Source organism: Rhamphochromis longiceps, linkage group LG16 (assembly GCF_057381845.1).
Source record: "Rhamphochromis longiceps isolate RC_006_pf linkage group LG16, R_longiceps_female_GT1.1, whole genome shotgun sequence".
Lineage (NCBI taxonomy): Eukaryota > Metazoa > Chordata > Actinopteri > Cichliformes > Cichlidae > Rhamphochromis > Rhamphochromis longiceps.
The window spans coordinates 18940070-19011419 of record NC_140572.1 but is presented as its reverse complement, the minus strand read 5'-3'; the positions used below and the strand labels follow the sequence as shown (position 1 = coordinate 19011419).

Sequence of the window (71350 nt, the reverse complement as noted above, 5' to 3'; positions counted from 1 at the left end):
TTTAGCTTTGACCACATTATTGGCTCGGCACAGGCAACAGTTTTATGTTAACGCTGTTCACAGTTCCCTTTCTTTTTGTGCTGTTCTGAGTGCGTTGCGAGATATAACGTCATGTCTGTCAAATATATGTACATATATATATTTTCTGTGATCTGCTTTTGCTGCCAATTAAAATCCTTTTACCATTGTTACAAAGCAATGTTGATTGTGCATTGTGTCAGATGCATGTAAATAAAACTAATAATAAAACAGTCCTTCTTTATAATAAAAGAAAAATGGGAGAAAAAAGGAAAGAATTTTAATTTGCAAAAACAATCAGTTTATTTCACGTGCATGAGGCGGCAGAAATTGTAAAAATGTGTAAAATAGGACCGATGTAGCGCAACTTACAGATTTGTGACACCAGTGGCATGAATAAGCTAGGGAACTAACAACAATAATCAAACAGGATTCACTGATTCTTTAAGCATCTCTTAAGCACTGCACTAAAACCATAAATATATGTATATATATATATAAACTAAATGACCACAAGATGGCACTGCTGCCTCACTTGAATCACACACCAACCGCCACCTTGAGAGACAGAAATCCCATTTTGCTTATCTTGACTCTATGTGGAGTGTATGTCGCGTTATGCATTTAATCACAACTTCAGAGGCAGAATCTGTAGATGAAAGAATTCACACCTTGGCTGACAGACGGATGGTAATTTCACTCATGAATGGAGCATTTGATCAGGATCTGAATGGACTCCTGTGTTGATTCTCGTGTGTCTGCATCAACTCTGCGCCTTTCGAGACTCATAATGTACTTATCATACATAGGGAAATGCATCTGCGCTTTGCCTCAGAATGCAGGAGAGAGTGACACAATGTAAGGCATTGATTATTTGCGAGACTGACTTGGGCTTCACAGAAGGCTCTAATGATGGAGTTTCACACTTCCAAATTCCTGAAATTTCAAATGACTATCCCCACACAGAGTCCATCAAATTTGGCTCAGATTTATGAGAAGCCGCACTGAGGGAAAGCCCCCCTGCAGGTCATGAAAGGAGGCCCAGCATTGGTGGGCAAATGCTAATAAATTATGAGATAAGATCACAGGATTTGTCCTGTTTGAGGTTGCAGCAGTCTTTTCAGCCAAGTCTCCCCTAAGAAAGACATTTCTTATCTGGTGGACTTCCTGGTTTAAATGAAATCCTAATAAGATTAAAAAAAAAAAGAAACTTTAATCATTTCTCTATCCATATCCAGGAGAGAGTGTGTGACGAAGAGAGAGAGAGGGAGGTGTAATGCAGGTGTGGAGCAGGCTACCTCCAGCAGTAGCAGGGCCTTGCAGTCAGTAATGTCATCAGAGTGGGAGTCCCAGCTGAATTCAGCGCTGTTCTGCATGATTGCCCATGATAATTGTGTGTTGATAGGGAGCGCCGGAGATGGAGTATAATTTCCACCGAGAGATTCCTAAACAAATACCTGTGCTCAGCAGAGGGATGGAGTGCAGCAGGAGGTGAGGAGGAGAATAGTGGATGAGGGGAGATAGAGGATGAGAGGGTAACACTTTCAGAGAAGGGGGAGGAAGAGGAGGAGGAAGCAGTCACGCTGGAAAGGGTGGACAAAGTCCCTGGTTTTAAGCCAGGGCCAGAGAATACGCTTTAAACTTAAAAAAAGAATTAGACCCAAATCTGTGAATTCCTGACAGAACAGAACAGAAAAGCACAAAGAAAACATACAAACCTCTTTCAGACAGGCTTTAAAACATATAAACACTTTTTTTCTACTTTAAATATTAATCCGTGTGATAGTTTTTCCACCTCGTTAAAAATTTGTAAAATTGTATTACATCAACGCCGTATATAGTTTAACCCCTATGTCCTGACTATTATCAGCAAAATGTGAGTATAACTCGGTATAATTTACTTTCTCAGTGTACTCTGTGCACTGTAGGCAAGCTGCATATGGACGCAACTTTGATTGTATACTGGTTGAGTTTTTACACTCTTTCTAATGATCAGATACTATTTGTATGCATATACGTATGGGCAAATGTCTCAAAACTTTCAACACAATAACCCTGAAACTGTAAAACAAACCCACAAAAACATTACACACTTCTTACAAAGCGGTTTTTACAGAGTCTTGTAAAATATAGTTTTTGATTTATCATGTTATCTCATGAGACCTTTAATTTCTCCTAGATGCCTGGTATTAGTTGGACCTAATAGCTAAAACTGAAACTAAACATGATCTTTGAGTAATTTCTGCTTTAAAATGTGCCTTATATGGGGACGAGGATAAAAGAATACATATACCCGTTAAGAAATAAGGTCACTCTCAGGTGACGGTTTCCTCGTGGCTGCATGCAGCGGGGCTAGGGGAGGGTCTGTGCTGACGGACGTGGGTTACTGACCTGGTAGCCTGGCTGCCCCTGGGTGGGTCTGGGATGGGCGTGAGGTTCTGGGGGTGCTCTGTCTCTGGGCTGGGGCCCTGGCCGGGCCTCGGGGGCTTGGGTCCTGGTTGGTGTGTTGCCGGGGTTGTGGGCGGGTGGGTGCATGGGGGCCCAGCCCTGGCGCAGGGTGCCGCCGGTGCGTCGAGCCACCTGGGGGGGCTCTTCAACTGGTGAGGGAGGTTGTCACATCTTGCAGGAGCTTTCCTCTCTTCAGGAACTCTCTCTGCAGGAGGGGGAGATACAGGAGAGGTGGAGGAAGATCTCAGCCTGGGCGTCTATTGTCTTATGTAGTCTGGAAGATGAGTGGATGGTGGGGTAGGTGCAGTTTTCTCTGTGGTGGGGTTGGGTGGACTGTCCCGGGCTCTGTGGGGCCGGGCGGCCTGGCGGGTCGCGGAGTATGGGGGTGCCTACTGGGGTCAGCGGGGGAGCTGGCCCCAGGGAGGGGTCACTTGCCCCTCCCTTCCTTCCCTCCCCATCTCCAGCTGCCTCCCTCTTCCCGCTCCACCACAACCACCCACACATGCAGGGCCTTGGAGTAGGGGTATGTCACCAGGGTGCAGAGGAGGCTACCCCCCCCGTCCCCCCCGTCCCCTTATGGCTGCCTCCGCCTCAATTTTATCCCACAACTTAGACATTCACATTACCGGTACTCACACTCTCATTACACATACATATAGGATCTTGGGGGTGGGCACGCTACACGGATTCCAAAAGACCATCAGGGTGTACACCTCACCCCTGGCGTCGTTGTCCACCTCTCAATTTTAAATACACGTAGACATTGAGGGCTAGCAGGAGGGACTATGCGCTTACCTGCTGCTCTCTGGCAGGTAGCTCCAAGCCCTCCTGGGTTTTAAATGCACCTTAGAACACACATGCATCAACACTACAGTGAGCGGGTGGAGGGAGGTTTGGAGTCTTCTCTCACCCCCGTTCTCTGCGGCCTGCTGGAGCAGGGGGGCTAGGAGGAGGAGTTGGCCGTCCGACTGCGGTCTGGAGTGTGGGGCCTCCCTGCTGCTGCGGAGTCGGGGCGGTCTGCCTCTCCGCATCGCAGGGAAAAGGGAAACACCACCTGGGTCTGGGTGCAGTTCCCCCCTCCAGGGGCAAGGGTACCTAGACCCGGTTCGTAGAGTACGCTTGGGGAGTGTGATCGTGTGTACAGCGTCTCTTTATGTTTGTCTCCACGTTGGTTGAATGTGGAGTAAGTGCATATGAGAGCATGAGGGTGGGAATGGATGTTTGTGTCTGTGTGTGCCTGTATGTCTGTGTCTATATGTCAGGTTGGGTATCAGACGCCACCTCTCTGGGGACATCTCAGGCCCTCCAAGGTTTGGAGGCCTATCTCCCCCTACCACCACTTCCCCTGCCTGGGGCTCGCTCGGGCCACTTCGGAGGTGGGGTGCCCCCAGCCTCTCGGCCTGGGGCTCGGTCACTCAAAATCAAATCAAAATCAAATCACTTTTATTGTCACATCACATGTGCAGATACGTTGGTACAGTACATGTGAGTGAAATTCTTGTGTGCGAGCTTCACAAGCAACAGAGTTGTGCAAAATACAATAACATAAACAGGCAAAATATACGAATGGCTAAATCTGAAACTAATAAATATATGTACAATATATCAGAATCAGAATCAGAATCAGAAAGGGGTTTATTGCCAAATGTTGAGCAGGTTTACAACATTAGGAAATTGCTGCGGTATATAATAGTATATGCAAAAAAAATAAGAATTTCTTTTGGATGTGTATACTAAATGTTTTTCTATGTGTGTGTGTGTGTGTGTGTGTGTACACATATTTTACAAATTAAATAGAGTCAACAATAAATAAAATATATAAAAATATACAGAGTTGAATATGTGCAAAACAGTGGCATTACTGTACAGTATGGAGTGCATAATGTTGAAGTTCCAGTAGTGAAGCTGAGGTGTCTATGACGTGTTCAGCAGTCTGATGGCCTGGTGGAAGAAGCTGTCTCTCAGTCTGCTGGTACGGGACCGGATGCTGCAGAACCTCCTTCCTGATGGAAGCAGTCTGAACAGTTTATGGCTGGGGTGACTGGAGTCCTTGATGATCCTCCCCGCTTTCCTCAGGCAGCGCTTCCTGTAGATGTCTTGGAGGGAGGGAAGCTCACCTCCAATTATCCGTTCAGAGCACCGCACTACTCGCTGGAGAGCTTTGCGGTTGTAGGCGGTGCTGTTGCCATACCAGGTGGTGATGCATCCAGTGAGGATGCTCTCAATGGCACAGTGATAGAAGGTCCTGAGGATGCGGGGGCTCATGCCAAATCTTTTCAGTCTCCTGAGAAAGAAGAGGCGCTGCTGCGCCTTCTTCACTGTTTTGTTCATGTGTACTGACCACGTAAGATCCTCAGCCAGATGTACACCAAGGAACTGGAAGCTGCTCACTCTCTCCACAGCAGCGCCGTTGATGGTGATGGGGGCGTGTACTTCTCTGCACCTCCGGAAGTCCACTATCAACTCCTTTGTCTTTGCGACGTTGAGGGTGAGATGGTTGTCTTGACACCAGTGGGTCAGGGCGCTGACCTCCTCCCTGTAGGCTGTCTCATCACCGTTGGTGATAAGACCCACCACTGTAGTGTCGTCCGCAAACTTCACAATGATGTTGGAGTTGTTAGTGGCTGTGCAGTCGTAGGTGTAGAGTGAGTACAGGAGAGGGCTCAGTACACACCCCTGTGGAGCAGTCAAGTCTGTCCCATATTCAGCAAGTGAAAATAAAATAAACAATAAAAGGTGAATCAAATGGACCATTACGGCAAGGCTGGGATGGTCAATTTGGTAAAGTAAATCCGTTGGGCATCTTTCTTTGCCTTTAGACAACAATTCTGATGGCAAAAGAGCCAGACGGGACAGGTGCAAAAAAAAAAAAGAAAAAAAAGAAATAAGGTCACTTTCATTAAGCAGAATGAAGTATAAGGTGAAGAAAAACGAAAATATAATGTTCCTCTATGAGGATGCAGGGTCTGCAATGATTACTTTAATTACAATACTTGTGTAAATAGCATATAATACTACTATTATAAACGTTTAGTACTTTATGAAATGAAAAACACTGCTTAACTCTTTCCCCCATTAAGACTTGGTGGCCTCCCCTGAACCCTTCATAACGAGATTTGACATCTCAGTTTATATGAATAAAAATGTGTTTTGGCGACCATTAAAACAGGTTCCAGGTTGTTGCAAGAGTAGACATAGTAACCACTGAGTTCAGAAGAGAGAAACAAGGGTTACGCCTAGTTGTTGGAATAGCTGTTAAGCTTGGTCATACATGTAATAAATATTCAAATTTGCAATGTGTTATATATAAAATATAAGATACTATCAATACAAATAAGTGGAGAAAATATATATTTTTATTGTATTTCTAAATCCAACACCCTAAACACCCCTCGCACAAAGCACAGTACAGACAGAGGTCTCGCCTTCTTTCATGAGATGATGTTTTGGAACATTTCCAGCATGGATGTTAATTCCTGGACCGTCTTACACGAGTCTAAGTAGTTGCTAAGTATAACAATTTTTATTTAAAGTTTTGCTTTAAAATTAGTGTAAAGCAGAGAAGGTGCATTCACTGTAATGTCAATCCTCAGCGCAGCGGAGGAAAGCTGTATCCACAGGATTTTGGAAACATGTAATTAGTATGTACTGATTTAGGGTGAGAGCACAGACAAATTTCCATGCCTGCGTGTTCTACACAGCAAAGCTCCAATATCACAGGGAACAGTAAGGAACACACTGGTGAGACGAGGAGGACTTTAAGAGAAGAGAAAGGGTAATAATTGTAAAAATCAAAAAAAGAAAAAACCAATGGTTATGAATAAAAAACTTGTTCAACATTTTCAGGGTCCTGGAGTCTACTCTGATAGTAATTTTTGTTGGGTTTGTGTTTCATTGGTGCAGATTTTCCAGCAAATTCTGGATCCGATGGCCTCTGTGTTAGATTGTTATACATTTGCGTTTGCACTGGGATCTGAAAAGAAAATCTGCAGAGAGACATTACGAGACAGGTCCTCTTCTCGTCTGGTCAAGAAAAGAAGATGAGTTCGACTCTGAGTCAACACTTGTATATTTAACCTTGAGGGAGGTTTAAGTTAATTGGAAAACACTCTTTGCCTGAGTGCTCTCACCTAACGGCGCGTAAGTAGAGTTATCATAGCTTATCTTCCAAATGTATCATAATCCCACATGACATGCAAGTCAGATTTCATTTAAATCTGATTACTTTCAACTCTCAGAAAAAGCAAAGTATTTGAATTGCATGAACAATATGGCAAGTCATATTACACGCTGCTTTCCTCTTTAGAGATAGTTTTACATAATTTCCCATTCGTTTTGAAATAATGAATAGACAATGGGCTGTATAATTGTGAGAATTTACAATTCAGAGGACTACGTCGCATAATCACCATGCATAATTCAGTGGGCTGAGCGCATAGGTCACCGGTGGCGGTGGCGCAAAAAGTAACTCGGGTCGTCAAACAAACAGTTGGAAATCTACACATTTATCCGTGTGCGACTTGAAACGTTGAGCAGAAATCTCTGTGATGAGGCAACATATACCTTAAAGATCACACAGCAGATACAAGAAAGCGCACGCACAGCATCCAATTATCTACACACCTCTGATGTGACTTTATTCAGCGGTGAGATTGTTTCAATAGAGACTGTAACTTCAGAGGAACTCGGCGATGTGTAAAGAGGCCCTGGCAGTATAAAAACGGTTATTACATTGTTGGCCAGTGAAAGCTACACCTGTATTGAGTGGATCCCTTCTGCCCCTCCAACGTCCTCTGGCCTCACACCTCAGTTTGTGCATATAAATTACATTCCAAAGTGTGTATGGATAGCCCTTGTTCATACCCAAGGTCTCTTGTTTCAAAGGCATGCTAATGTCTTTCACAGTGAAACTCCTCTCAGCGGCTCTCTTCTAACTGCCAGAGCAACTGTGTAGGAGATGATTGGATGATCTTTAGTCATCTTTGCACATGAATATTCAGACATTTTTAATGGCACATATGTAACCACACATCCTAAACAAAGAAGGATTCGGTTCACAGTGTTCCCTTTTTTTCCTCCTTTTACTTCCTTTTACTTAAAACATTGTATGCTTGTGTTAATTGCTAAATGAATCTTTCAGTACACTCCTGCGCTATTTGAAAGATTCACAATGTGTTAGCGCTCGCTAGTTACGCACTTATCGCTTTCTTGTTCTTTGGGCGTCCTGTGTTTCAGCATCGAGGAGTTCAGCTCTGTATTTGGGTTTAGCGTCCCCTCAAGCAATTAATTAATGCTACAGTGGAAACAGCCGATGGATTTGGTCATGAATATTCAATTCTACTTCTTGCATATCATTTCTCATGCAGCGTTGTAACACTGCACTTTGGTGAGGCAGCCATCAGGGCTTCAAAGTCAGTGGAGACAGGGAGTTTGTATGGTTCATATCTGCCCCTGTGTGAACAGTATAGCTGTTTCCTGCTGTGCACGACAAACCCAGAGTTAACACGATGTCAGTGTGAAATATTATTGCGTTCTAATGTGACTAATTTTATACTTTATTAGTGAAGCTAGTTTTTCCTTTGTTATTAAATGCACCTTCCTTTGCTTTATACTTAACATCACATAATTATTTAAATTATATATTTACTTTCCTTAAGAAAAGATCAACTGAGACAAGCTTCATTCCACTTTAAAATGTATTCTTAACATTTAAGTTATTTTTTTCTTAAATTGCTTCTACAACAGCAAATAAATAAAGTATTTGTTTAAAGTTTAAGATCTGTTTTTTTTTTTTTGACTCAGTATTGCTCTACACATTCTCGCTACTATGGACTGTGGAGCATAATGTGAAATGCATTAAGAACTGAAAAAAGAAAATACAGAAATTGAGACATAGAGAGAAACTAATAGAAAACAGGAAAAAGAGTTTGGAAAATTAAAGGTAAAGTGAACACATTTTGGAATTATTGCAACAACTGAAAACAGCTTCATCATTTTATGAATAGTTACATAAAATAACATAAAAGTCTATACATTTTATGATTTTGGGTATTTATTTATTCCAAACATTTATATATTTCCTACTTTTAATTTTTGTCAGTTTTAACCCTCCATACACACTCGGCTTTAAAATGTTTTGAACTATAATCCCAGAGACTGTTTTAATGTTACACATGTTTATTAATGGCATGTTTCGAGAGGGGGTGCTGTCATATCTGTTAGGCTTACGCATGTCACAATGTGGTTAAATACATTCAGGAAATAGCAGGCACAAGCACTGTTTACCATATCTAATAGAAAATAAATATACAATTATAATGTAACTATTCAAATGACTTCTACCTTCTTTGTTCCCCTCTTCATGTGCATTCATGTGTGTTGCATTGGTAGGCAACCTCATTTCATTAGTGTAGCATTTATGAAAATGATATAATGAAATCACTGAAATGCCAACACGGGCCTGTTAATAACGCTTGAACTGCATCTGTACAGACATTCGAGTCACGTCGCGAATGAAGTTACAGCAGATCGACTTGACGAACTGACAAAAGCAGGAAATCCTTCTATTGCTGGAGGTGTGTATGGCTTTGATTAGGAAAAGAAATGGTTTTTAAAAAGTCTGAAACCTGTGAATGTGGCTTTTTAAACTCTGTAAAGAGGTAAGTTTAAGCAGCATTACTGAAAATATTGTTGTAGTTTAACAGCAGTAGAGTAGACAGTGAATGAATCAAAAAGGCATACAGAGCACACCACAGTAAAGGAAACAAATGAAAAGTAAACAAACCTGACAAGCCAGTAAGAAATACTGAGTTTGGATTGAAGCTGATTAACTTACCTGCAGATTTGCTATTTTGTAGCCACCTAGTTTGACTCGCCTGAAACACAATCCTTTCTCGGCTGACGTTTCAAATCCTTGTAAGCGAGAGTAAGAGTTACAGTCCTCTTACTTTACCGCTGCAACCAACAGGCTTCACGTGTTGTCGTCATCCCGCGGCTGCTGCTGTGCTTTTATACCGGTTTCAACTTGCAAAATTATACCTTTGACCTCAAGTAAGCCTGACATTCCTTGAAAGTAAAATCTTGTATGTGGAGAGCAGTGCTTTGATTTTGCAATGGTAAAAGAAGACTTTGTATTAATAAAAGTTTAATGGAATCCCTAGCATGGATGTTGAGGGAGGGGAAGAAGAAAGCAGTGAATAATGTATCTCCATGCAGAAGATTAATGAATATGTTCATATATTCATTTATTAATTTATACACGTGATTTACAATTTAACTTGCCCTTATACTTGCCATTACTTAAAGCATATCTTTTTTAGCCCGTCATTAAATCTGTAACATTAAATCTCTGCACAACTTTCTCAGCTGTAGGATTGTGATTGTTTAAGCTTTTGCAGCATAATAAGTAGTTTACGTTATTTCTGTCATAGTGAAACCTTTAAAAGTAGATCTTTATAGTCTAGTTTTTTAACAGTTTGAATCACCTTATGTAGCCTCCTTCCTTTATCTCCACCTCTGTATTCCTATGTCTCATTCACATCTGAAGATGAACCAGGGGGAAGCCGGATAAACAGAGCAAAAAAGTTCTGCAAAGTTTCGCAAAACAAAGGAGAAAAAAAGAAATGCCAGTTGAGGAGCTACTGCTCGTGCTTCAGGCAGTTGGGGTCACATGCCAGAGGGACTAAACGTGGGCTGAAAAATGTTACCGGTGATAAATAAACATTATTTAAAAGATCTGTCAGCTCCTGTTAGAACGTAGCCGTGGTTCATTTGTTTCGCTGCTCTGAGGGTATAAGGAATATTTAATCACTCTTCTGAATGACATGAATAATCACAGATACCGTTCTCTGGGAGCCACGCACACACACGGTGATGACTCGTGCACTGGTGTTTAAAATTTGCATGCTAACTATTTAAATTTGTGTGCATTTGAAAAACAATGTGAAGTTTAAATGTTACATACTCTTACTTGAGAATAATTGCACATAGCACAACAGTTATATTTTAATAATAATGACCAAGTGAAAGGACATTTGCAGAATCCTCAGTGGCCTATTAATCTACGTAGATAGTTGTGGTATCAATATTGTTTTTCTGTCACATATAAATAATACTTCTACAAACAACTTTATACTCCATGAGTCTAAATGTTAAGACTCGGCATGCTAATTTGTTGCGATAAAAGCACTGAAAGCAGGACTATAACTAACAAAACAGGAAATAAAAGCATGCAGCCACTCCACTCCATATTGATTTGGATGCGCATCGTAAACAAATCTCTAACAATAACAGCAAAGTGAAGCTAATGAGCTGAAATATCATAAGGATTAATATAATTCACATATGTTCCAAACCATAATATCTGGAAATCTCTAATAACTTTAAAGACACTTATGATACTAGTTGTCGACACTTCTTCTTACTGTCACCGGTGATCTGACAAATCTCGGATTTCCTTTTGCTGCCAGTCTGTTCAAGTTTTGGTGGAAATGTTAGTACTCCCAGCGAGTGAAGAAGGTGTTCAGGCAACAAAGACTAAAGTGAACATACTGTACCTTAGGCTGATTACACCAGTGCATGTTTGCGCTGCAGCTGCAGTAGGTTAAAGTAAGGACTGCTAGTGACAGCGATCCTGTGGCAGGAAAAGGAGCCATGTTGTAATGTGAACCCCCTAAGATTCGACTTAGACTTAAGCACATGATTCTGGAGAGCAGGTAAAAGTTCTCGAGTCTTTACTTGAAAAAAGAAAGGTTCAGTACACTGACTCTAAATTGAACAGGTCAAACAAAACCACAGGGAGCAGGCGGAGGCAAAGACCAGGAGAACAGTTAGAGCGAGTGAGAATCGGAGACTAAAACGAGAGAAGAAATGCTGGAATGCTTGACATGTGGGAAGAAGACGGTGTGGCGACTGGAAAATTGGAAGGAGAACTAAATTAAGGTGCAGCACAGCAATCACAAAAGTAGGAAATACAAGAACAGGAAGTGAAGGACCTGAAATAAGAAAGTAGTACTGCCTTCAGCCCAAATACAATGTAGCAAAGCTTTTTAAAGCAGAAAAGATGGTGAATCAGAGACTTTGTTATGACACCGATGTGCATCATACAGCTCATTTACTGCATGCACTGCCTTTTTAATAAAGCCGTGTTTATATATACGCCAGTGTTGATGGGTTAATGGGCTGGCATTACATAGTGCTTTTCTACTCTTAGTGACGCTTTAATCTAAAAGATTTATTCAATTGCACATTCATTCAGTGCTTCAGAGAGTTTATCCACCTCTCATCCAGAGCTGATTTAGAATCGCCAATTAACCTAACATGCATGTCTTTGGACATAACACACAGACAAACCCGATACGGAAAAAAATAATACAAAAAGAACAACACACGACATCGGCTCCCACGTGAGCGGGCAACGCATTTTTGCTTTCTTTGCACTAACTTTCGTCCTCGTTGCATTAGCCTGAGTGTAAACCCAGTCCAGTCCCCGCTGTGCTCCTCCACACTCAGCAAAAGATGTCATGCCAGTCTCTTGCCCATTGGCACACACGACACCTGCTAGTTGGCATGGTGACATCTGAGCCTCTGGGACGACCAAAGGGGCATCTGTTCAGCAGACAGAGGGGCTGAACGGGTTGCCCTTGACAACAGCCTTCTGAGAAGGCCTTGGCATCTGCACACAAACTGGAAAAATGAGAAGGGTTTTCACAGTATGACTGGGAAATGATTTGCTGGTGTAATCCTACAATAGTCTGTGTTATGTAACATTCTATCTATCTATCTATCTATCTATCTATCTATCTATCTATCTATCTATCTATCTATCTATCTATCTATCTATCTATCTATCTATCTATCTATCTATCTATCTATCTATCTATCTATCTATCTATCTATCTATCTATCTATCTATCTATCTATCTATCTATCTATCTATCTATCTAGTCATGCACTCACAAAAACTCTCACAGGGCTGGACTTCAGTTTCTTCTCTTACAGACTTGTAAGACTGGGAACTACTATGATAAACTCTGATTAATCTAATTTGCAGTACATCATGTTCTCCCATAACCTCAGTTGCAAAATAATGGATTTAAGTTTATTCTCCAGCAGTTAAATTATTAGTGACCAGTGGAAAATCAGAATCTGAAATCATCTTCGCTACTGTTGGTTTAAAGAGAAGGAACCAAAATAATTTATAATCATGCTGTCGTAAGTGCAAACACACCAACAAGGATTTTGAGTATTTGCTTCGAGGACACAGCGTGCCCACTTAACTCTTTCTTTGCTTCACTCGCACCTGGTCCTACAGATTTCCTATTGATCCATTGATTTAGCAGCCTTGTACTTTGTAGAACACATTATCCTGATGTATCGCTGGATTTTACTTAATTTTATGATAACTGCAGAAAGATTTCATCAGTTAGTTTGATGATTTCAACATTGAGTTATAAGTTAATTACTTTCTCCTAATTTGTTACAGCAGGAGTTTGTTCTTAAAAATATTTATACGCGATCATTTTCAGTAAAATAAGCATCAGGTTCTGATTAAATCAATATTACAGATGTCTATATATAAGAGAATAAATGTGTTGTAGTTTTAAGTGTTGCACATGCAGTCTTCTCCTTTTTTTAACCTTCACCAAGTGCTTAAACAGCATTTTATTCTTATTTCAGTCCCCGGGAATCCATTCACAGTGAGTTTAATATCTTTTTTTGCAATATGTGGCACAGTGATGGATTATCTTGATTGTAGATTCAAGCGTTGACAAGAATAAGAGTGGGGGTGAGAAACAGGATAAACCATCTTCTGGTGGCGTTTGTCCAACTTCCCAGAGCTACTAAAGCAGGACAATAAATCTTCTGAATGCATATTTAACACTGAATCAATGTACAGTGTAGCTTGAAGGTAACCTGCTTTTTGTTTAAATTTGTTATTCAAATGCAGGCTGGTGTGGCAGCATTTGTCCATCCACGACTCTTTTTTATGGTTCACTGGTGATCTGTGAGCTATGGTAAAAAGAGGAGAACAAACACAACTGTGTTCCTATATAAAGGTCATCGCTTTAAAGCAAATTAGTTATCACAAAAATGTCATCAAAGTACAAAGCTCAGCTGATCTTAAGGTGTTAAAGTCTTTTAACCTTCAAACTCAAAATGAAAGTTTCCAGGCCTAAGCAATATTTTACAAAAAGCAGAAAAAATTAGTAAGCGTATTATTATTTTTTCATTAAGATGCCAAATTAAAGCAATTTACTTGCGTTCCTCTATAGAAAAAAGAGTTGAGGTGGTTAAATGTTATGCTTGATAACCCTCTGGAGTTAATAGATGGCCGATGCATCCAAATCACATACCTGATTTGTCTAGCTGTGTCTCTAGCGACAAAGCTAGAGAGGCTAAAGAAGTGATAGCGGATGTATTCGACAAAGGATGGGGAACATGGAGCTGCCTGGCAAGAGGAAAAGAGGAAGATAATAGGAAGAACTGATGGGAGATCAGTGTGTGAGGCAAGCTGCTTTTGGTCTACTTTCGCTGCTCTGAGATCAGTTACTGTGGTGGTATGAAAATGCAGCTAGCATTAGCAAGTAAACAGGTTCAGTAATTTAGCATCGCAACAGATGAGTTTCCTCTTGCTAATCACTTATGTGACGTAGAGGAGATGGAATGTGAAAACTTGTTCATTAAATGCACCCCAGTTACACTTGTTGATCCCTAATTATGCGATAAATAAAACTAAAGTTTCCATCATTGTTATTTTATTGACTTTGGATTGAATTCAGACCTGTTGCTCAGGGTTATCTTTCTAGGGATTTTCTTAAAAATGCAAATCAAAAACCATCTATACCTTGAAGCGTTGGGTTTCACACTTTCACACTTAGCAACCTACATCCCAGAAGACTGCTGCTCATAGAGGAAGACGTGTGAAACATGCACACTGCACACAGAAAGGCTCCAGCTGAAGATGCCTGCAAAATTAAGAGATAAAACGTTTAAAACCTGAATTGATACGAAAAGAATCTTTTGGGGATAGAATATGTGAAGGGCCGTATATATTTCTTGTATTCATTTCCATTTTATTTTCTGTGGATGATCAACACAGAGGTTTTGCACATACAGTGTATAAATGATGAGCTGATATAAATGACACATGATCAGTAATTTATAATCGGTAAGTCCTAGGAGTACTGCACCCCCTGGACAAATCCCTTGATGAGACATTTTCTGATGTTCTTTTGTCTCAAAACATGCTTGGGTTCAAATAAAGAGAAGAACCAGCTAGTTTCAATTTAACAACTGCTACCCAATAAATACTAATGTTTAGTTGAGTCACTGAAATTCTAATTTGTTTTATTAGATGTGCATCATATAATGCACATGCACACACTGTAAAATTAACAATGCGGAAACATGAATATTTTTTGCACTACAGTAATTTGATAAAAGACTCCGGGAGGAATTTCTTTCCACCCGAGCATGGTGTTGCGGGATTATGATGACCTGCTCTGTTAACAAGGTGGTGTGGCGACAAATCAGAGCTGCTAATGACTTAAGGAGCATATCAGCTATGGCTCGTTTGCTGAACGGTAAAGAGCGCAGTGCCTGGAATTTCTGCTTTAATTAGAGGTCGGCTAAAACACCGGTCCCCCTGGTACTGACACATTACCACTGCTCGTATGCTTGGGTCTATTAGTGCTTAAAACACCTCCACACGGGCTGCAGGTTATCCCACAGCTGTCTGGTAAATGATGTATATTAGAGCAATGTTTTTGAAGTATTCTAATGACATGGCCTGTCCGTGTACATGACAGCTGAGGAGTGTAATGCACGTCCTGCACTTTGCAATCGCTCTATGAAGGTGTAGGCTGAGATCTGCGTGTAGGTCATAAGTTCACCTTCATTTGTGAGCAGATGTTCACATTTTTACACGGGGGGGAAAAAAGGCAGTCAGAGATCCTCTCAATCAAGCTCTGATCAAGCACAAAGTCGGATTCGACTGTAAATAATACATGACTTGCCTTCTAACATACATTCCCCACTGGGACACTGAAGAGAGGGAGCAGGTTCAAACATCTTTCCTCGCCTTCAAAAGTCCTGCCTTCATCTTAGCTACTGCCAGAGTTTCTGACACTACTTGGAAATATCAGGAAGGAGTGACTGTTAAAGGGCAATGTCACTCATTTCAAAGCAAGTTTTTCTCTCCTCTGGAGACCATTAAATAAGGATTTTCTATACATTACATGGAATATAGGCTAAAGGACTGCTGAACCATATTTAGAGAATTTTAATGAATGGTTTTATTATCAAATTCATGCTTCTGACACAGGACCGCCAACTTAACATAAAAGCACATCTTTACAATGACCCTTGGACTATTGTGTTTATTAAGATTATCTATAAGCACCATTTCCAGTTAGTCTCAGACAATCTCGATTGATGCGGCATGGTAAACGGTGTAATAGATGGCAGTTTATGTAAGAATATGGTTAGTAAAGCCTGTGAATGGTCCCAGAAAGGATGATAAACGGTTGGGTGAAATGGTGTGCTAATTTACAAACGCTAGTGAAGCAAAGGGCCGACCCAGTGATGCTGAGAAGACTTGGTTTGGAAATTGTCCTTCTGTTACTGCTCTTCTGTAAGATGATGTTATTGAACCTAACCAACTGAGCAGTGGTGAAAAATGATTTCTTCCCTGCCAGTGTAGTAACTTTGCAAAGAATGCAAAATGCTAATTGAAGTCTATGTTAACTTTTTTTTCTGCAAATCCCGGTCATTTGATTAGAATAACATAATATCCCCTCTTCTTTGACTGTGAATGGAGTCACAAGCACAGAAAGCAGGCGGCACAGTAGAAGTCACAGCGCTGCTGCTCTTTGGCTGGTGATAAAGATTCAGCCTGTTCCTTTAGCTCCAAGTGTAGCCATGTGTATAATTGCTCTGGGACTGGAAATGCACCATGCGTGAATATAAAGGAAGCGCCATTTAATAGGAAACACTGTCCAAACAACATAGCTCCGGTTTGTCTAAATGTCCCATGTCACCGAGAAGCTGCAGAGGACGGAGAAAGGTTCATGATAGCAGAAGCAAATGGTGAGCGTGATGGGAGAAGGCAGAGAAGAACAACAGGCAACGTGAAAAGTGATGGAGGAAATCTAATCAACACAGACTGTTAAAAACAAATAATATGTTGGTAGATTTAAAGTATGCACTGTGCTCAGTGTTTAACTCATTGTTCTCCTTTGCTGATATGAACATTTTCTTGCTCCCCAACATTGACTCTCATTTTAGCCATGCTGTAGACGTCGCTAAACCCTCTTAGGAAATAGGTTTGTAACTGCTCAATATTACACTGACTGAACACTTTATTAGGTACACCTTGGATCACTGGCCCCCTTTTGCCTGCCTAATTATTCATACCATAGATTCAGCAAAGCGCTTGAACCATTACTCAGAGATTCTAGTTGTTTAGTTGACATGATAACATCACGTAGTCGGTGCAGATTTGTTGGCTGCACATCCATGATGTGAATCTACAGTTCTACGACTGTGGAGGCCACTTGAGTAAAGTGAACGCACTGTAGAGCCAGTTTGAGCTCTGTGTGCCATCCTGCCGAAAGCAGCCCTCAGAGGACCATTACCAATAACAGTATTTTATAGGCAGTCACTATCTATTGTGAGTATAAATAGTAGGTCGGTGAATGCAATTAGCCATCACAGAGAATGACAAACATTATACTACCTATAGATGCTTAATATAGCATTATATCTGTCATCATCATATTTTAGAGATGTTACTTGGTTGACATTTTCAGCAGCATTAGAATAATTTCAAACATTTCATATTAGTTTCTTCCTGAAAACCCACTCATATCCCAGCCTTTAACCTGAGGAGGGCAGTGCATCAAACTGTTGATCTCTAAAAATGTAAATAAATTAAACCTCACCTGAAAAGAACAAATACAAAATAAACAGGAGAGATGAATGACAGCGAGTACAGGCAGTGGATTGTAGGAGTGGGAAACGTGGGCTTAGTACGATTTGTGTCGAGTGGCTGAATGTAAATGTGTCATCGATCGTTTGATCCAGGCAAACGGAGAATCTGCTCATATTGATCTGCACAAGGCCAAGGGCAGGATGAGGTTAAACCTAAGACACTGACCTCTGCCACCTTGACCTTGGCCCAAAGCCAGAAAACTGCCCTTTAACCTGTATCGCGTGACCTTTGACCAGCCCAGATGTGACCTGAACACAATGTTTTGGTGGGTGGCTTTGCTGCCTTTCTCCCTGACGCCGCTACCTGAGCCGAAAGGAACATCTTCCGAAAACCCGGGCGGAACGAGGGGGTGTTAAAATAGGCAAAGAGGTTTAACTTGAGTGCAACTTCCCCCACAAGATGTGATCACAGTCTCAGAGCCGAGAGACAATGAGAGAGAAAGGGTGAGAGCACAAAGAGGTAAGAATCTCTTCTCCACACTTAAGAGGCACTTGTAAGGTTACTGGCTGCTCAGTGCTATTGATTTGGTAATTTAATTACAAGACCATGCATTAAACAGACATACACAAGCACCGACATGGTGATGGATCACAGCATCAAGCGGCTTTCACATCCTTAGTTAGCGCACTTCAGAGGACGATTCTTCAGCAAATTGCTCTCACTCAGTTGCGCTTTGCTGAGTCCTTCAGCTCTCACACTACAGCGAGTCGTGTGATTACTTGTTTGAGACATTTTGAGACTTTAACCTGACCCAGTATGAGAGTGTGGATGAGGCTGTTTAGGGGTACTTGATTATAGTTCACTTTCTGTTTATATCGTGCTGTGTTTTGAGTTTTGTGTCTCTTATTTTGAAGATTGTTCATATTGTTGTTTTGTTTCTGTGTATATCTAAAAAAGTCCAACTCTTAACTCTGTTAAGGGAGAACGGGAGAGGCTCGACATTCTGTTAAATATCTAGACAACAATAACCGATAAATATAATGGTACTTACTGTAAATGGCATCCTTCTATTCAATTTGAGCACTTTCTACTACAAGACAAGGCAAGTTTCTTTATATTGCATGTTTCAAATGCTACAGTCAGTCACTGTGTTTTACAAGATAAAACACCCAACCAAACAAAAGAATAGTAATAATAACAGGAACAACCATAAAATGAATAATTAAAACAACAGCAACACTGGTGGTTAATTAAAAGCAGCTGTAAAAGCTTCGTTTTAAAAATAGCTAGGTTTGGAGATGATCTGTGAAGGTGATCATGAAGACCTTGGAGACCTTTAGTCTCATCTTCCTCCCCTCTCTCCAAACCAGTCACAGCAGATGGCTGCTCATCCCAGAACTTGGTTCTGCTTGAGGTTTCTTCCTGTTAAAAGGGAGTTTTTCCTTCCCGCTGTCGCCAGGTGATCTCACAGGAGGTCGTCTGATTGTTTTACTCTACTGTAAGGTCTTTATTAAAATAAAACTATTTGGAGCTATGTAAATAAAACTGAAACTGAATTAAATTAAACATCTCAGATAACTATGACTATAAACAATTACCTATACTTTTAATTCATTTCTGTATTTTACTGGAAGCCAATGCATGGAGGTGGGAATATGCTTTTCAATTCAATTCAATTCAATTTTATTTATATAGCGCCAAATCACAACATAAGTCGCCTCAAGGCGCTTCATAGATACAGAGAAAAACCCAACAATCATATGACCCCCCTATGAGCAAGCACTTTGGCAACAGTGGGAAGGAAAAACTCCCTTTTAACAGGAAGAAACCTCCGGCAGAACCAGGCTCAGGGAGGGGCGGCCATCTGCTGCGACCGGTTGGGGTGAGAGAAGGAAGACAGGATAGAAGACATGCTGTGGAAGAGAGACAGAGGTTAATAACAGATATGATTCAATGCAGAGAGGTCTATTAATACATAGTGAGCGAGAAAGGTGACTGGAAAGGAAAAACTCAATGCATCATGGGAATCCCCCGGCAGCCTATGTCTATTGCAGCATAACTAAGGGAGGATTCAGGGTCACCTGGTCCAGCCCTAACTATATGCTTTAGCAAAAAGGAAAGTTTTAAGCCTAATCTTGAAAGTAGAGATAGTGTCTGTCTCCCGAATCCAAACTGGAAGCTGGTTCCACAGAAGAGGGGCCTGAAAACTGAAGGCTCTCCCTCCCATTCTACTTTTAAATACTCTACTGTAGGAACAGCAAGTAGGCCTGCAGAGCGAGAGCGAAGTGCTCTAATAGGGTGATATGGTACTACAAGGTCATTAAGATAAGATGGGGCCTGATTATTTAAGACCTTGTATGTGAGGAGCAGGATTTTGAATTCAATTCTGGATTTAACAGGAAGCCAATGAAGGGAAGCCAAAACAGGAGAAATATGCTCTCTCTTTCTAGTCCCTGTCAGTACTCTTGCTGCAGCATTTTGGATTAGCTGAAGGCTTTTCAGTGAGTTTTTTGGACATCCTGATAATAATGAATTACAGTAGTCCAGCCTGGAAGTAATAAATGCATGAACTAGTTTTTCAGCATCACTCTGAGACAGGATATTTCTAATTTTAGAGATGTTGCGCAAATGGAAGAACGCAGTCTTACATATTTGTTTAATATGTGCATTGAAGGACATGTCCTGGTCAAAAATGACTCCAAGGTTCCTCACAGCGTTACTGGATGCCAAGGTAATGCCATCCAGAGTAAGAATCTGGTTAGATACCATATTTCTAGGCTTTTCAGGGCCGAATACAATAACCTCAGTTTTATCTGAATTAAGAAGCAGAAAGTTAGCGGCCATCCAGGTCTTTATGTCTTTAAGACATTCCTGCAGTTTAACTAATTGGTGTGTGTTATCTGGCTTCATGGACAGATAGAGCTGGGTGTCATCTGCATAGCAGTGAAAATGCTATGTCTTCTAATGATGCTGCTTTCTCTTCATGTTTTTTTTTTTAAATTCTAGCAAGTCTCATTTACCCAACATCACACACACACACACACACACACACACACACACACACACACACACACACGCACCACATTTATGGAGCGTTTTCTTCTATGCTGAGTGGAGGAAATACCAACTGATCATCTGACCTCCTGATTGTCTACCATCTGAGCCACATTTAAGAAAGTTTACATCAGCAGAAATCCAGAACTTTATAGTTTGTTTATATTTATATTATTTTCATTCTAATCACCCTTTGCGTATCGGGACAGGTTGTAAGGTAAATGTAGGTGAGGCTGACATTAATTTTTCTTAAATGTTGTTTTATTTTATTTTTTTTTATGAAGTTTAAACTCTATAGGGTTTAATAGGTATATTATGTTTAATCAAGTGTTAAAAAATAACAAATTTCTTCACCTCCTTCTGCCTAAAGACATGCTTCTTTAATATCTATTTTTACAGCTCACTGGTGCCAGAAAACAGCATCTGTCTCTAATGTGGGGTCACATCACTATACCAAAAGACACAAGACTGGTATCAATCTTGTCACTGCCTTTTGTTAAGAAAGCACGTTTACTAAAACTTGAAACTGTTCTTTTATGTTGGGGCAAATGTTCGCCTTTAAAACAAAATGGCAGTCAGACAGACACCATAGACCGTGAGATCCAGTAAAGCGAGAAGGACCTTCTCATTGCCTCTGTCCAAGTATACGTGCAGTACGTGTTATGTGATCGTGCAAGACAATCTTCTTACCTGCATGAATTCAGCGTGAATGTGTTTTTTTCCAAGAAAGCTTTAGGTTGCTCTGTGTAGGTGTGTGTAGGTGGTGGGTTATTGATTGCTACCACCACCACCAACCTTAGCCAAGGGAAGGAAACGCCTGAGTCTTTAATAAATGACAGTAATAGTAAATTAATTTGTTAGGTAAGAACAGATGATGACCACATTAAAAGGGAAAATTTGTTTCAGTTAGTGAAATTACGCACTCACAGGCTGCACTTTGATTATGCTAAGGCTCGCTGCATGTGGTATAAGGCAGTAATGACTAAGGCAATTAACTCAACTGATCTTTTCAGTAACACCTGCAGCACAGGGGGCTCAATCACATTTTTTTCTGTACAAAACAAGGAACAATTTCCATGCTACTAATTGTCTAGTTAGGAGGTCCCGGTGTGCTCAAGTCTTCGTATTGTAAGTTCACAGCCCCGTCCCATCTCCAGTCGTTCCACATTGTGTGCTTATTGCCTTTATCAATCTACAGGAGCCCAGAACAAAGACCTTCGTGTTCAAACAGCAATTACTCGCTCATCTCCCGAGGCATCAGCACAGGCCTAATTGGATTTAAATGAACCCCCAAATTTCCCTTTGTTACAGAAAATAATATGCAAGGCTTTTTAATTAAGATCCGATACAAGCCCACGTGGAGGGCCAGCAGTTGCTTTCATGTCCTGCTCTTCAAATAGAAGCCTAGGCTCGGCATGGTGGACAGTTTGGTGCAGAATATGTCTCAGTGGGAGGTTGCATGAAGTTTGTGTGTGATGTATATGTGTGTGTTGTTTGGTCTTGTGAGAGAGGTGGATAAGTTAATTAAAAGAGCCCTAATTTGATTGATCAAGTTCTTACAGAACTGTGAAGATAAGTTGTTCTGTATCAGACCAAAACTTTGGATTTGAGCTTCTTAGAGGAAGCTGTTCTGGATGTGGCATGAAGAAAGATTTAATTATGACACACAATTGTTGAAAATGACTTTGATATAATAAAACTGGCTTTTATTTGCAAAAGGAGTACTATCGGTCAGTAGCAAGAATGTTCTACATGCTGGATATTTTTTTTAAGTGTTTTATTTCTTTGTTTGTTTGTTTCTGTCAGAAACAACTGTTGTACATGTGTACACATAGGAGTTTTTCCACTTTAAGCAGGCTGACAAATGAGGTTAGGGAGGAGTGTCCGTGGACTGATGTTTGCAGATGATGTCATGATCCGTAGTGAGAGTAGGAAGCAGGCGGAGACGTGGAGGTATAAGAGGAAAGTAGGTAGAAGGATGTGTGTGAATGAGAGGGAGACAAGTGTAACAGTGGAGCTACAAGGAGCAGAGGTTGTGAAGGTGGATAAGTTTAAACACCTGAGGTCAACACACACAAGGAAGGACAGCAGACAATCTGACAAAGCACAAGGGAAAGAAAGCACTATTTATACTCACACGGACACACAAAGGGCTAATCAGTAAAATATGACACAGCTGGGAGGATGATGAGACACAATTGCACACAATATACATGATCAGAGGGGAGGAAATAAAACTAGATACAAAACATACAAGACAAAAGAGTACCAAAATAAAAGAGGAAGCAACTAATAAAATAGGGTTAAGACACACACCTGCACACACCAACTTAACACTAAGGGAAACACCGGGAGAGGCGAGAAAGCTTGTATCATGACCCAAATCATGAGTGGTGGTGGTGGTGGTGTCCATCTCTTCTGTGCTTGATTATTTAAGTTCCAGGTGGCAGCTGATAATTGGTTGGAGACTGAATGAGACTGATGGTGAACCTGAAAAACTGAGAATACCCTCCCTACTTCCTGTTTCCAACAAGGCTGTGTTATGTGTGTAAGTGCATATTGTTACATGGTGTTCTGTATCTAGAATAGCTAGATTAGTTATTTTTGTGCATATGGTAAATATCCTTCTTTACAAAGCAGACCTGGTAGTTGTAGGTGTGGGAAGCTTTGAAGCCTCTTGAATCTTATTTCCTTTCTGGAACATTTACTTTGTTGTTTTGGTCACACTGATGTTTTCCACCCCTACAGATAAGTAAATTACTCTGTTTTGGAGGGCATACCTGCAACACTTGGTCCGTCCTTGGGACGAGGTGAGCCGTGATTGTGTTGTGCTCAAACACAAGGCTGGGGAGTAACCCAAGAAACTCAGAAACTAAAAGCATGAAAATAAATGACAGAAAGGATCTAAATAGTCACAAATTCCAAAGCCTAATAATAAACAAAGGCACAAAATCCCTGGAATCATGAGAACCAGGGCACATGGATTTATGCACAGTGGTCCAACAGAGCTTATTAAACTTTGAAACACCAGTCTAGGTAATAATAACAGCTTGTGGGTTTAAACCTGTTTGCCCTTACAGCAACTAGACACAGGACACGACTCCCTCTGTTTCTGGAATGGCATGGCTCATTTTCTGTATATGTTTTTAAATGTTCTTGGACACAGTTTTAATCGAAGGATAAGGTTTACCAGGCTTTAGTGACACAGACATTGTTGCCTTTGAAACATGACACAGAAATAGTGAATTAAACACATCTAAAAGGAGTTACGTTGTAAGTTGTAATATCTGTACAGTCTCAATAATGCATCCCCTGCTCATTTTTTAGGACCAGCTAAAAGAACGCTCAGCCTTGCTGCTATGTGTACCTCAGGCAGGATTTGAAGTTGTCACATGTGTTGAACAGATGCTCTGGCACACAAAAACCCCTTTGCCTTTGGCATAGGTGTAGAAACGGGGCGAAAATGTGCTGAGTCTGAATAGAGCTGTCAGCTTTTACTCTTAGACTCCAGGATGACAGTGATCATTTGCTGCTTCAAAAGTAATTAGATTGCAGCTCAAGAATGTTCTCAGAGGATCTCCATACTCAGGCGGGATATGATTGATTGATTTATTGATCTCCTGCTTGTGTCCTCTTACAACATAGAGCTTCAGCAGCAAAACACAGCATTTTAAGTCCGTTGCTTTCAGTCCATCGCTTCATTCTTCATCCATCTTTGACCAGGAACAATGGAAGATCAAGTGAAAATCTGATATTCTTACTTTTCCTGTTAATATTGTATATAGCGCTCTATAGCGCTACTATGAAACCAGCAAATTTCACTCACTCTCACAACTGAGGGAAATTATTAAATTCTCCCGTGCACCTGTGAGCTAGCAGAGGAAATACTCGATTACTGAAGAAGAGGGAAATCATCTTTTTCCTTCCCTGATAGCAGAACCTCCTTCCTCAGTAACTCTGCACACATTTAGGTCATTTCCATTACCTCAGCAGAGATAATGATAAAGTACTGAATGGAAAACATATTCACACTCCACTTTCCCAAATGTTTAATTCTTCCGATTCGGAAAGAAAAGTTGAGTTAATTATATGTGCAATCAAATTTATATTCACAGTTCAAAGGTGTGTTAACATTATAGATTTGAAATGCAAACCCAATTACAAGCATTACTCTGTGATCACGGACCGTGAATTTGTTTTTTCTAAAAGTTTTTTTTTCTTCTTTTGGAGGAGAAAAGGATGGATCCTTAGGTTTGTGATAGCAGAGCTGCAGCAAAGAAGAAAGTGGAGTTGGAGACACAGCTGAAACTGTGTATCGAGAAGCTGATCAAGAGTGATTGGAGCTGAATAGTTCTCATTTCTCTCTCTTTTCAAGTCCGGAGGACTCTCTTCCCCCCACAAGGTAAAAGCAGCCAGTTCCATGAGGTTTGTGAGTGAATTAATCATGATGATTAATTGGCTTTCAAGTTAAATATCCAGTGAGCGATGTCAGGCTGCCAGACATCAGGGTTAAATTGACAGGCCTTTAAGAAGAAGCAGATTGATTTACACAGCAGCTAATGAATCCCCCTCCACCCAGAAGGGGAGGAAAGGTAAACAAGTCTTTTCTTTCCCTTCCTGCCATCTGCTTTGTTCAGGTACACGTTGCTCTCAGCACTGAACTCTAACCTGGCTGTAGGTATCTGAGCCTATTGATGAGTTCCTTTTTAATTGCTTTTCCACCGTGATAACAAGACTGCTGGAAGAGACAGAGAACACGTATTTGTCAGTGTTAAAGCTGCACCATGCTAGTAAAAACACCAGTAATTGTAAAGGTGCATATTTCTAAAAGCCTTTTCAGTTTAGTATGCACAAACCAGATTAGAGTAACACACTGAAGATCTTTATTGTGGTAATCTGGATGTCTAGAGCCTTAATTCAGTGCGGAATCACTGGATTAAGCTCTGGAGCTCAACCCTCTGCTGAACCTTGTGTGCCACAGCTGGGGGACTAACTACCAACTAAATGCTACCAACACAGGAGCACCTTAAATCAGTCACTACCATCCTTCTTTTTTCCATCCGAGTTTTTTTCTTTCCAGGTTGGGCCATCATTTGTTCCACAGAGTAATTAGAAGCACTAACTTTGCTAACTTGACACACATATTTATCCAGAAGTTGTTTATATTACTTCAAATCCTATCTCATAATTAACTAAGTGCTCTTTTTTTTTTTGTGTGACTGATTTTTGTGAGATGATGTTGGCAAAGAGATGTCGTCCACTGATTTATGGAATATTTGAAATCTTTGGCTATCACGTCTTGTTTTTTTGGAGCCAAGGGTGACCACATTTAGACTAGACTGTGATGTGCTACATCATCAGCTAACAGCTGCAGTCTATGGCTAATGCCAGCTCCCAGAGGTGGGACCAAGTCATTGTTTTGCAAGTCTCAAGTAAGTCTCAAGTCTTTATCCTCAAGTCTCAAGTCAAGTCTCAAGTAATGTCAGGCAAGTCAGAGTCGAATCTCAAGTCACTGGTGTAAAAGTCCGAGTCAAGTCACAAGTCTGAAACTTTGAATTTCAAGTCCTTTCGAGTCTTCAAAAAAAAAAAAAGAAAAAATAATGTTGCAGTTATATGCTAAATGTAAATATTAGACCATGTAATTTTAAAATCTGTGTTTTTCTCAACACATGACAAAATAGTGAACTTAGAAAATATACACAAATTGTGAAATTGCACCTCTTTAAAATGCAGCTCAATTAAACCTAGCTCCAAGAATAATTTTCACCGACAGTTCTGAGATAAGCTGCATGTTATTCTTGGATGCGGTTGTAGGACCAGCTTTAAAATCGCATGACAAAAATATCATACACATTAAAAAAAACTGTATCACCAACGTAGCCTGGACAACATTTGCTAGTTAGATGAAGTCAGCTATCTCATCTTAGCATATTTATATATTTATAATCATATGGTTCTTGGAGTGAGTGCACACACTCATGAAGTTTAGTAACTTCAGGTCACTGCAACAAGCCCAGGTACAGTTTACCGCCGGATGGGTGCAGGACCTTGAAATACACCGTGTAGAAAGTAAAGACCATCGTACGTATCATAAGTTTACCAGTCTCACAAATCGTCATCATAAATACACATTCGTTAACCGTTTATTAATAGGACCTTTGAGCTCAACGGTAATTAATTAGTAGTGGAAATAATTTCTGGTAGCATCACAGAAATGTAGCAGTGACAATAATATTGTATGCTGTAATCGTACTGGGCAATTAGTGATACAAAACAACTGTTTTATCCTGTGAATAAAAGTATATGTTTTTGTCAATGTACCATAATAACAGAAGTGAAACGCAATATTGTGTCAGGACAATTCACTATTTATGCACAATAAATAAAGGAGCATAGCGCGACCATTTCTGTTCAGCGCCAGACTTGCTTGTAACCTATATCACCAATTATGTTATGAAAATGACGTATTAACTACTAAAAAACACTGACCTTCGTGTAAATGCTTGGAGCAGACTAACCTGTGAGCTGGAGGGTTCTGGGATGTTATATTTGATCTTTGAATGGCTGCAATCCAGGCCATCCGTCGCGTCTTTGTTACTTCGGAAACATGGCTTGAACAATTTCTCTTCAACGACGTAATCCGATAACAACCGATCTCTTTACCCGTCGGCTTCCCGTGGCTGTCATGCGACCGGCTATTGCAGTTAATAATACAACAGCTTCTTGACATTTTTGTGTTTCTTTTTATCGCTGTATAACTGATTTTAATTGAAAGCCTGCGTGCGCTAGTACCGCTTGCCACGAGTTCCCAGAATCCTTTGCGGTTCTACCCGTGAATGACGTCACATTTTCAATCTCTATATAATATGCATGTTAAATTTTATATTTGGGGTAAAATATCAAGTCTTTTCAAGTAAACCGGTTCAAGTCCAATTCAAGTCCCAAGTCATTGGTGTAAAAGTCCAAGTCAAGTCACAAGTCTTAGAACATTTTTTCAAGTCAAGTCTAAAGTCATAAAATTAATGACTCGAGTCTGACTCGAGTCCAAGTCATGTGACTCGAGTCCACACCTCTGCCAGCTCCCTTAGCAAGGTGCATTTATAGACTGAATCCGTGCACTGAACAGACACAGAGATAGACGTGTTAAATTCTATTAAAAAAAAAAGAGAAACTCTGTTTGTTGTCCAGACAAAGCAGCCACTCCTCTATTAATGCAAACTTTAAGCCTTATTGCAATTTAAATAGGTTACTTATATAGAAAATGGCCACTTGTGCAGTTGTCATTGAGGTGGAAATTAAATCATTTTTTGTATGTTTTAACATGAAAACCTGCAAGACCTGACATCTGAAGGAAGCCTCAAGTGCCCATTAATGAAACTGCAGCTTTAGCACACAGCTAGTCTTCACTTGGACTGCAGTTCAAAGGTTAGCAGTGTCGCTAAAATGGCTTGTGGCGAGTGGAAATGTGAGCTTGCCAAAGTAAAACTGTGTTTTAAACTTTTATTCACTCTCAGATATGAAGCACTAACTGTGTGAAATTTTAATTTGTTTGGGTCCTGGTGTACTTTTCCACTATTTCTCAGTCCTTTCTTTTTATTTCAGATATTAGCAGTGATTAGATTATAGGTAACAGTAGCCTCAGTAAATAATACTTTGTCTTACATTTATCTTTTTTATTATTTTATAGTCATTCACCAAGGTAAATCTTTTGCACCACTAAACATAACATCCGTGTTAGATCTCTAAGCTGCACGGAAAGGTCATGGCTACTGAAAAGCAGAAGCTGGAGTACTTGCTGTGTTTTGATGTTCAGTGCTACACCTATTCCCTCTCTCTAACCCCCCTGAGCCCCTCTGATCTACACTGCAGCTCATTAAAACACCCTCTCCACCTCCACATTAGCATCAGAGTCATGGTCAGACTGCTTTGTGCTATAAGGGTGGAAAACAATATCAATAACAACAACAAAACACAATAGTAGCCTTTGGTCCGGGGAGGAGAGGAGGAGAAAGGTCTTTGATAATGTACATCAAAGACAGACGCTGAAGTAGGCTGTGTTTTCATTGCATGCGTGCCAAGGTCGTCTCTGATCCTGCACGCGTGGTGTTAGTGCTCGGGGCCAGTTTGATGGCACAAGGTGAGTAGCTGGGTCCTCGGGACATGCCTTCAAAAAAGAGAAGTCAAACACTGCAGCCAACAAGCTCCCTAACAGGTTAACTCGTGTGGCCCTGGTGTGGCTTTTATTTCCTTCTGTTGTGAGTGTTTGAAAGTGCTGTGAAATAGAAACGTCTGTTAGTCACCCCACCACCACCACCACCAGTGAAGTTACTATATTTGAATCTTTATAAAACCTCACCCCCATCCCTGAGCAGGTTTCTTCCTGTTAAAAAGGGAGTTTTTTCTCTCCACTGTCGCCAAGTGCTTGCCCTTAGTGGATTTACTAACTGCTAGGGTTTTCTCACTATCCCTGTAGGGTCTTATTCACGTTAGCACCTTAAAGCACTCCGAATATAAAACTGAGTTGAACTGAATTAAACCTGATACCTTCTTGCTCTGCTCTTAAGATGGACCAGCTTCGACTGAGTTTGTGTAAAATTAACCGATGCTTTTAATTCAGTACAAGTTCACAGCCTACAACCTGATGATCCACTTTTTCACTCATAAAGCAGAAATAAACTTCCCCCTTTCTGATAATGAATTATTAATAAGAGTTATTAACCTTTGAAGTAAACAAACAATACAAAAAACGGTAAACTTACTGTCATAGTCTATGTTTTTTGCTATATTGATTTGTATGTATTAGTTAAACATTGAGTAATTGGTTCATGTCTTAAAGTCATCTATAATGCACGATATAATAACCATTAACTCACAGCAATAGCAGCTACATGTTTCCAGTACCACCAAACAAAAACAAACAAACAGTATTACAGGTTAATTTTATGACATGAAAAAAGACACACAACAAATTGCCTTTCATGTCCTAAACCTTCAACTTAAAGCTGCGTATTGCCCTTCAGTGAAAAGTTAAGTGTTATTGCTTGCGAGAGGTTCAAAGTTTTTCACAAAACTGAAAATACCTCTTTCTTTTCTCCCAGAAGGAGTGCGTGATGAGAACTCTGGAGTGTTAATGTGAAATCGTCATTCACTGCGCAGTGAGTACATGTTAATTTGAAAGCTGCGTGACATCATTAACCCGCTGGGTCTGGAGGTATTCATTACATTTATTTAATTACGTTCCTGTGTAAGGTGTCTTGATTGATGTCTCAGCTGATCTGCACGCCACCGCTTAGTGCTGATGTATTCAATAAAACACAGGCATGTTCAACAGTGTTCTTAGGTGATACTGTTCCAGATAATTGTTGTTATAAATCTGCTACTTTCTCAGTTAGTGGAATAATCACAATCTGGGATTTATTCTTAGTTAATTGATGCCTCAGTCATCCATAATTGGATTTAGCTACCTGTTTAACTACTAAACCCGCTGATCCGTGAACTACCAGAGTGCAGAACTGTGAATCAAAAATGCCACAAACCATCCGGCCGCTGCTCGGTATTAAAAGTCACTTCTTTTCCCCTAAACCCACCTGAGAAATCATCTTAACTACAGAGAGCCTTTATAATCACGTGGATCATGGTGGGAGCTTCAGAGAGAAATCTGTCCATTCATGAAAGGCGGAGGCCGGGCCAGACTCGACCAGGCTGGGCCTTCAGGGACACCGGCTGTTTGACTTGGCTCGCTGCTCGGCCTGGGTACAGGGCCACAGTTGTCTGTAGCCACAGGCTGCAGAGTCGCAGGTATTTCCTGACTAAATTTCTCTGTCATACATTTTTGCAGTTGTATCTGAAGAGACAGAACACGGCTAAAAACGAGATGCATGTGTTGGAAGACACAAAAATAACCACAAAGGCAGCAACGCTGTGATTCTTTAAATTTCCATGTGGGCTCATGAGCCTTACTAAAAGCTAAAAGGAAATTAAAAACTTTAAAGCTTCCTTTTATCTAACCCAGTTTACATGTTTTTACTTTTTTCTTTTCTTTCTTTTTTGCAGCAATATAAACACCACATTTTTCCTATAGGCTGTGCCTTTATCAGAGTATCCTAAACCCCAAAAGTCTCATGCTTTCTCAATTTCCTCCATTTTTCTTTAGTGACAGCACAGATGTTGCTGTTCTCCCCACATTTGGTTTAGCGCAAGCACTAATCATTGACTTCTGTGATGTCATTCCAAGAACACCTTTCACCATTATGTTAATGCATTAAGACATTTAGAAAGAGGTAAATGCCCACCTCTGCGCACACCTGCAAGCACCTTGGTGCACACACACACTCCCATTAAAGAGGACTGACTGATGTCTTTGTACTATTTCCCTGCTCTATTCTCTCTGCTCTTCCTTGTCACTTTGGCCCCTTTCAAATTATCTGCTGGGATTAATGAATGTAATTTTCACACATTAACTTCCCCCGATTCATGCATAATGGCCGAGCCCATAACAGTGTTTAACCAGTACATCTGTCCATTGGGTGTCATCATTTAAGCCTCAGCAGGGGTTTGTAATTGACAATAATTCCAGTGCTGTAAACACGACTGCTCTCCTTCTTTTCTTGCCTTCTAGCTTCTCTCTGCTGTAATTCCACCACATCAAATGCAGTAAGGAAACAGACAGCTGTCCCAGCAAACTTCTCATCCCCCGGTGAATCACGTTTGTTTAAAACATCACATCACAGCGCATTAAGACATGTGCCCAAAACTTAGACACATCTGCTTTTAAATTTGAGCATCATTGGCTGTGTTTATCCTCATATTTGCACGTCTCTGCGAATGAGGACTTTGCAGATGAATGCACTTTGATCATTTCCCCTCTAGATCCTTCCCCGACTACACTACTTTGTCTCTACTTCTTCCCTTCTCTCGCTTTCCGTGGCTGCTTCTGCTTCTGATTTAAACACACAGCGGGGGGTTGTGGGTAGAGTCTCATGCTGTGAAGGATCTCTCTGACTCAGGGAGAGCTGAAAGTCAAACACACTCATGATCAGAACCACTGAAGACACTGAAGAGGTGGAATGAAAAAGAGTACATGGAAGATAAGTTCTGTCTCTCTCACACAGCAGCAGCAGCAGCAGCGTTCAGCACAGTTCCATCTGTAAATACCACAGTAGGTCTCACAGCAGAAAAAAACAACGGTCTGCCTGCTCTTGTAGTTTCAACAAGCCGCGCACGTGTACAACAAATTATTAAAAATAAACTTCAAGTGCTGGGTATCATCTAAAAACAACCAAAGCACATGAACAGGAGAATCTTGCTATAGTCTCTGCAGAAAATATTAAGTTCAATAAATGTGGCAACAGCATCCCATCCTTGGAAATGAGTTTTTCTTTTGTCTGCATGGCGTCTTTTTCTTTTTTGTCTTAATTAGACAGACACTTAAGTGATAAAGCAAACAAAACAAAAACAAAGAGTATGAATGAGAGAAAATCATCTGTTTCTTTGAGTGGAAAACTCCTGGAGCCCAGATGAAGGCTTTTCCTTTTCTCTTTCTTTCGCAATTTTTGTTGGAAGCATTAGCATATTTCAAAAGTCTACCAAAGAAAATAGCCCGGGGACAGAAATGGCCGATCTGCATATTGAAGACTCAACAGAGGGCGAGGAGCAGGAGAGGGGAGAGAGAGAGAGAGAGAGAGAAAATGGGAGGAAGAGAGAGAAATTCTCCATCTTTGTGATTTGAGGATGATCTTAAAGAAACAATAATGTCAATTAGCTGACGGTGTCACGCTCATTATGCTGGATTAATTGCGGTGTTCGCTGCAACTAAAACAGATTATTTTCCTACTTGTCAAACAGCTCCATGGAGAGGGAGGGAGCGAGGGAGGGAGGGAGAGGGAACAGAGAGAAAAAATGTACATCATAAGAAGGCCTCTTCACCCAGCTTCCTTCATGAATAACAAATAGAGGACCCAGTGCTGTGACCAGGCAGCACAACACATGAAAAACATTACTGCCTTGCCTGAGTCGTCTGGTTTTCTCTACATTATGCTGGTGGGCTCAAAACACGTGAAGCAGTGTGGTGCTTTTGCACGGCTTCTCTTGTTTTCCTGTTTTACCAAATACGAGACAACAATAAACTGATTTTAAAAGCTCTGACTGAAGAAGAACCTTATAATTAAGTGCAAGCATGTGTTTTTGTTTGGTACTCTCACTGCTTTTTTCTGAATCTTCTATTGTTTATCGTTTTATTTTTATTACAAATTCCTGAAAGCACATGCAAACATGTGATGGAAGTAAAGCTTGGAAAAAAGTCCAACTGGGCAAAACATTTTGGGTATCAGGGATTTGCACAATTTTTGGCTTTATTTTTTAAGTATCTCTTAAGTTATTCGGAAAGGCCAGAAAAACACTTTCACCTCTACTATCTATCAAAAAAGTAAACATTCACAACTTGGATTATTATGAGGACTCATTCTTACATTTGCATTTTCTAGTGCTTTTTTTTTTTTTTTTAAAGTTTAGCAACTTGAAAAGTGCAAACCGGGCTGCAAGGAAACATCTATGAAGATCAAACAGGTTATTTTGCAACTATTAACAGTTCTTACCTAACCCCCCCGAATAGATAGATAATTACAAAACTGTACTCTGATTACTCTTGAATGCTGTGATTCAAACTAGCTACTTTATTAATATATCAACAAAAACACACAGGTTTAAGAGAAAAACTGCTCAATCTGGCATTCAAATACATCTGATTATTTATGGTCTTGAAAATACTTTGTTAAGAAAATTGCTCTGATATAGAAAGTTGGGTTATTGCCTGAATAAGTGTGTTATTGTGCTTTCTCTGCCACTAAATAGGAGGTTGCTGGAGTCTTAAAGGCTTGTTGCCCACCTACACCGTTTTACCAGTTTTGGTGCTAATTTTGTGAAATGATGCACAATTTAACAAAATAATTACATTTTTCTTAAATGTTTATATGATCCTATATGTGCATCACTCAGTCAGTTTATGATAAGCAGAATCTGCCTTGTTTTAATTCTCCTTTCAGAACTTCTGTGCACAACAGCCTAATCAGTATATAATCTTCTACCCATATTTACTTTAGCTGATAAAGTTTTTACTATCCTTTTTATACTGCTATGCGTGATTTTTTTTTAACGATTTAGTATATCCTGAAATCAGAAAAGTTTGGCACATGACTGCTGAACATAAGGCGAATTTAAATATTGTAACTCAGTTTATGTTGCTGCTTTGGGAATGGGGTCCTGTGAATACTTGTCGTTTACCTTTTGGACAAAATCCAAGATAAATCTGCTGAAAAACACAAATTAGCCGGAGGTTCACTGGCCCGCACCTGGCTCTTCTACCAGTCACAAACCACCATGTGTCTCAGTGGATGCCTTTCTCTCTCAAGGCCCGTAAATGTGAAGAAGGAAGCCCGTGGTAGAAAATCCCAAACGACACCTTCATTTAACAGCCCATCCATAAACTGACTCGGCATGGAAACGTCCCACTGAAACCGGATTGTTTTTTTGTCTTCGTTTTGGAACTGCTGGCAGGTTTTGTGCCGCTTTAGCGCTCGCCAGTGCGGAGCGTCACGCCACTGTGGCCTTCGCTTTACCATGTGAAAGGGAGAACGCATTAAGATGCAAGTGGCGTCCAAACCCCCTGTGTTCCCAAAGCCGACTTGAGTATCCTTGATTCAAGCCTCGACTGCTCTGTGTGATACTCGGAGATAAACGTGACGGATATTATTTTGTCAACTTAAGTGACTCAGAGCTGCTTAAATAATAATAATAATAATAATAATAATAATAATAATAATAATAATAATAATAATAATAATAATAATAATAATAATAATAATAATAATAATAATAACGTTAAGCATAATTATTTTCGCTTTTATTTTGTTAGTTCTAGGAAGAGGTTTGTTTTGTTGGATGACTTCCCAGCCTGTTTTTCTTCACATGCTTCACAGGCTATACTTTAGCGCGCAGTCAAACCATGTTTGGTCTATTTTTTTTCGGCTTGATTGTAATTTTCTAGTAAATTGATGCTTTTTTTCTCCCTCAGGAAGAACTCTGTGCACCCGAGGCTCAACTGTGAGACACACCAACTCCTCGCTGCCTGTGCGTCCAATCAGCGGGAGCTCTGGAGAGCCTTTCTGTTGTAATTGGATGGAAATCGAGAGGAATACGCAGGCTTGGCACAACGTAAACACACGCTCGTCTCCTTCGCTCTGTAGAGGACGCACCGGGTTGAGCAGATGCAGTGAACTAAACAACCGATAGGACAGCAGACGCTTTAAAGGTTTTTTTTTTAGTCATTTAGTCTAACCCGAAGCGTTTATATCAGAGATGTGAATAGGCAAGCAGACTGCGTATCAACTCTTCAGTTTTCACGGTGCAAAGAAGGCTGTGTTTTTTTCATAGGCGACCATTAAGTCTGTGGATTACGCACGCCGGAGCTCCCGGGACAGAGAAAAGTTGTGAAACTATCGTTTTGCCGCACAGGAATACGTAAGAGAGCATGTTCTGCCACAATGGTTACAGCAAGCGCACGCTGCTTAACTGAAAATATAATGTACGTCTCAATGGAGTGATTTGGCACTTTCCCCCCACTAATTGGGCAAAAAAGAAAAAGAAAAGAAAACTCGTTTAGAGTGAAATAGACAGAATTTATTTATGGATTAGAGCAAAGACTATTTTAATTTTTTTTTACTCAAACACAAGAAAAGAGAAATAAAAGATATATGATTTGGGGGATGGCAACTGCCACTTCAAGCCCATACCTAGCCAGCAGCAGGATTTTATCCAGCCCGGTCCTTCACTCTGACCGGAGGGGTGGTGGTATGCAGTCTGGCGGCACCGCTGTGACCACAGTGTCTAGTGGATACAGAGGGGACCCTTCAGTGAAGATGGTGCAGAGCGACTTCATGCACGGAGCCATGGTAGCAAGCAACGGGGGGCACATGCTAAGCCATGCCCACCAGTGGGTGACATCGTTGCCTCATGCAGCAGCCGCAGCGGCCGCCGCTGCAGCGGCAGTAGCGGAGACCGGCTCTCCGTGGCCCCCGAGTTCCCAGCCACAGGATGTAAAGAGAAACGCCGGCAGGGACGACCTCCACTCGGGTTCTTCCCTTCACCACAGGTCTCCGCATCTAGGACCTCACCAGGCGCACACGGGAAGTTGGGGAGGCACCTCCACTGCGCACATCAGCATCACTGAGGGGGAGCAGCAGCAGCAACAGTCCCTCATTTACTCCCAGCCAGGAGGATTTACAGTCAACGGGATGCTGAGCTCACACACCGGGCAAAGCCTCATGCACTCGGGGCTGGTGCGCGGAGAATCACCTCGGCTGGACCACGGCAGCCACCATCACCACCAACACCATCATAATCATCACACGCACCATCACCAGCAACACGGTCTGGGCCACGAATCGCATTCAGACGAGGACACCCCTACGTCCGATGACTTGGAGCATTTCGCCAAACAGTTCAAACAGCGACGGATCAAGCTTGGTTTCACCCAGGCAGACGTGGGCTTAGCTCTGGGCACTCTGTACGGCAACGTGTTCTCACAGACCACCATCTGCAGATTTGAGGCGCTTCAGCTGAGCTTTAAGAACATGTGCAAGCTGAAACCTCTGCTGAACAAATGGCTGGAAGAGGCTGATTCCACCACTGGGAGCTCGACCAGCATCGATAAGATCGCCACCCAGGGCAGGAAGAGGAAAAAGCGCACTTCCATCGAGGTGAGCGTAAAAGGCGCACTGGAGAGCCACTTCCTCAAGTGTCCCAAACCTTCCGCACAGGAGATCAACTCTTTGGCGGACACTCTGCAGCTGGAGAAAGAGGTGGTCAGGGTCTGGTTCTGCAACCGCAGGCAGAAAGAGAAGCGCATGACGCCGCCGGGACTTCCGCGCACTCCAGAGGACGCATATTCACAAGTGGGTAGCATTGGACCTGACACACCGTCTCCCTCCATAGAGTGCAAGAGGTTGTTCAGCGATACGTGAAAGAGCCCCCAAATAACAGGGATGAAACACAAACAACAGCCTCTGTTTTATAAACATGGGTCTCAATGAAACCTTTGATTAACTTTTTATTCGCTACCATTGATCCAAAAAGTAGAATTGTTATCCAATGTTCATATCAGGACTGGACACATCACAACCGCCCTTTAGCCATCGTTATTTGGCATTTTTCTGCTCCCTGAAACAGCCTCTGGGACAAAAAATTATATTTCGGTCTAAATTAAATCTGAACAAAAAACAACTGAAAATTATTTAAAGGAAATGTTTGGTCACCAATATTCGAGCAGAAACAAGTTATTTCCATATCTTTGTACTGTAAAAATAATAGTTCCCTTGTGATGCTGCAGAAACTGATGTCCCACATGCTAGACTGAACTATAACCTACGTTTTTAATCAAACACACCGCTTTATCCAGTGTTGAGTTGTTTCTAATGAGCAATAATTTCTCTTCATTCAAACCTGTTTCTCACTTTGTGTTGTGTGTCGGTGGATTTTTTACATTTTTTTTTATTTTTTTGTGGCACAGTTTAAGGTTTCAACAAGCGATTTACAGTTATTCCAATATTTGTACTTTCCTTTAATCCTTTTCCATTTAGCAAACGGTCTCTTAAGGTTATGTACAAGTTTGCTGTGTATTGTGGTGATATGGACTATTTATTTATTTTTTGCCACTGTGTTTATTTTCATGGAATAGACCAATTATTTAATAAATTTGACATAAACCTTGTGTTAGATACCGGAGCGTTATTCTTAAGGGCCATGTGGACACACACACGCACAAAGAGAGACATGCATATATATATAAACACACAGAATCTCTTCATCAGAGTCATTTGAATTTGATATAATATACAATATATCCCATAAGAGATACAAAGAAGTCATAAAGGCAAAAAAAAAATTACATAGTCAGTCCATTTTGCTCAGGCGTCTCGTTATCATTGTTTTCATGTCTGTTTGGTAAATCATCTGTGCAAACTTCTGCCATTTTTCCCTGTTTATGACAATCTATAGAAAAGTGGCTTAATTGGTTCACTAAGAAATTATTTACCTGATGGACTAATAGTGAAAAAATAACCACACATCGCACCATAGCAGCTTAATTATTCTGTTGTTATTTAATTAATTCTTACATTGAGCATAAAACCTCCCAAAAATCTACCACATCATTTTGTTAAAGTGATGTTGATCCTGCAAATACCTGCTGAACCGATCACATAAGCCTGGTTTTAACATTTACGTGTGATTTTCTGCATATCAGTCCAGCCACAAACATCCTGTTGCAGCGCTGTGGACTGCAGCTCGATGGAACGCAGCCAATGGAGGTCGACTACCCCAGCTGGCAGTTCACCTCAGCAGCAGTTGCCAAGGTGACAGCGAGATGGAGTGACACAAGGCAGTGGATCTTTTGCCACAGATGATGGGTTTGGCAGATAGGCAGCAAGAAGCGCAGTACGCTGGCTGTGAAAAGCAATCTGTGTCTCTTCTGTCTGCTTCTGATCCACATAAGAATGACACACAGTACACACACACACACACACACACACACAGACACTCACACACAAGCTGATGTTACATCAGTAATAAAGATAATCGGTACTCCTAGAAAAAGTGACCAAGAAGTGCAGTTGCAGTGAAACTTGGAGGAAGGTCAAAGGTCAGCTGCTGCAGTAGCTGTTGATAAACCAAGCAGAACTGTGAGAAATAAATGCAAACCTAGGAGTTAACGGATTACTATGAATGTTACACTTATTACAATGTGAATGTGTGCTCTGGTCCTCTCCACACCGGACACCCTGTCTTAAGAGAGCATGTACAAAGACATTTTTGGGACCTTTGTCACTCTTTGCGTCCTCACTGCATATTTGGCAGGATTTAAGGCACACTCTGACTTTGCTATTTGAAAAAACAAGAACTAGAAATGATTGGTTTGAATAACTTTTTCCAGGTCCGCCTATACAGCGATTGTCAAACTAGGTTAATTTTCAATCTTCAAAGAAGCTTAAGGAAAACAATAAGAGATGAATGGGATATTTTGGCTGTTCCACTTCCTGAGAAAGTTTTTATGAACACACATGAACCGTTCTGTTTTTACAGCAGTGTGTGAAAGTTTGTGAAACCTTGTGAAGTTTTTCTATAATTCAACACAAATAAAACCTAAAACATCTCAAAGTTTCTACTCAAGGGCCATGCAAGTGTCATATTAATGCCTCATATGTTTGAAATCTCGCGTTTCAAAGAAGTCTAAAACCTTCAAACAACATTTCTAAACATTTTCCCTTTTAATGCAATACTTTATTCTTATCAGAAGGTGGTGTAATGGATAAAAATGGCATTTATTGAACCAGGCAGGTTATCCAAGAAAACACTCTTATTTGCAGTAGTTACCCAGTAAAAGGTAAAGCGTGTTGATGAAATTGCGATTATGCCGAAAAAGAAATATTAAAAAAGGAAGCGTGTCTTCGGAAACAATACCCCAACTGGCGAAATGCCGCCCCCTTGTGGTGAAAGTAGTTTTTTTTTTTTCATTTGGCAGAGGGCAATTCCAAAAAGTCCCTTTTACATTTGTCTCCTTTATATAACTTGATAGTCTTGTGTAAACATCAGGTAACATATTAGTGGATATTTTTACAGAAATACAGAAAACATACTTTTATGCATCACCCCAACTGCTGTATTTTTGTGTATTTGCACTGTATATACAGCTTTTTGTACCATTTAAAAATATTGAACTATCATTATTTGTTTCATTAAATTATAATTATTTCCTATGGACTGTTTGTCAGCATCACGTCAGTAGAATACAATAGTTTAAAATATGCATACTGTTCTGCTACAAAAACCAATTACACCAAGGAAGTGCTTTTTATCCTTTCAGTTGCCACAGTAATATCACAAAAGCCACACATAAAGGTGGACAGGTGGTACCCTGCTTGCTCTTCGTATGGTTTTTAACATGATGTATCCCCACTGAGCTGCAAGCTCTCAGATGAAAATAGAGGTAGAATATAAGCTTCCAGGATTGCCGCGTGATCCCCTCAAAGCTTAGCGATGTAAAGATGGGAGATAAGGCTGGAATTGGGGGATAAAAAGCCCTTTAAAGGGTTTGTCATCACACAGTGCTAGGTGTCTACACTGAATATCAATGCTTGGATCTGAAGGTACATGCTGATGATGTTACAGTATCCTGACAGAACCCCAAACTCCTGAATCCACAGCTCAGCTCACACAAAAGTGCATCATTTACTTGCATTTGTGAGGGCATTATTCATCATTATAGCATTGTTTCCTGCATCTCTGAGCCATGGGCTGTGTGCAGTTGCAAGCTAAAGATGTTATTACCTCCCTCCAATAATAACAAGTAATATAATTGCTCATAATTGCTCTTAAAGCCTTGTCGGAGGTGCTTTACATGAAGCAATTACCATGAGATAATCCCCTCCTGTAATGGCTGTTGTTTGTGGCTCACAGTTTGGGCACAGTCACATACAGAATGCACACACCTGCTCATATCCAACAAAGTTTTAACCATTTTACTGTGGTCTACACATTCTCAGTCTCCCAGTGCTTAGTGTTAGCTATTTTAACAACGCAGCGATCAGTTACTGATTAAAGTCTAACACTGATTAACATGTAACTGGTGAAACACATGTAACACTTTCCTGGAATCAGGAGCAGCAGCGTGCCTGAATGAGAGGTGGCAAAATAAAAGAAGCACATTTTAGGTGTTTTGTTTGCATGAGAGTGTATTAAAAGTCTGGCTGCTTCCCCTCTAAATGGCTCAACATGGCTCTGTCAATATTGTTGCTCGTGTGGGTTTCTCTGCCTCCCCACTGAATATTCAGATTTGGACATTTTTCACTTTGCCTGTGTTTTCTTTTTTTCTTTTTTTGCCTGTGTGTGATTGATGGAGTACCGAAGTCTCTCAATCAGGAAGAAATTAAAGCAAACATCTGTGGAATAACGGACAGGGAAATGAATTCGCTCACCAGCGAGCTCTGTGTTGTGTGGGTGCCACTGAACGTGACGAGCATGCATGTGCCAGATCGGTGGAGTGGAACTTGTTTGATGGGCATGTTCAACACATGGGCATGATGCCAATTTAGACAAGCATGCCCAGGAAAAGAGTATCAACCTCCATGCTGAGTGTGTGAATGTAAGTATGTGTGAATGTAATTTTACCAGGTTTATAATTTAAAAAAACAAACATTTACATGGATTAATGTTTGAATTATTGGCTCTGTGGGTGCTATTTTGCACTTCTGTCAGGGCACCATCGATGTTGCATCAAAGTAACATATGAGACTGTTACCATAAAGTCATACATGCTTACATCATTGTTATTAATGTTCCTATTGTTGTACAACCTTAAATACATGTGAAGTAAATGCCCAAGCTAAATCATAAATACCCACACATCCAGCACAAAATTCTTTCATCAACTAAAGCCCACCGGAGTGCAATGCTGCCATCTGCTGGACAAAATAAATAATGCATGCTCAGATCTTCTTTCAGACTTGAACACTGATGCAAACTAGTCAAACTGAACAACACAACCGAATACAGTTAATTTATTTTCGTGTATAAATTTTAATATGTACATTACAGATTATTTGATAAGAATTTTGACTTAAGTCAAGAGATTTTATGGATACAGCTTCACGGCAAGCAACTGCTATAAAATTCAAATGGCATCTCAAAAGAACATCATGAACATCCCTGGCCGCTGTATCAGTGGGGATGGTGTTCACTCTGTGTTGTAGCGTCCTGATGACACCCAGTTTGTGCTCCAGTGGATGATGAGAGTCAAACCTTAGATACTGATCCGTATGTGTAGGTTTGGTTAGGCAGAAGAACAGCACATCAAAAAGGCCCTGAGTAAATGAGGTTATCCCAGCTGGACTTTTGTCAAAGCTGGAAAGGCACCTAAAGAAAGCTCCAGCCGATCCAGGAGAGAAGGACAACCGCTGCCCAAGCGAAAACCTGTAGTGATCTCGTATGTGTCAGGAGTATCGGAACAGTTGAGACGCATTTTTTCGAAACACCGGGTGTCTTTGGCTTTTAAACCCCAAAACACGCTGCGCCAAAAATTGGTCCACCCCAAGGATCGGGTCCCCCGATACAAACAGAGTAACATAGTGTACGCTGTTAAGTGCCAGGAGGATTGCCAGGATTTATACATCGGGGAAACCAAACAACCTCTAGCGAAGTGGATGGCACAACACAGAAGAGCTACCTCGTCAGGCCAGGACTCTGCAGTCTATTTACACCTACAGGCCAGTGGACACTCTTTCAAGAATGAGGATGTACACATCCTGACAGGGAGGAACGCTGGTTTGAGCGCGGAGTCAAGGAGGCCATTTACGTGAAAAGGGAAAGACCATCTCTGAATCGAGGAGGGGGCTTAAGGGTACATCTTTCACCATCTTACAATGCTGTGATTGCAGCCATTCCCCAACTCTCTGTGAATGGTACTCATGGCCTTTGGTCAGTGGGTTTTGGTCAGTGGGTTTTGGTCAGTGGGTTTTGGTCAGTAGTCATGAGAATTTGCATAATTATGATTAAGGAACTGACCTCACAGCACATTATTCCTTCAGTGGGCTGGTTTCAGTCATTATGCAAATGTACTGTTTATAAGATTGGGGAAACCTGCAGGCAGCTGAGACTGAAGAAGTCACTTGGATGAGTGACGAAACATTTCTCCCACAAAACGCTACGTCCAGATGAACAGAATCAACTTTTGGAGATATGATACATTTAATTTGAACAAGAAATTTTAAGTGCATCTGATAACATTTGGATAATTAAATGCAAATCAAAAGAATCATGTTGTACTAGCTGAATATCATAATGTTGATCTAACTAACCTTCTTGATTTAAATTGAGAAGACTAAATAAAACCTACTCAACCAAAACAAGCTCTACTTACTTTAAGAAATAACATGTTGTATTTACTCCACCCAGTTATGTCAACCGGTTCCACACAACTGGGTTAGTGAAATATAAAATGTATGATACATTTAATTTGAACAACAAATTTTAAGTAAATCTGATACTCACCCAAAACACGCTCGACTGAAACTTTAGGATTAAATCACTTTAACAGAATTGCAACTTACTCTATTTAAGTTTGGAAATTTAAAAAAATTGAACACAAGTTTATTCAGTTAACCTAACTTTAATAACACTTTGTGTAAAACTTGTTGAAGCACACTTTGAGCAATTCAAATGCTTCTAGATCTTTTTTCCTAAACAATCTTTACATATATTCAAGTGCATTTTAAGTGCAGGAAGACAAGATACAGAATGTCATGTTAAACTGAAATGATTAAAACTGGAAAGTGTTGTGATTCCAACATTTTTAACATTAACATGACTTAATTTAAACTTGATTGCACTGTTAGACTTTTCATCGCCACTTTACGGTAACATACTGGCGTCACTGTTGCCAGCGTCATACCGTGACGCCGTGTTACTGTAGCTTACTGTTCTGCAGGATGATACCGTTTTGTGCTGGTGTGGTATAATACTCTTGGACAAATTATGGTAACGCACCGTAGCCTTTTTTTTACGGTATCTCACTGGCGACAGTGACGCCAGTGAGATACCGTTGTGTCGTAAATTACATCAACAAAGTAACATCATACTGTGATTAAGAAATTGGTATACTACCGTTTATTCACGGTATGTCACTGTAAGCCCGCTGCAAGGTAATAAACTGCAATATATTAACCAGTAACTTACCGTTATCACGCATCATCAGTACCAAAAATATTCATCTCTGCTAGAGGATACCGTGTCCCAACAGGCGGTCATTTACTGTTTAACAGGTCGTAATTTTACCGTAATTTCAGTTAACAGTAACATACTGTAAGAGACTGGAGGGTTCCAAAAAAATTGGATAGATAGATAGATAGACACAAAATATAATTCATGTGCTTTACACCACTTTATTTATTATCACTGATTTTTCCCTGCTGAAATACACATTTCCAAAATCAAAAACTGAAAACATTTTCATTGAGGAAGCACTTGTTTTTACTAAACCATATAATCCATTATTTTCTCAGATGGTTGTACAAACAATAACAATATTATGTCATATCCATATCATGGCAGACAACATATGCTCAAGTGTTGGGTTTTCTTAGTTATATTTTGTAGGGTCTTAAACCTACAGTGTGAAGTGCCGTGGCATTCATTTTGTTGGCACCATACAAATAAACTGAATTGTAATGAATATAATATCAAGCCCCACACTTCTGCCTTTATATACACTTTGTCCAAAATACTGGCTCACACCACCAAATCAATGCACAAAGCCAGGTCCACAAGGACATGGATGAGCGTGTGTGCTGTGAAGGAACTTGACTGACCTGCACTGAACCCTGATCTTGCTTTGTGGACTGAGTTCATTGATTTGTAGGGTGAGCCAATACATGTGACAATTAAAGTGTAAGTAGCTGAAATAATTTTTAACAAACGGGTAAAAGAAGGAAAAAAAAATCAAAACTATTGCACTCAAAAAACCTATTGGACAGAGACAGCGTCTTGCAAGATGGCAAGAGAGCTTGTCTTCATTGTTGTTCGTCTTGTGTAAATGTCCAGAAAGCATGGGCCATGGATCATCTGTGGAGACAGGTAACAACACATTGGTCACTTAAATTATACAAGAAATTCACTAAAAATGGCAAAAACAGTTACCTAATTTGAAGTTCTCCACTCAAATTCAGTAAGCAATTGGAGGAAAGTAGTGACATGAGGGTTAATGTGAACAACCTTTCGCTTCACAGTGGTCCCAGTCCTTCTGCTTGTCCCAACCTTGGAGGTACATTTTGTTCCCTCTTCAGGGTTTATCCTTACAAAAAACCTTGCACACGCTGACTCCTGGTATTCCCGGTTCAATACATAGAATGAACCAAAGAAGACTGACATTGCATCAGCAAAGGTGTTCTCTTTGTCCAGCTCAACAATTACACGCCCCTCTGCACTCACCATCCAGCAGGTGGCGGTCATTGAACTTTGTCCTTAAATGTATGGCAACATATTGTCATTATGCAACATAAAATAATTTCAATACTTCACTTCTTCACACTGTCTAGATAGTCATAAAGCAAATAGCTACGTACTGTTAATTATTAATGGCTTTATGTACATAAGTCCGTTTTAACATATTATAATTGTACATAATTGGGAATTATTCTGCACATTAAACACACCTAACAAAGAGTCAGCCCAGTTAAATTACCAGAGATGAATCAACTGTATGGTTATTTTGGAGTTCATAGTTTGTGCTGCTGTTAAACTTTACAGTATTGACTTCAGTATTTCTGCTGTTGGTGTAGCTAGACTACTACGTTGATCAGTAATATGTAATGTGAAATTTGATAATGTTACTTTGCTGGATTCACTGAGACACATGTCCAACAACCTTGGTTTATAAAGGAAATTACAGAAATTTGAGCTAACAATACAGAGACTGGATACCTGTGTCCACGAAAAGCTCCTGTGCCAAACAGAAATTTTAATATGGTCTAATCAGCTCTATTTCATGAATGACTTCTTACCAAGCATAATCAGCCTTGGGGTGATGGGCAGGTTGCTCTCTGCTATACCAGGGACATCCTGGTAGATGTTTCCTGCCAGAAAAAGGACCAAGACATTTTATGTAACAAATAAAAAAAATATAACAGGACAGCAAGCAACAGCATTAAACATAGAGCTGTATGAAAAAAGCTTACATCTGCTAAGACAAAGAGGGAGTCTTCATCTTCCTTGTAATACTTCATCATGAGAAGTATGGCTGCTGTGCCAACCTTGTTGTTGGTCAAAACTCCCTCACTTTCTATCTGCTGGATGAGTGTCCTTATACCAAGGTTCCATTTGAGCTTCTGGGTGGAGAAATAGTTAACAATCCTTCTGCCTTTGGTTAGGAGGGCCTGACCTAAGCGCTCACTGATATCGATGCCTGTGAGTTTGTAAAAGTGGTTCGAAAGACCTTTCTGAGTAAACAAGAATGGCCACTGCTCCTGAATTTCAGCTACTGAAAGTGAGGGACAACTGTTGATAAGCTGCCGCTGAGAAATATATGTGAGGCACATGAAGTCATCCACATCAAGTCTCTCCACAGCTCCAGGTCCTTCTGAATTAAAAATTGTTAACAAGATGTGTTTCTTTTCCTCTAAAGAAGCTGGCGTTTCCCCCTCAGGAAGTTCAACTGGCTGCCAATTTATACAGCCATAGCTATCCACAAGGCATCTAACTTTTTTATGTGAGGTTGCATTACTGTTGGGACTGCAGTCTTCCTCATTCCTGGTTCTCTTTGTTTGACGAAGTCTATGTGTTGTATTATCTCGATTAACATGTTCAACTGTAGATTTGATGCTTCTTAGTAGTGAATAATGTCCACAACCCAGTCTTTCTCCCTTTTCAGTAAAATCTGCAAATGTTTGAGGGTATCTGTTTACAATGATCTTAGCAACCTCTTCACAAGATGCACGTTTAGGGTTTCTGCAGTTAACTTGCATGGCCTCCACAACAATTCTAACCATACTTCTGTCCTCTGGATGACCTCTGTCTCCTCTTGTGATTGCATGCGACAGTTGGAGTGGAAATCATTCCCAAGCTCCAGAGTAATGGTGTCATTGGTCTGCCATCTAAAAAAGAGAGAGATGGTGTTAGATTCAGTGTCTACTTTTGTTACAGCTGCAAAGATGCTGAAATTCCTCTATGATGCTCTGTATAGTGCTGGTTGGCAAGAGCATTTTAGCCTGCATTTTTAAATGACACAAAGTCAACTGTCTTCTAATAGATTAACTGTGTCCTGTCCTTGTATTATGGCAAATCCCCCAATTTCTTGTTGCCTTGACTGCTGAACTGTCTACTTGTGCTTTCGAGCAACCTTCAAATGGACATAATACTTTCCCCCCATCTTTGATATGAAATCTGAGAGGGGCACAAAGAGCTGTGAAGTTTTTTGCAGCATACCCACATCCAGGAACTTGACAGCCGAGGTCACCAGTGAACTTATAAAACTCCTCCTTAGTGGTCTCCCTTTTTGTTCTGTGATTCCTAGGCATATGTGAATGAAGGCAGAAAATGTTCTGAAAGTGGCAGGACAGTTTCAGTTCCACAAGAAAGCCAATAGTTAGCTACATGTTTGTGGCTTTTAACATGCAAACTGAACAATATATATTTGCATGCACTGAAGCCACAAAATTTAGAAATACACATAGTTGCAAAAAGTTCAGTGACCAATTATCTTTCCTAAATGACATATGCAATGCAAAAAGTAAGAGTATTGTCAATAGGGACCAATTCCCAGTTTTTACACGATCAAAATCATTCACAAAAGGCTTCAATAAACAGAAAATGAGAGACAAGAGAGCAGTGCACAAAAATGAAAAGATATTTGAGCTCGACTCTTTAATGGGTTTAACATGACTTAGTCAGCACTCCGCACCGTACAGGTAGTACAAGCACACCTGAAAACACTGACCAGCTAACAGCTTTAAGCATTTGGGCGCAACCTCGGTAGTTCACCGATTCACCTGTTGCAAACGACCAAGTTTCTATCAAGTCTCATAAATCCATCGGCAACTATTACCTAACTAGTCTTTTGAGTCTCCACATTCATAGATATTGACATTTTGTCTTAGCATTTGAATGAAAATATCCTGGTAGCTTGAAAGTCAAAACAAACAGTACTAAGAACGCATTTCTGACTTCTCTCGAATAGTGAAAAAAAACACTTACCTTCAGACTGATTAGCTGGTGTCAATCCAACTTTAATGTGTCCCATGTCAGTCCATTTTAGGGAAAAAGTGTTAAGTGGTTTCATTTAATTTTGAGATACTCCCGCATGGACGATCAATTTGGAGTCTAGCAGAGTTATCACGAATAGCATACGATCTTCAGATATAATCCAATCAACCTTGCATTTAACCCGATTGAACATCCAGTTACCTCTGACTACTTCTAAGTTGCACATGTTAACGGTCTATTCATCAATAGTTGATGGTCATGTTGTTCTCCTGCTTTGCAGCTTTGTTTGAGTCTGAATCGCGGCTTAAACGTGCAAAACTTGAGAAGCAGATCAATAGTTTCTTCTTGTTGTTATTTAATGGTGGTTGGCAACCAGCGAAAGGAGCATTAACCACTCGAGCAATATTTTCTATCCCCATTGTTGTTTTGAAAGTGAATACCCGACGTGTGCGTCATACGTCACGTTGTACGTCAGGTGAAGGTGTGGTGTCGGCTATCGCGCCTGTCGCATTACAAAGCTTTAAAAACGTAACAATCGCTTTAAAAAAAAACAACCCAACGCGCTAAACATGAACAAACATAAACACCCGTGTTACATTATCACGTATATCCAGGACATCTCTTCTGAACCAAGACGAAGTGGTGCTACAAAGGAATTATTTCTTTAGGAGAGTGCATTTAATAGCAGTCTGGCCTGCCACAAAATGCACCGCTAAAAATACAGTTTCTGCTTGTCCCAGAATTTATTAATTTTGAGAGTGAAGTTGTAGTACTGATGCTGGTTAGCGGTGTAAGTTTCATGGATGTGACACCTTAACTTGAGTAAAATGACGACCAGAGCATATTATTAGGTTAGTTCACTGTAGTTAGGCAGAGGTGTCTTAAAAAGTACCACCTTATACAAAACAAATGAAGGTCCAGTATAAGAAAGAATAAGAAGAGAAAAAAGGAACACCCTGCTAAATGAAGTCATTTTTAAACATTACTCCAAATGTAGCCATTAGTTTTTGTTGCTGGCCATACAAAAAATAAGTATACTTCAATTATATTTCCCAAGTATACCTTACCTAGTATGTATACTAATAATGCTTCTTGGGATTATATTGGCCCCCGTTTTAGTACATAACAGTATTCTTGAAATTAACTTTTAGATGTACTTTTTGTTCACCATAAATGTACTAGCATAATGTCATAATGTCTACAAGAGTATAATTAAATATACTCGACTCTATCACAATACTAACCTTACAGTATTAATAATGTTTCACATTGTTTGAATAAACAAATACATTTATTAATATATGAGGTTCCATTCAGTTCAAGGAATTAAATTTTAGTGTGGCTGCAACTTACTCCTTAAGTTAAAAATCATGCTGTATATTGTAGTTTATATGTTATGCTACTTTCACAGTGAATCGCATTTTATAGTAATACACTCTGAATGAGGATTTAAGTAATTACTCTTAGATCTACAGTAGAAAACAACAGAAATCCAGATGGTGTAATAGTATAATCTCAGTAACATCACCAATTGTTACATTTGCTGTATTTTACAGCTGTTTCCATGAGTACGGTGAGTTACCGTAAAAATAATGTAATCTCATGGAATTTTCCCACAATTACATGCAAATTACAATATTAAACTGCTAACATCCTTTAGAGTTTTTTACTGTTGATTTTGCAGTACTAAGCTATGGAAATTACTGCAAAGGCTAACAGTGTGGGCTACAATGAAAAGCCCGCAATACAGCCCTGCAAACAGCAGGTAGAAATTACTTTCGTGTCATTTTTTCCATATTTAGAAAAATAACCATTGCTTCAAAACTTAAACTGAAGTCCAAAGTTAGGAGCAGCCTTTTTCAGTGTAGTTGGATGTTGGTAAAGGTTCAAGAACAAAGAATGCAGAAAAGTGAAAGGCCTTGCAGAAGTTCTTGTGGCAATTCAAACTGAACAGTTTATGAAGTGCAAGGAGAAGGGTTCGAGAACCTTAAAGTTCAGTGTCCTCTATAGTTCAGTGCAGGCTGTTTCACTCAAGCAGTTTGTTTTTCAGAACCTGCACCTTCATGGATAGGTTGTTCCCATCCAACTCCATCAGCACCTTCTGAAGAAATTCAAATGTGTATTTCAGGTGCTTTGGGTAGCTCAGATTTAGACTGTAGATTAGTCCAAGCAGGAGGCCACAACCCTTTGCCACATCACTAAGAGCTTGCAGCACAGTGCATCCTTCTATGATGACACCAATGTCCTCAGGTGTATCTACAGAGTTTGCTCCTTCATGTTTGACAACATAGACTCCCAAAGTCAGCTGCTCCGTTTCTCTGCTTGCTCCAAGATCCACATCCTTAAAATAAAAAGAAAAGAAAAGGATAAGTTAATTGCATACATATACATATGGACAAGTAAGTCCACCTTCCATTTCCAACCCCAAATTAAAAAAAGGACAATAACTGATCGTTTTCCTTTTTTAACTTACCAAGAATTCCTTGAACAGGTCGTCTGGCTTTTCATTTAAGTAGACACAGATAGTTTTTAGAACACATTCCCGTCGAACATCAACGCTGGGATTCTGGTGGAAATAAGAACTCAATATGAGAGAAGTTTCCTATTTTGGTTCCTTTCAACCTCTTTACAAAACAAAGTCAAAAATATTAACACATAATCCAGATAAGTGATTAAGCAATGTTTCATAACTCACATCAGTGACGTGCAGTGAGGTTCATGATTGGTAAGGAACTGACTCCTCTGAGTCAGATAAACAAATATATGAACCCAAAAATCAAAGCTTTTCAATTTTGACATTACGTGAAAGCTTTCATTTTTGCTTTAATCAATTCTAGATTGTTCAACAATATATTTAATAATTGTGCCCCTAAAAATATTAAAATTAAATAGAAGATTAGAACTGGGCAATATGGACTTAAAATCCTATCATGACATTTTGTGGTATTTTTTGCGATAACAATAAGTCTGTGAAGGTTCTCAGTCATCCAGGTCATTGTAGTCTAAGGCGCTTGGAAAGAAAAGTGAAGCTTCTTCAGTGAAGAAGCTTCTCGGATGAGAGATGAAACGTCTTCAAGCAACTTAAAGAAATTCAGACGCTTTTCTTTCCAAGCTTCTTAACAATAAGAGTTACAATAAAAGATCATAATAGTATTTTTGCCTATAAATCTATCAATGCAGCCTCACAAATACAAATACTGCAAATTAAATTTAGCAAATGTGCTATTTAGGCAAACCAGCAGTTATTTATCTTGTTGAATTGATGATAAGTTTGACATTAATGGAAGTAATAGTCTCAACTAAATTATCATATATTTTTTTAGAGGTTTGAAAGCAGTCTATCATTTTAATCACATAGGACGTGTGTTATCACAATATTGATAAGCGATGCAATAAGATGCCCAGCCCTACAGAAGATGCATTAAAATTTATTTAGGTTTGGTGTGTCTCATTTTTTGTGTTTAGTAAATAAATTGGTCAAATGACCTGGAAACAATTATAGAAAAATCATTCATTTTACATCAATTTATTAATTTATAAATAGGAGATGCATTGAAATAAAATTGGTGCGTCTCATTGCTTAGGACTGATTTGGTGTCGATTTGTCCTTTGTGAAATTTACTGATGTTCCCCAAGCGCGCTGCTTTATCCACTGTATCAATGGCGCTCTCAGTGTAATGTGATTACACTGTGAATCCATATACGTGTACCTTTTATACATGTTGCCTTTAGGGTTCAGCACTGCCCTCCATCAGCCTCACTCCATGCATTTTTGCAGCACATTTATGACCAATAACATTAAACATGTAACACACATTCGTCAAATAAATTAGGTCTGCATCAAGTCATCATCTGTATTACATGTGTAATCAAACATGTACGTTGGCGATTTAGAGAAACAGCAGTGGGATTGCGCATGTGTGTGTCCGCGGTGAGACACAGCATCATCATTGCCTCCTCTCAGCGTTTTACCTTGTATTTGAACAGAAAATCCGTAATGACAGCAATTTTGACCATAAAAATATTGAAATCACACAGAAAGCAAATTTAAAATCTAATGTACAAATTGAATTTCTCTTTTGTTAGTATTTTACTTCTCATTAAGGTGCCTCACTTGACTGCATGTCACTGATTCACATGTATCTACAAAATATTCAAATATACACATATTCAGTTGAAAAAAAAATCTGATTAATGACAGACACAGAAGTTGAAGAAGCATTCAAATAATTTCAGAGCTCAATCAAGGTCAACTAAAATACATACCCCATCCATGGCTGCCATGATTAAGTTGATATTGCGTTTAGCTGTTCCCCCTTCTATCACAGATTAGTAGGCAGAGGACTCACTCGCAGGACTCTGAAGTTTAGAGAGAGGGTGAGGTTTTATTTGAAATGTGACACCAAGTGAGAATATATACATATATACAGTGGAACAGATAACACGGGGCTCCAGGGAGTAGGGCGGGGTCCGAAGGGAAGGTCCAAGACGGGGGTACACACACGCTCTTCTTCCACTCGATCCGTAACTCAAAAATGTCCACACTAAGAAGCTCACGCTCACTCACACACATCCACAGAAATCCAGACGGCAGGGAAGACGGGCAGGGAGTCTAGAAGGCACTTGGTAATGTGACGATCCAGCGAGGAAGCAGCCTCTCTTGCCATCTTAAGTAGTCTGCCAGCATCAGTGTGAATGAGCCACAGGTGTGTGTTCAGGGTGGGTTCAGAGGCGGAGAACCAAGGTCCAGTTCCGCCCTGGTGGGAGAGGTTAAGACAAACAATACACACACCACGACCTCTCCAGATCTTGAGAACCATGACACCTTCTCTTTGAACACTAAGAAGGTGGTCAGCGTAGTGGTCCAGCTTGGCCATGAAAGTTGACAACAAAGGGACGATGGTGATGCGGGCGAACTCTGCAATAACCTGAAACATATTAAAAATTACAACTAGAGAGTATTCTCTATTAATTTTATTAGAGGCCACATGCAAGAATGCTACAACTTTCAGTCAAACATTTTGTATCTTTTAAAATTAACAATTTATAGTACTTTGTTCTTCTTCAAATACAAGTTCTTATGAAAATGACTTGCAATAACAAAGTTAGTAAGAGTTACCTCAGTCTCTGAAAACAGGGCAGGCCATCTGTTTTTGACCTCTGCAATGAATGGCATGTCTTTGATGATTTCCTGTCTTCGGTAGCGATGATAGCCAATGGAAACTGATACAAGGAGTTAAATGCATTATATATAACAGTATTACACATTATTCTGCACTTCAATGACAACAGATGAACGCATGTCTTATACTTTACAAATCAAACTGTTAATCGCTTAAATCCCTGCGTTTGACACTAAACCAGAAATCAACATGGAGTCGAATTCTTTCAAACAATGTAGCAACTTAATTGATGCACATTTCTAAAATACACTATACATTCATTTCATTCTCCAAACTACAGGATCGCTGGCGCTCCCGGTGGTCATTACTGATGTCAGGGAGCAGGTGCGGTAGATGTTGGGAGTAATTTTAAAACTGTAGGTCTCAGTAGGCAAGTCTCACCTTAACAGGAATCGCAAAAGATTTTTGGAAAATTACACCGAAGCAGGTTCAACAATATTTGTTAAATGTCTTCATACTTCTAACACGTGAGAGAGGTATACAAGCTAGAGTGTTAAAAAATTTACCAGGCGTCATTTGTTAAAAAAAAAAAAAGCAAAAGTATTCCCGAAAGTGTCAGATGTTTATCAGTTAGTATACATTAATCAAATTTGTCATCCTTAAATTGTTGTACTTACCAAATAATCCTCAGATGGCGATGGATTCTATCCAGGATACTAAGCATATGCAAGTCTCAGTTGAAAATGGCGATGATCAAACTTCCACACTGCATATGTGCAAACTCAGAAGTATGGAGAGCCTATTAGGACAATCCTCTTTAAATTAAACTGTTCTTCATTTTAAATGAACTTTTTACGTTGGATTTAATTTACTGCATTTTGTTGTATTGAAATATTATGTTGTTAATTAAATTCAAAACAACATACTTGTGTTTAAAGTTAAAAATCAATTGGTGGCATTAGTTTTAACATAAAACATTTACATAATGCTACCAACATCAGTGTGTCATTTCTTAGAGTGCCTTTTGTGCTGTCTCTCGATGCTCTCTTCTCTCTCACCTCATCCTTCCTCTGCCTGAATCTGGTTCTTCCGACTGGAAGTTTCTTCCTGGTAAAAGGGAGTTTTTCCGTCCCACTGTTGGCAACTGCTTGCTCATAGGAATCATCTTATTTTTGTGGTTTTCTTTCAAACATTAAAGACCGTTTATCCTAAAAATACAAAGCATCTTGAGGTGACTGTTGTCGTGAATTAATGCTAAATAAATAAAACTGGAATGAACTGAACTGAACAGGTTAAGAACGGAGGTGAATAGGCTGCATGGGGGATCACAAAGCCTGGAAAAAAACAGGGTTAAACTAAATAATTTTTTTATTCCACGAATTTCCAGATATTTAAATTAATTTACTTTACTTTCATTTATTGTATAGTTTTACACATTTTGTAAGGGATTAATAACTTATCATTTTGCTGACTGCATGGGTTTAGGAACAGAAAATAAAATGCCCGTTAAAACTAAAATGCTGCAAATAGCCTATGCTCGTGGCTGGTAACATTTATCATGCCTAAAACTAATATATATAATATATTGGTACATGCAATCAAATGTACTGGGCCACCCACACATTACACCTACAGGCCATGCATGAAGCTCCCATCACTCAGTTTCTGTGCTGATGTTAATGCAGTGGAGGTTTAGAATTTCTTCAGTAACCCTGGCTATTTTTACACGCTCTGCCCTCAGCACCAACTCTATGGTCTGCCACTTTGTGACTGAGAAGCTTCCACTTTGCAGTAATATCACTCACAGTTGATTGTGGAATATCTAAGAGGGTTGGAAATTTTGTAAAGGCACTTTCCTGTTATAGCAGTGAGCTTTTCAAAACGACCCATTCTTTCACAAATATTTATAAAGGCAAACTGCATGGCTCAGGGCCTGACTGTGGCACTGGGACTGATAACACCGAAATCCAAAGATGAACAGATGTAGATCGATACTTTTGAACATTAATGTATGTCATACTAATGTAAATCTTGGAAGCCAATAAATAACTATTACCGTCGTGAGTTTAAAAAAAAAAAATTCGTTCATTTCTTTTGGAGATTCGGCACATCAGCAACTGCTCGATTCACACTATACCTACAGTTGACCGTGCTAATCGTAACAATAATAAGGATTAGGATGATAAGGATGGTCAATTTTGACACATTGCTCCTTTAAATGTGAGACCACCTGCTCCTCTGGCGTCAGCATCATCCGCAGGCGGCACGGTGGGGATCGATACGGCAGTGAAATGTTCAAAGTGGGATATTTTTGGAAGAACTCAGCAGGCACCGGAGGAGAGAGACCGTCACCGAACTGACTGGCTCGACGAGAGACGAGTACACAACCCGGTAATAGTCAAGGTAAGTCCCGTCAGCACCTGCAGATGTTCATTTATGGTTCATTGTGTAAGGCAGTGCGCAGAGAAAAACAGGGCGTTGTGTCTTGGCGTTTAATATATGCAACATTTAGCCTGTTGCGACGGGCCAGTGTGTGAAAGCTGTTACATGTTAAGGCAAGAACAGGCTGTACAGGGTCGGTGCAGGAGCCATGACAAGAAAAAAAGAAAGAAATGAAGAAAGGGAGAATCAGCACATGGAGATGATGGCATGGTGTAAACCAGTAAATATCAGCTATGATCAGAGCAGCTGTAAATCACATGTACATAATAAGAGTTTTTAGAGTATTAGATGCCTTAAGATTAGGCCACCCTGCAGATCTGCAGCTAGCAGCCAGCTCAGCAGCATAATTAAGATCACTGGTATTCAGCACAAGTGAAGGATTGAAATTGTTATTGTCTTAGTAAACAGGCTGATTTGTTTGTTCACTGCTGACACCAAACAGCTGTGATCTGGTTTTAAGACAGAGGCGAGCGGTCAGGGAGTCTTCTCTGACTGTGAGGTTGCGTCTTGGGAAAAAAAAAGTCTTTCGGCGAATCATGTGATCCAGAAAATATTTTGTCATAGACTCTTGTACAAGAGATGAGAATAAGGGCTGCTTGTTGCCATGGAGCCGCTGACCTTGTTGCCGTGGCAACAGCCGGCAACACTATGCCATGACTTGTGTGTTTGTGCGTGTGCCAGAATGTAGCTACAGTCACTAAAAAGGCACATTTTCACTTTTCCTGTCTGGATGGGGCCATTGATCTGAAATCACGTGGCTCCTCTTTTATTTTAGGTTATTTTATCAAATATGCAGCATATTTACAATTTTGATGTGTTACAGGAGGGACCCTTAGGCCCAGGTGCTAGAAACCTGTCCAGACTGGAGGGCTGCATGGGGGACGTGAATGCCATAGTGACCTCAAAACAGCCTTAACTCTAAATCTCTACACTCTGGTCCCTCAATCGGCAGCAGGAAGTTAAAACTCCGGCCCTCTTGAAGAAGGTTCTGTTTCATCACAAATGTGTCACCATCTGTAGCATTAACCAAGAGCGAGATTCTGCTAAGCTGACAAACACCCTGGGTGATGTGTAAATGTGTGTATTTCTATTCAAGTGTGAAGCAGCTTGGCTGTTAATCATCAACCTCAGTGAGGACGGTGAACGACACATCTCTGTCCCGTGTGGCTGTAACTCTTAGTGTGGTGTGTTTCTGGGTTGATCACATTTAGTGGACGTCATTCCTCCTCTCACTATTTCATGTTTACAGTTCTCACTGACTAATAGATCAGTTATTAGACTCCCTTTTTTTCTATTGTTTTTGGGCACATTTATCACAGCTTCTAAAGAGACCATCCATTAAAATCTCTGAGTGTTTGACTGTTTTTCTTTTTTATTCACAAATGCCTTATGTGAATTTTTTTTTTTGTCTTTTTTTAATCACAGGTAGTCCCATGGAATCTCAACTGCTGGAGGACAGCTTTACTTCTGAACCACAGGCATAGCCAGAAATGTTCACCTTTTATCCCTGAATAATCGCTACTATGGCTTTTTGTAATGAAAGCTTCATGGAGGAGTGTAACTGCATGGACCCGAACAGCGTAGAGGAAACGTCAGAAAGCCTCCCATCAGAAGCTACGACTCCTCTCATATCAGTCACTCTGCGTGTGACCCTGGCAGCCATAATGATCTTCATGATTACTATCGGTTTCCTCGGCAATGCGATCGTGTGTCTGATTGTTTACCAGAAACCTGCCATGCGTTCTGCTATCAATCTCCTGCTTGCCACTCTGGCCTTTTCAGACATCATGCTCTCTCTGCTCTGCATGCCCTTCACTGCAGTCACCGTGGCCACTGCAGACTGGAGCTTTGGGAGCGGTTTCTGCCGCGCCTCCATCATGCTGTACTGGCTGTTCGTCCTGGAGGGGGTGTCCATCCTCCTCATTATCAGCGTGGACCGTTTCCTGATCATTGTGCAGCGGCAGGACAAACTGACCCCGCACAGAGCTAAACTGTTGATCGCAGGTTCTTGGGTGCTGAGCCTGTGTGTGTCATTGCCGTCAGTGGTTGGGTGGAGGGCGGGCGCGGCAGGTATCGGGGGCGCCTGGGCACCGCAGTGCGTGCTGGGATACAGCGAGTCCCTGGCAGACCGTGGATACACAGTCCTGTTGGCTGTAGCGGTTTTCTTTGTGCCATTTACTGTCATGCTGTACTCTTACATGTGCATCCTCAACACGGTGCGCCGCAACACCCTGCGCATCCACAACCACACCACCGAGCATTCCTGTCTGCCAGCCCTAAACCAAGTCAGCAAAATGAGACTTACCGGACTGCAGCGGCCGCCTCAGGTCAAGGTGGACATGAGCTTCAAAACCCGAGCCTTCACCACCATCCTCATCCTCTTTGTTGGTTTCTCAGTGTGCTGGCTCCCTCACACCATCGTCAGCCTGCTGGCCGTGTTCAGCCGGCAGTTCTACTACAGCTCAGTCTTCTACCCCATCAGCATAGGCGCTCTGTGGCTCAGCTACCTGAAGACGGTCTTCAACCCCGTCATCTACTGCTGGAGGATCAGGAAGTTCAGGGAGGCCTGTCAGGAGTTCATTCCGAAAAGCTGCAGACTGTGTCCCAGAGTGCCGGGCAGGAGCCACAGAAGAGTGAGGCCCAGCAATATCTATGTTTGCAGTGAGACGCAGTCAGCTGTGTGACACAGGGAGGAAACCCAATGCAGTCTAATGTTTTTAACTTTTTGATAAGCTATGGGATGTTACTGAAGTTCCCTTTACACAAGAACAAATTGGTTTTAACTTTATTGAAACTGGAGCATTTACAGTCCCATGACTCCCTCCTTTTGGGGAAGGTCATGTGAAAATCACAATTGCTGACAACTGAACTGATCTGGTGGTGACAATCATTTGTCTGCTGTTTTAATAAATAAAGTCAAAGTGTTCATTCAGCTTCATGGCCACGCAAGCTTCTGAAACATACTGACATTTAAAAAAACATTTTTATATCTTCCATTTTTGCTTTATTTTTCTGTTTCCTGTGCTGTCCCTGAGCTGTCATTTTGTTGTTTCATTAGTCTGAAGCTGTACCGTTGATAATAATTATGTTGTCAGTTATGTGCTAAGATTCAGAAAAACAAAAACAAATTACAGTATTGATGTTTGGTGATGTTCTCAGATGAAAGTCAGACCACTGTTAAAAAGTGTTTGATGAAATTTGTGTAGAAACACAGCCCTCTGTCAGCTGGTTCATGACTCTTAATGTTTCTGTTATAGAGGAATGAGTGTTAACTGCATTATCATGTCACATAAGATATGTAAATAAATATAGTTTTGGATTAAAGTTTCTTTGACTCTCTTCCTCTCTAACGATAAAACATGTAGAACGAGTAAGCTCATTGCATTAAAAGAGCAAGCCCTGCACAAGGGCATTATTTGTAAAGGGCCACGACAGTGGTATAGTTTTTTTTATGTCATCCCTGTGTACCACCCCAGTGGATTACGCAAGTCAAGTGCAGACTTTCAGCTTGACTGCTGATGGAGGTAGCAGGATTAATTGTGAAGTAAACAGAACTATACTCTCTGCTGCAAAACTTATCATACAGATCAAATGCATAATGAACCAAAGCATACTGCAATTCAAATGTTTCCCATGGCAAAGAAATAGGATATTCTTCAAGTCAGTCAACTGATCTCAACCTACCAGAGCATGCTTTAGGATTATGAAATGCAAAAAAAAGTATTTTCATCCAAGAATTAAAAATAAGATCCAAATGAGCCAAAAACAAAAACAGAACCAAACAAACCCAAAAAATAATGATGCTCATCAAGGTTATTATTGTTAACTAACACTAGACTAAAACTAGATATGAAAAAAAAAGTTAACTAAAATAAAAAAAAGAGATATAGACTTTTGAAAATAATAAAACTAACTGAAATGAAATAAAATTATAGAGGAAAATAACCATTATTAAAAAATACATACCAAATATGTAAACGGTTTTAAGTGTCTAAAGCCAGTAGGAGGCAGTAATATTCCTGTAAGCTCAAGGATGCAAACTGTCGTATACCTCCAACAGCGAAGAAGAAAGGCAAACATGGCGACTTCCACGGGGCAAAATGGAAAGGCTGCTGGTACTTCGGATGCGGATCTCTTGCTTCACCCTGAGTTGTTGTCTCAGGACTTTATGAGGCTAGTTTTAAATGAGGTAAGTCGGTGTTTTAAAAGGAACTCTAGAAATGTGATTTGATGCGAGAATAAATGAAGAATGCGGAAATGTTAGCATGTAAGCTAACAAGCAGGACACCTCTCTGGTTACTGTTTAAGTACACTCAACTCAAGGCGCTGCTTGTGATTTTTAAAGTGGAGATATTTTTCTCTGAATCAGAAAAACGTGAGTACCAGAGACTGTGGGAGCAGGGACCAGCTCACAGAGCTCTACCTGCGGCATATCATCCCTCTGCCGCAGAGGACTTTACCCAACACCCGCTGGGGACGGAGGATGGAGAAGAGCCGAGGGAAGCAAACGCCGGTAGCTCACCGGTCAGACAAGTATGGGTCCACAGCTTCAGACATTTAGTACTTTCATGTGCAGTTTTAGGCTGTCTGCATATAGATAATTTGACTATGATGTTAGAATTTGGACCAAATAATTTGCCGAGTTCCATGAAAGGCGAAACGAATGTGTTATTACTGTAATTTCACTGATCAGTCAACAGACGTAACAACTCTGTGAAAGGCCCCAGGACAGATGCACTATATTGCTAAAAGTACTTGCTCATCTGGCTTCACACATATATGAACTTAAGTGACATCCCATTCTTATATCATTGGTTTTGATATGATGTTGGTGCACTTTTTTAAGCTTTAACAGTTTCTGTCCTGGTTGGAAGTCTTTCAGCAAGGTATAGGAATAAAATGCATGTAAAACAACATATTCAAAAGTTTGTAAAACAGAAACAATATCTTTCATCCATGGACTATATATCAGTATCTGGAAAACACATACAGACACAGTCCAGGTGTAAATGTGGCAAAACAAAAGAAAACTGTAGCCTGTAATGTAATGTAATGTTAAAATAAGATTAATGCATTTCAGAAACTGATTCATATGGTTTTTCAGCTCCAGCAGTGACCACAGTAGAAAGAGGCCTCTGATTGTGTACGATGGGAGCTCCTCTCACTCTGGCCCACTGAAAGTGAAGAAACCAGAGGGAAGTATAGTGTCAATAGGAAGCAACGACAGGTTAAAACCTCCACCAGCAGCAAATCTTTCCAACCCCATCCGCAAACTCTCAGGCAACACATCTTCCTCTCAATCCAGTCAGCGCAGCAGTGACACAAAAAACCTCAAACTAGAAGAAAATACGTCGGTAGGAACTTCTCTCCTCAGTTATTCATGCACAAAGAAAGTAATCCACAAGTGTTCATATTGTTTGTGTGTTTGGAGATATTCTAAAGAATCTGTAAGGACATTTATAATAAAAAAAATCATTTTATTCTTAAAAAAAGAAAAATATGCAGTTCATAATGCCTGTTTATGTTTTATCCTCCATCGTTTTAGGGGGCACTGAAGTCTCCGGAAGTGAAGAACAAGATCCAGCGTGTGACTTGGCCCTGATCTTTGGCCTCTTTTTCATACAGACCTGATGGGACCTCAAGGTCCGGCAGACAGACCACTCCTTTCCCTGTCCGTAACCTGTGGTTGTCCACTACCTTAGGTGTCCCATCACAATTTTCCCAACTCATTTATCCACAGAAAGAGGTGGAAACCCTTCAAGCTGTGGGTCAAAGCTGCTTAACTGTTGCCATTCAGTTATAAGAGCTTACAAACCGGGATGAAGTCACGAGCTTCCTTGATGTTTTCCAAAACCTCAAGTGCCCTTACCAGCATTAATCAGCAACTTGCATTAAGTCCCATCCAAAATGAGTGAGGTGAATTATTGCTCTTTTTATTCTGTTGCTGGTTTAGGTTAAAAGGCCCCGGGGTGATGAATGATGGCTTCGATGGCTGTGTGTTCAACTGGATGCTAAAGGATCTTATAACGTGATAACAATGGAAGTAAGCAAGAGGGAATGCAGACATGTTATGAAACAGATCTTTTTCTTCGGTGTATTGTAAATGAATATAGACAGATCATGGTGAGCATCACATTTTAGAAGTTGTGTGATCAGTGATTTTTATCATTTCTGTTATGAATTCAACTGAGATTTGCATTTGTCGAGCACTACATACGTTTTCCAGGATTTTGAAATGTCACTCTGGTGTGAGATTTTACATATGCTGCACATAACGATGGGATAAATAAAAACAATATTGAACTTTATTGTTAGTAGACCAGTAATTACTTGTTCATAAAAAGAGCATCGCAGAGAGACTGAGTCTTTCAAAAGGACCACTTTTGTAAATACTGTTCCAAACATTTTGGGATGTTGTGCAAAAATGTAAATAAAAACAGAATGTGATGATTTGAAAATCTCATAAACCCATATTTTATTCACAACAACATATAGAAAACATATCACATGTTTGACCTGGCAGCGTGGCATTTTAAGAAGAAAATAAAGTCATTATGAATTTGATGGCCTTAACACATCTCAAAAAGTTGGGGCAGGGCCACATTTACCACTGTGTAGCATCACCTCTTCTTTTAACAGCAGTCCGTAAACATCTGGAAACTGAGGAGACCAGCTGCTGGACTTTTTGGGAGCGGACTTGTCCTGTTCGTGTCTGATCGAAGATTCTAGCTGTTCAACAGTCTTGGATCATCTTTGTTGTGTTTTTCGTTTTATGATGTGCCACATTTTCTGTTCTTGTTTTCATAACATCAAAAATGCAGACTTTTGAGCACATGGATGAAGCTGGATGGTCCCTCTCCTCTTTAATCCAGATGATATAGCATCCATGTTTTCCGCCCCCAGAAATTCAAATTTCAGCTCGTCTGACTGGAGAACAGTTTCCACTTTGTCTTGGCAGTTATAAATGAGCCTTGGCACAGAGATAACAGCTGTGTCTCTGGATCATTTTGACATATAGCTTCTTTTTTGTCTTTTTTTTTAAGCCTTAACCTGCACTTGTGGATGCCACAGTGAACTGTGTTCACAGACAGTGATTTCTGGAAGTCTTCCTGAGCTTGTGCAGTGATCTGTGACAGAATCCTGCCTGTTTTCAGTGCAGTGCTGCCTGAGGGTGCGAAGATCACAGGCATCCAATACTGAGTTTTCACCTTATTGGTGTGCACAGAGATTCTCTGAATATTCTGCTGATATTATGTACTGAGATAACGAGAAACTCTTCTCAATTTTACATTTAAGACCATTACTCTAAAATAGATTGATGCAACAATTGTGAACACAATTCTTTGCAGAGTGGTGAACCTGTGCACAGCTTTACTTCTGAGAAGTTCTGCCTCTCTAAGATGCTCCTTTTTTTAATATCAGCTCATGTCACGATCTGTTACCAATTAACCTAATTAGCTGCAAACTAGTTCCAGTTGTATTTTTTAGTATGAGCTATTTTTCCAGCCATTTGTTGCCCCATCACATGTCGCTGCCATTAAATTTGAATTAAGCAAGTATTTTTTATGAAATAATAGAATGTCTCAGTTTAAACATTTGATGTTTTCTATGTTTCATTGTGAATAAATTATGGTTTAATTAAATTTCATAAAATTTGCAAATCGTTTCAGTCTGTTTTTATATTTTTTGGAATTGGGGGTTTTGTTTTTTGTTTTTTTTTATCTAAGGATAATCTTCTCTTTATGAACAAATTAACACAAATTATTTAAACCAAAAATACAAGTTAAACAACACTATGCAAAGTTAAAAAAAACAAAAAACAAGTAAGAAACAATGGATTAAAGTGAAATGAAATGCTCTCCTGTGACAAGAAAAATGTAAATTTGCAGTCATAAGGTATTTGAAAATCGTGTGGTAGGGGGACGGCCTGGCTTACTGACACCAAGAGCAAAGGCAGCAACTGTGCTGGCATAGGCTTACGTTAGTGAACATAGACTGAGCAACATCTGTAAAGGCATCAATAATGCTAAACAATACAGCATCACATACTTACATCCAGAAGACTTTTCTGTGCAGACCTCTTGCGTATTTTAGCCAACATTGCTAAGCCAACAGTGTAGCTTAGTAGGAAAAACATCCAAAAATCTGACCAAAGAAGCCCTGAAATCTCAACCCAAGCAAGACTTTGAGAACTACAAGAATTTACCTCCTCATTTTCCAAACACTTACCTGTGATGAGCAACACAGTGTTAAACATACCACTTAAAAACACAACAACCTGTTTTTCAATCGTTGATATGTCTTGCAAATTGTATTAACATTTTACAGTTTTCCAACTTTTCAGAAACTGGGTTGCAATTGAATACCAGTTTTTAATAATTCAGACACATAAAACGAGCTTGGGCAAAACCAAGAATGCAGAACTCTTGAAGCCTATTTACTGGAGAAAAGGAGAATTGACTTTGCAGTTACTGATGCGGAGTTCATTAAAACACACCGGAAAATGTGCTTTGAATCAGTGTTTGTACAAAAGTGTCATAAAAAAATGAATTATATATATAAAAAAAAAAGGATGTTCATTGATTTAATTATGTAAGAAATTTTACGGGCTTTATGTGTCATGTTTGACATGGTGTTCAACTGGACATTAGAGTAAAACTGAATGAAACGATAAAAATCTTCCACCGAGCAATCTGTAGTGCTTTTCTAGAACATTTTTAATCTTTTCTTTTTGTAAGTTACCAATAAAAACATTTTGACTTTGCCATTTTTAATCTCTTTTGATTTTTTTGTTTTGTTTTTGTGTTTTGTTTAGAAATCCTGAAATCATCTTATTTCATGCAGAATTTATTTATTTATATTTTTCATCTTTCATGCAATGTATTCATATTTATTCCTTTATATGAATAAATATGCATTTTTAATATTTAAGTGGTTAAACGTCACAAAAACTCTAATTACATGCACAAAGCAGTAATTACTATTATTAAGCTGATAGTGTGCAGTAAAATTGTAGATTTTCCTCAGAATCCTTACTTCAGTATCTACTTGGAAACATTTTCTCTTCATGAGCACAATACAGCAGATTCATGCCTACATTTATTGATTAGTAATTACTTTTTCTTTCCTCAAATAGTGAACATTTAACTTAAATGAACTCTCTTATCTCAAAGAACACTGTTAGTAGCTTGTATTTCATGTACATTCATAGTATTGCTTTGTAGTAACGATGTTATAGATGTCATGCACTGTGCTCAAATAGAATTTATCAACTCTGCATCGTTCCCTGATCATAACGTGGTCATCCCGTCAGATGTAACGGTCATCACTCGGGCTGAATTAGATGTCTTTGCCGCACTCTGGGCACAGGATATCGTCGCGTTCGGTGAGAAATCCACGGCCGACCAGGGACACGGAGCACTTCTTACAGTTGAAGCAGTCATTGTGCCACTGACGCTCCTCAAAGGAGATATACTTGCTGCCCCCAAGACCTAAGAATATCAAATTGAAGTCAATACATCTGACAAACCTGTTATAAATGAGCCTTATTAGATTCAGTTGACCCAGTGATTAAAGATTACCGCTAATGGGGGTGGTGCACGAGGCACACTTCTTAGCATAAAGGTTGCAGAAGCAGTTGAGGCAGTAGGCAAAGTCGTCTCTGGAGGTAAACCTCTGTCCAGACAGCTGCTGCTTGCAGCTAGTGCAAAGGAAGCAGTCCTTGTGCCAGGGCTGGTCACGGTAGGTCACCCCGCCAGTGGTGATGGGCTATTTAGAGGGAACTGGGTTACTGCCACACTTTAGTGCTGTTACACATGCAACAATAACATGTAGTGTGAAAATGGAGACTGAAAATAGAGAGCTACTTTGAAAGTACATTTTACTCGATATCATTGTATGTAGCAGTGGATGTGCTACCTTCTTGCAGTGCACACAATGCATGGCAAACTGCTTCTCATAGCAGGGCACACAGAAGTTCTGGTTGTCCTTGGGGATGAAGCTCTTGGTGCCAATAGGCTGCTGGCATCGCTTGCAGGTGAAACAGGTCTCGTGCCAGCTGTTCCCCTTGTGCTCCATCTTCCTGGAGCCTTCAGAAAATAGTAAGTTTACAACTAATGATTAAATTCAATTTTGGGTCAACATAGTATACATGTTCTAGTACTCCAAAGGCCCAACAAGGTATGGTTTTATTCTATAGTATGTGCCGCATGTCGCTCCATACCAATCACTGCTCAGGTTGAAGTGTATAGGAATAGGTTACAAATACTTAGTAATTAGTTGTTACTTTATTTGTACCTATTAAAGTGAAAAGAAAGCAGGTTTCTGTAAATGTACTGACAAAATTAATGTGTTTATACCCTATATTATTATAACTGTACTACAGCAATGTGGGCAAACAGGACTAATGGGCATGTATCGTGCCCAGCTAATCAAATGAAAAAAGAGGAAACCTTCTTGTTCATCCACTGGGAAAATAGCACAAACAATATCAGTACTGTTTCAAACTTCTCAATCTAGTTCTATTACTTGGTTTAATTCAATTTTAGCTTTAGTTAAGTTACTCCCCATTATCCTTATTTTTGCAGAGATCCTGAACTGAACAGGCAACCTTCAGACCTCTGAGGTGCTTTCCCACCCTCCGGGCTACAGCTCTGTTTTTCCAGCATAGAAAGTCAGCTATAACTCAGCCTACAATAGTGGATTTTATTCTCATTACAACTTTCATATAATATAATCTGCACCAACCAGTCTATATAGTGAGACAGAAGACTTTTTATTTATGCAATGATCCAATTTAAAATTGAGTGACAAATTAAGGTTTTAATTTTTCTAGCTACTCTGCTGATCTATTTCAGTTTTCTTCCTACCTGGCATGATGGTTTTCTTGCACTCATGGCACTTGGAGGAATACTCGTTGGAGTAGCACTCGGTGCAAAGGAGCTGCTCGTCCTTGGTAGAGAAGGGCTTGTCCACCAGGGAGCGCTTGCACTGGAAGCACTTAAAGCATTCCTCATGCCAGTGACGGTCCTTGTAGGAAAGATCCTGCAGAAAGAGCAGTACTCTTGTTCTTGTTCTCTACTTGTTCTTGTATCTATGCATTTCTTCATTTTATATCTCTTACCCTGGTGTTACAGCCAATAGGCTTCTTGCACTCCTCACAGGTGTTGGAGTACAGGCTTTCATAACATTTCACACAGTAGGGATTTTCCTCTCGCAGAACATACTTCTTCCCAAACAGGGACTCTTTGCAGTAGTGGCAGTCGTAGCGTTCTGTCATTTTGACCTAGCACTGCTCAGCTGAGAGAGAAAGAAGCAAAAGAGCCTAAGGGTAATATTATGTATACAGGATATGAACGCTTATATTAAGTACCATAGAAACTTTTGCCATTTTGCTTCCCTGCTCCAATTAATCCTTGGAGCGATGCTGGCAATCATCAGAGAGCCATTTCTTAGAAATCAAACTTCAAACTAATGGCGTTTTCTAGGACGCATTAGTAGACCTGTCACGTTACAAGTTGGGGAGTTTTCCATGCATTTCCCTCTTTCATCTTCCTCTCCCATCTCTCAGACGTCCTTCATTTTGTGACAGATGAGAAGGTGAGCGATGAGGCGGATATAAATAACTCCTATCAGTCCTGCTTAGAGACAGTCAACTTTTACCCCGTTGCATACCAACACACACTACGCCACTATACGCCGACCCATTTATCACCTCACCTCCAGCTGTCAGCGCCAGATCACAGTATCCCTTGTCACTGTGTGTGCGCGTCCGTGCATAAGTGGGTTTAAACGACACTCGTAATAATGACTGTTCACAATCTGCAGCTGTTTGTGGTCTGCCTGTTGAGCTCTTGGCTATCCCACCTGTGCCTATATCGCTACTCTTGGTTAAACGAGGATAACATAAGCGATTTATTTGAGTATTTCTTTGTGGGTAAAAGAGAAGATGCAGGGCAAAAAAAAAAAGGGTTGATGAAGTTCCATTCTCCAAGACAGAATTAAATACTACCCAAGCTCTCACAAAATAAAGCAAATCAAGACAAAAAACCCTGCAAAAATCCCCTCCAGAAACCCCAAGCTTAAATTCATATTTCTGGTTTGAATTGAGCTGCTCTCTGCTGTCATCCCTATAATCTTATTGTTCTTCTCTGTGATCTATATTTGATCACCGTAGATTCCCACCTAAGTGGTCCGTGAGTGATTTGCGATGCTCCCCACACTCAAAAGGTTAGTTTCTTTTATCTTGCTGAAGCTGAGACGTTTAATCTGCCCGTCCTTTCTGCTCTAAGCATTCTCAGCGCCCTCCCACATTCCCTCATTGTTTATCACTCCCACCATGACTCACCTAGCTTATATAAGGATTTATCTGACTCCTAAAAATAAAAAAAGGCTAATCTGAACTGCCGCAAATAAAAGCTCCAGCCATTCAGACATGCCATGCAGCTGTTTCCCAGCTTCTGGGGTCTCTTTGATGCTCCCCATCTGGGAGTCAACCTGAGCTACAGACAGTTTACAGAAAAGTGAACTATTAAAAGGTTCTTGTGTTTAAACATGGTGCCTTGTAGAGAACTGCTTATTTTACAGTATTTTAATAAGATCTCTGCATGTATGGCATTATCTGCATGCACTGGAACATTTATATTTAGGTCTAAGAACGTTTAGTTAGAGTGAAACTGCAAAAAGGAATTGTGCGATCGCATCATAACGCCAAAAAAGATGCAGAAAAGCTTAAAATCGCAGCCTTTTACTCATCTTTACAGATGCTAGCCCACTTTAGTGTTCTACTCTCCTGACCTAACAGTCCTGAAGGATATCCTTTTCAGTCACATAGCAACCTTCTAAGTGTTACACAGAATTAAACATTAATTGATCTTAACTTGATCTAATCTGATTTGCTGATCCCCCTTCAGGCAAACCCAATTAAAAAATCTGAACCCCGCATCAATCATTTGTATTTCTATGAGAGAGAGCACAGTTTTTGTACAGTTTAGAAAAAGTGTGATCTAAAAACACCAAAATACTGTAAAGCCATAAAAAGCAACAGAAGTTATTAGGAAGTGGCTGGTTTTATAGTAGTAAAGTTAGGTTTACGTTTTGAAGAGAAGGGAGCAGAAAAGGTTCAAGATAACTAGCCTACCCATCACTGGATGATTTAAGGAAGAGCTTTTTACTAAATAAGGAATCCAGTCTGCATGAAACAGGCCGAAAGGAAAGTGAGGTGATGGAAGAGGTAGTTAAATAGTGACAATGCTCTGCAGGTGGAAGAAGGGAGAACACGAGAAGGTGGGTGGGGAGGCAGATAGGAGGATGCCAGTGTGGTGGAGAATGGAAGACATGGTGAATGAAAACCAGTGAGGAGAATGGATAGGCGGAAGAATGGACAAGTGAATACATGGAGAGTGGAGCAGTTGAACAGAGTTGGTTCTTACCTTCCTGTCTGAGGAGTGTGTGCCTGTGTGGAGTCTGTGGCAGACTGAAGGAGCAGGCTCTGGGTGAGCTGTACTTACTCCTGATTGCTTTACTCCACCCATCAGGGGCTAATTGAAAATGGGGGAGGGATGATAGATGTGGGGGGAGGGGGGTTACAAGGGGGCAGGGATTCTTTTTTGAGATGATCTATAAATACAGCAGAGCTTCACAGAGATAAACCCGAGGCCCCATTTCACTTGCTCATTTTGTCCCCAGCGCCAACCATGTGGCCTTTTAAGGTCACTCAGAAGTTGTTCACTCGCTCACATCCTCTCCGTGTGATTCACGTGTTCATTCACTCGTGCTTCACTCTCTTCTTTCATTATTTTTGCTTCTCCCCAGAACAGTCGTATCATATCATTCCTCCCTTTTCCACTCCTTGGAGAGAGTTATTCATCTTTCCTTGCTATTGTTTGTTTTCTTTCTGTCGCAGTTATCCATCATTACCACAACATTGCACTCTAATGCATATGCATACTATTGAGTAATGACACAATATTCCTGCAGCCTTCTATATATGATAGAAAAGATGCCAAGAGTCAAATGTTCAAGATTTTTGTCCTGTGAGATTTGTTGCTACTCAAATGTCTCATCTGTTCCTGCCTCCCCATATTTCCCCTCACAGGGGGACTCCACATTCATTCCCAGCCCTCCCATTTGTTGGCTACAATATCCAGACTTGCTAATGACAGACACCCACTTGTTTTCTTAGAAAATATTAGCACTATTTTCTGATGCTCTCTAATCCACACCGCGGCCCCCTCCGTCACCCCCACCCGCACCCCCAGGCGCTTCCCCACTCTTTCTTCTGTCATTCGACGTCTCCCTTTCTCTCTGAGGCAGGTTTTCCTGACCCTGTGGTCCCTGGACACTCTCCAGTGAGAAAATGCGTCAGCAATGCTCCACTAAGATTCTAGTGTTCTATTTGTAGCACGGCATAAAGAGTTTGGTGCTTAACAAAGTGTTAAATCAGTTTATGAGGGTGTTGTCTCTATGGTTTTAGCCACCATGTTTATCACAGTTGGGTTCAGCCATATCGCTGGCTATCCCATCACTTCAGTTAACAGGGATTTGTCTCATGAGATAATCTTTTAAAACAATATTGATTTGCTGTAATGACTTTGTGCAAAACCTGTCCTTTGCACCACCAGGGGGATGACATTGTGGTTATGTCAACAACAATTTGAGAGTTTCCCATTAAATTTAGCACTCATGTAAGTCATGTGATTCATTAATTTTTCATTGAAATCATCCTCACCACTTCTGACTCAGTCATCAGTACTTTTACTTTAGTGCTGACCAGTGACTGGTAGATTTTAGAAAGTATTAATACTAAGGTGAAACAGTTTGTGTCTTAGCTTTAGGATCAGGAGATAGAGCGGGTTGTTTACATCTGATGCATCCAACAGAGTGTTTGTGTGTGTTTGTGAACAATCGGTTAAAAGTGCTTAAGCATGAATGAATAGGTGAACTTGGTGAACCAAGTTTGTAGGAAAAAATCTGTTTGAGTGCTCAAATTGATTAGAAAACAAGTACATTTAGCATTTAGCTTAAAGTTTGGAAGCAAATCCCAATTTCTTGTAGCTGTGGCAACCAGTTCAACTGGGATATAAACAACAGCCTGGTTTATATCACTTTTTGCCTTTTTACTACTTATAGAAATTGATCAGCCATACTAATTCAATCACTCACAGGTGACCTGACGTGATCACGTTGGTTAGCAGCTGCCTAGCAATGGGCTAAAATGACCTGTTTTTAACCTTTGTGCACCTACAGCACCTTAAAAAAGTCATTTTCATGACACCAACATTTTATCAATATTTTAATAATTAAATAAAGATTTTACATCCCCAGCAACCTGCTAGCAACAGGCTAAAAATGACCAATTTTTATACAAACAGGAATCCCTCTAGCATAGAAGTCAAACATTTGCAAACATAGCACCCCCCACCTACTTCATGGTGGTAGCTAACCCTAATCCCAGTGTCCTCCCCCAGTGTAAAAGTGCATCCTGCCACACCCTGAAAACTGTTTAAGAACAGCTTCAGTAACACAACAAGGAATTGAGCCTCCAAACCTATTAAATGCAGATTAATCATTTAATAAGAACGATGGCTCTGATGCATCCTGAGAGCTCTAACCTGAGTTTACATGTTTTAGATATGCTTGTGGAAATTGCTGTCTCTCCCACCAATTATTTAAAATTTTAGCAGTAATTTTTCAGACTTCTTTCGACTGTAGTAAACAGCAGCAGTGTTTTATGTATGCCAGACATGTTTGAAATGGGAAGCAGAGACAAACAGGAGGTTATGTTATTTGGACTAGTACTGTTAAATTGAAGTCAGAAGGCAGTTTGTCAGACAGAAGATCATATTGTACTACATTGGAAGAAAGACTGGGAAAAATTGGATTATTGTCACTGTAATAAACATGTGGCATCTTTTTATTTGTTTATTTTTTTTTAAAGGTGGTGTTTGAGGGAACTAAAGGGATTTAACCATGAAATATGAGCATAACTAAAAATGATATGTTCTTTGCTGCTCGTGTGTAAATTAAACTGATTCTATTTTATAATGCTTTAGTATTCAGGCATGGGAAACAATCAATTCAGTTCAGTTCACTTAATTGGAGACATGAGGTCCAGTTAAACATATAACTGTGCATATAATAAATATGACCAGTTGAAAGGATGCCCAAGACTGCCCTAACGTGCCCTCAGTATTTGCTCCTTCTTCCCAGCATTTAGCTGAAACCTCCCTCTCTCTGCACTCTCTGGACTGAGGCCTCCACCTCAGCTGCTGAGGCCAAGGGGATAAAGGTGCAGCTGTCTGGGCACAGCAAGGCTATCATGATGGTAAAGCCTGGTACTTACTTCTGCTGCAAATACAGCCATGTGGAAAGGTCAAACCAGGCACTCCCCATCGTCACTAGTGGACTGTTAATCATTAGTGCCAGAGCAACCAACTGGACTGGAATTTCTCTGGGTCATCCAAGATCCAATATGATCCTTTGGAAGAACTTCACTGCACTCCCTGTCAAACTTCATGAAATGGATCCCAGCAAC

General features: G+C 40.3%; 6 protein-coding genes across 9 annotated transcripts in view; 4 read left to right on the top strand and 2 right to left on the bottom strand.

The window, feature by feature from the left end:
- Positions 1-276, top strand: part of tmem182a (transmembrane protein 182a) — a 6905-nt gene extending 6629 nt beyond the window's left edge. The window contains exon 5 of the mRNA XM_085385183.1: positions 1-276. This exon is cut by the window's left edge and continues 1769 nt beyond it. The gene's annotated coding sequence lies outside the window, so the exon portion shown is untranslated.
- Positions 277-34704: 34428 nt separating this feature from the next.
- pou3f3a (POU class 3 homeobox 3a) lies at positions 34705-36490 on the top strand. The gene has a single exon (XM_085384412.1). The coding sequence runs from the start codon at positions 35200-35202 to the stop codon at positions 36466-36468; it is 1269 nt and encodes a 422-aa protein (XP_085240538.1). The 5' UTR covers positions 34705-35199; the 3' UTR covers positions 36469-36490.
- Positions 36491-43437: 6947 nt separating this feature from the next.
- Positions 43438-47683, bottom strand: LOC146650938 (uncharacterized). 4 transcript variants are annotated; one of them, XM_085384673.1, is made up of 5 exons: positions 47243-47683; positions 46475-46590; positions 45229-46143; positions 45055-45126; positions 43438-44116 (listed from the first exon to the last, which is right to left on the bottom strand). In XM_085384673.1, the coding sequence occupies exons 3-4, from the start codon at positions 46036-46038 to the stop codon at positions 45097-45099; spliced, it is 840 nt and encodes a 279-aa protein (XP_085240799.1). In that variant the 5' UTR covers positions 46039-46143; positions 46475-46590; positions 47243-47683; the 3' UTR covers positions 43438-44116; positions 45055-45096. The 4 variants fall into 4 exon arrangements, with proteins under 4 accessions (XP_085240799.1, XP_085240801.1, XP_085240798.1 ...); XM_085384675.1 differs by having other exon boundaries at positions 46479-46590; XM_085384672.1 differs by having other exon boundaries at positions 46475-46558.
- Positions 47684-54650: 6967 nt separating this feature from the next.
- Positions 54651-58086, top strand: gpr45 (G protein-coupled receptor 45). The gene is made up of 2 exons (XM_085384984.1): positions 54651-54777; positions 56242-58086. Exon 2 carries the CDS (start codon positions 56340-56342, stop codon positions 57498-57500), a length of 1161 nt encoding a protein of 386 aa, XP_085241110.1. The 5' UTR covers positions 54651-54777; positions 56242-56339; the 3' UTR covers positions 57501-58086.
- Positions 58087-58873: 787 nt separating this feature from the next.
- Positions 58874-61124, top strand: tslig2 (tRNA splicing ligase complex subunit 2). The gene is made up of 4 exons (XM_085384305.1): positions 58874-59005; positions 59186-59349; positions 59921-60170; positions 60362-61124. The coding sequence occupies exons 1-4, from the start codon at positions 58895-58897 to the stop codon at positions 60416-60418; spliced, it is 582 nt and encodes a 193-aa protein (XP_085240431.1). The 5' UTR covers positions 58874-58894; the 3' UTR covers positions 60419-61124.
- Positions 61125-62677: 1553 nt separating this feature from the next.
- Positions 62678-68357, bottom strand: LOC146650935 (four and a half LIM domains protein 2). The gene is made up of 6 exons (XM_085384304.1): positions 68247-68357; positions 65939-66114; positions 65685-65859; positions 64735-64904; positions 64398-64584; positions 62678-64307 (listed from the first exon to the last, which is right to left on the bottom strand). Exons 2-6 carry the CDS (start codon positions 66092-66094, stop codon positions 64156-64158), a joined length of 840 nt encoding a protein of 279 aa, XP_085240430.1. The 5' UTR covers positions 66095-66114; positions 68247-68357; the 3' UTR covers positions 62678-64155.
- Between the last annotated feature and the right edge of the window lie 2993 nt (positions 68358-71350).

Excerpts from the sequence above, each read along its gene's own strand:
- pou3f3a (XM_085384412.1), top strand. The coding sequence starts at position 35,200 with ATGATTTGGGGGATGGCAACTGCCACTTCAAGCCCATACCTAGCCAGC.
- LOC146650938 (XM_085384673.1), bottom strand. The coding sequence starts at position 46,038 with ATGGTTAGAATTGTTGTGGAGGCCATGCAAGTTAACTGCAGAAACCCT. Across the intron at positions 45,127-45,228 it reads CCCTCTTTGTCTTAGCAGAT|GAAACATCTACCAGGATGTC; the intron begins GTAAGCTTTTTT and ends TTTTTCTGGCAG.
- gpr45 (XM_085384984.1), top strand. The coding sequence starts at position 56,340 with ATGGCTTTTTGTAATGAAAGCTTCATGGAGGAGTGTAACTGCATGGAC.
- tslig2 (XM_085384305.1), top strand. The coding sequence starts at position 58,895 with ATGGCGACTTCCACGGGGCAAAATGGAAAGGCTGCTGGTACTTCGGAT. Across the intron at positions 59,350-59,920 it reads GTAGCTCACCGGTCAGACAA|CTCCAGCAGTGACCACAGTA; the intron begins GTATGGGTCCAC and ends ATGGTTTTTCAG. Across the intron at positions 60,171-60,361 it reads AACTAGAAGAAAATACGTCG|GGGGCACTGAAGTCTCCGGA; the intron begins GTAGGAACTTCT and ends CCATCGTTTTAG.
- LOC146650935 (XM_085384304.1), bottom strand. The coding sequence starts at position 66,094 with ATGACAGAACGCTACGACTGCCACTACTGCAAAGAGTCCCTGTTTGGG. Across the intron at positions 64,905-65,684 it reads CAAGAAAACCATCATGCCAG|GCTCCAGGAAGATGGAGCAC; the intron begins GTAGGAAGAAAA and ends TATTTTCTGAAG. Across the intron at positions 64,308-64,397 it reads GTGCACCACCCCCATTAGCG|GTCTTGGGGGCAGCAAGTAT; the intron begins GTAATCTTTAAT and ends TGATATTCTTAG.